Source organism: Argopecten irradians, unplaced genomic scaffold, assembly GCF_041381155.1.
Source record: "Argopecten irradians isolate NY unplaced genomic scaffold, Ai_NY scaffold_0295, whole genome shotgun sequence".
Taxonomy (NCBI): Eukaryota; Metazoa; Mollusca; class Bivalvia; order Pectinida; family Pectinidae; genus Argopecten; species Argopecten irradians.
The window spans coordinates 1-63,943 of NW_027187762.1; the positions used below are offsets into that span (position 1 = coordinate 1).

The window sequence follows — 63,943 nt, forward strand, 5'->3', positions numbered from 1 at the left end:
ATAACGTTGCTCTTCGACAAAGGACATCACAAGCTGGCGCGGACAGGCTGTTGTGTGCGGGGATAGAAGCAAAGGTTGCTTTAATTTCTACAGAGCACTCAATGTTCTACTGTTCTACTTTTAATCTTCATGAAGCTGAATCCGTTTTAAAGTAAATACAGATTTCTACGACAATTCATTATCTTGCACTTTTAATGTAACAACGTGTGTGGGAAATGAAGATAGAGTTGCAAGGTGTCGCTATCATGTCTATGGCAAGCACGTTTGGGTTTTTACCTATAGACCAATCAACACGTAATTAATAAGCGGCCTTTAAAAAGCCGTGTCAAAGGTCATAGGGAAAAACCGTTATCATTCATTTTTCTTGGCTGTGAAAAGGATCAACAATTTAGCTATCAAGACTTCTATTTTTATGACTACTAACGCTCACTGCGTTAACTAATCATAAAAACAAACAATTGGATAGAATTATCAGGAAAGGGTAACAAACTAAATATTAAAACCAAATATAAAACAAATAAAATATCCAGAATGGGTTACTTCCCCTAGACACGTACATGAAAAAACGCCCCGCTTAAGATATCTCATGACCAGTACATCATATATATAAAGCATGCCCCCCCCCTCGAAAAAATGAACCCGTGAATTTTCAAAATCTGGTCCATGAGTAAATCAAATTATGACATTCAGCCTATCATGAAATAACAGAAATGGAACAGTTATACAATGTATCAATAATTTACGCTATCATTTTGAGAACTTACAAGTACTTTCTTTCATTTTCCAATGAAAATTATCTATCATCTAGTTACTACTCTGTTAAGACATCAACAATGAGTGTGTGACCTGCTATCAAGTTTGAACATGTATATGTGAACTTGTGACTGTGATTAGATCAGCGCAGCGTATACAAGACATTATCCAGTAAAATGACTAGGGATGTAAGACAAATGTTTACAATGCTACAATAAAAACTCATACTTAAATTAGGGTTAAGAAAACATAGGAAAACTTGACTAAGTTGAAAGACAAACAAACTATATCCTGCCTAGAAAAATCTAGATTGATTAGTAAGCTGTCATCTTATTAACTTACGCCGCAAACTTTGAAAAACTTTATTGAATCGTATGACTATCAGGATTGCACAAAATTGACTAAGCAATCCATTTTACAAAATATATATTCATAACTTATTTCAACATCATCTAGATAATGTTCTGAAATAGCACTGGCAAAGCTTTGGTCAAAATTCAAACAAATGAAAATGAAAAATAAATTTCGTAACTTTATCATACTGAAATGTAAAAAAAAAAACAATTGTCATGCAAACAGATAACTATATGTATACTGTACAGTACAAAAAGTCTACACTAAAGGTGGAGGTCTCCGACGGATCTCCCTTTCTAGCATTGTCAGCAAGGTCACGTAAGGGCAGCCAAATTGCGTTTTGAATGCTGGTTCGCTTTTTGATGAATAAGATATTCATAGTTAGCACCACTTTTTCTTTTGCCAAAAATACGTTTATATTTCTTTGCCAGAAGTACGATAGAAGATACCACTAGCGGGTGTCAACCATTGCGCTAGTCGTAGCTCCCGAAATCGAATGGGTTTTCCGCACTGTACGCTTCGTCTTAAAGAAATCTGGGGCTGGACATGTCTGGTCTTAAGGGCAGTAACCTAGTTAGTTTCGAAGTCCTGTGGCCCGTGGAAGGCTCAACAGTAAGATTGGAAGAATCAGGACATTTACCTAGTTGTGGACTCTGCAGGGAGACGCCGGTAAAGTGCGATTGCTTCGGTAGGCGGCCATCTGCTTTTCATGCATCTGTAGACTGGTACGATGATGTGTCCGTCCGAGTCCTGGACTAGATTCGTTGGGTCTCAGAACATGTTCTTTGGTCATGGCGAATCGTATCCTGAAGAAATGGTGGGGTAGGTACCCCCGCTGCTGTCCTACGGAATATAGAGGCCATTTTTTTAAGCCTAATTAGATATGTACTGCGCTTGCCAGCGCTAACAGATGATACCTGGCGCTTATCTTTGTTGGCCGACTCTAAGTACAAATGACACCCCATGTGTCGGGCTAGTATAATCTGATGCTTTAATACGGCTTCCCTAGCTACCGAGTTTGTAGGCTTTCTGCCCTTTGAACAACTTTTGGGTCTTTAATGCCGCATATTCAGAACACCATTGTCTGCTCTTACAACTGAATTTCCCCAAGGTTTAGTCCCGTCATACTAAGGTCATTTTCGTAGCTTGTGCACTGTTCTCTTGCGTCATTATCGAAAGAGACGTCTTGGGCGGACTTCTGAAATATAGACATGTTGCCCCCCCAATGAAATGTCTTTTGGAACTCCCCCAGAGATCCCTGGAAATTTGGTCTGCGGCTCAGCGTCTTGGCATGTCGTATAAATGCCCTGTGCTCTCCAATGGAAACGAAACTTGTCTCCAGAATATTGATCCTTCATTTGTGTAATATATCCTCAAAAGTGCTTATTTCATACCTCGTTTTGGTTCTATTGAAAATAAAAACATTTGTTGGATAGTACAAAACCTTCGATCCCATTGACTGTCATCTTTCGGATTAAACCCTCAGGCAAAGTGTCCCCCGGCCGCGTGACCTCGCTTCTGGCTACGCAGTAACGATGTCGTCCCGTCCTCAATTCTACCCTGCGATTCACATGCTATGCGTATGCGTCGAATACGTGGTTGTATTAGACTCTGTGCTTTATCTGCTCATGTAGGTCTTGTATGCAGACATCGTGTGGCAACAACGGGACATAAAATCCTGTGTACCCAACGTGGTCAGATAATAAATTGTGTATGACCATGCACCCGATAACGTTGTGCGATAGTCAGTGATGAGAGAAATATATCCCCCTCTGACTCACTGTAAAATGGCATTACTTAGATGCCTTATAGGCTTAACACTATCAGAAATTAAAATGTTGCTAAACTTGTCCATCTAGCATTTGAATTTTTATTGTATTTCCTCGTCTTGGCGTAGCGGTAGTGTCACAACGACCAAATAGATGAAATCTCGCATTTCAGTGACTATCATATAAGGTTATTGAAGGGCTAGTCCGTTGAGGGTAGCTTTCCTGGCATTCTGTCAGTGCCACTTGAGCCCCCCCCTTGTTGTTATTTCGTGCTTTGTCACTCTGAGTGTGCAAGTACGCGCTACACTATTTCTCGTACACGAACTCTGTTTTCAGTTTGGGGAAGGGATGGAAGTATATCATTCCTTCAATAGTATCGATAATATGTTTTTAATTTGTCGGCCTTCATCCGCCGTACGCCGTTTCCCTCCCTCTTTGTTATGATTCGTCGGGGTTAATAGTTCTCAGGTCTCTGTTTCTCTTAATAGGCTTCTTCTGGTATATATGCACAATTGGAATTAGCTCGTTGTTATTGACTTGCTTTCTTTTTGCTAATTGTGCGACACAGAAGTCCACGAGATATGTATAAAGTATTCTTTCCCAGTACTATGTTTATTATCTATGAACTCCTATAACACAGCCGGAGTGTCCTTTGAAGACTATTTTTGTGATCACCATCCCCCCCGGTCCGGTCTGTTCTTGTTTTTCTAAGGTTAGGTATCAATCCTCCGATGCGTCCCTATCCAGACGATAAACACATTACCCTTCCGTTGGGAGTGTTATTGGATGCCCCCCACTATCTGGTCAGTTATGAATATTGAACTTTCCAATCGTTACCTATCATTCCCACTTTAGCATGGCATGATATGTACTTGCAGTCAGTATTTGGTCTGCATGGTTGTGGAACTCAAATGTGCTGGTGCGTAAGTTTGTAAATTGCTTGTCATACATCATGGTTAATCATTCACCCCATTACTGTCAGCGGGGTTTGGCTTCGATACTCGGTTGTCTGGGCGAGATCTCTCATCCCTGTTGTAGTGTCCTCCCTCAAATGATCATTTGGTTTATCCACACTGTGGGTCCAAGAAGTATAGATTCAATTACACTCGTTAATGCATTCCCCTTAATGCATAATGCACGTACAGCGGTTAGCACGGTATCTCATGTAAGTTAGGGACTGGAGGGGCAATACGCATTACTTTCGTGGTTGTTTTTTTTGGCAACTTTTTGTGAGTGGGATCTTTTTTTTAAGGGAGGCTGATTATATACACATGTCATGTTTCCCTGTTTTCACTTTTTACCATCATTGTCACGAAAAATGACGATACCGAGTGGATATTCCGTTGGGACTTTCTTATTGTGAGTATGGCAAATATTCGGGCCCCACCTGTCTTCCGTCTTCATTCCCCCTTCACATGGGATGTAGTGTCTTGAAGCTACTATGTGTGGTTGTTGTTTGGATTCTTTTGTTGTGATATCCCACAAAGAGAAAGAGGCACCTTCGCGTTAACACCAGACAACAATTAATATTTGTTCGACATTCCCTTTTTGGGTAGTCTGACATGTTTTTGTCCGTTTCCTATTTTCCAAGAGACGCCGCCGAAGGATGATGGATAATGGTCTTTAGGATACACCGTGATTGTGAAGTTTTGGTTTACTGGTAACATTATCCGGAAAATTGAGATCAATCTTCTGCGTATGCAACTCTTGATAATTCATTCTCCTACTATTAAGGGCCTTCTCTGGGTAGTCAGACCGCCATGGCTCCGTCTTATCCTAGCTGCATCTGGTGCCGCCCAGATACGGATTGTATACGTAATGTGCCCACATTACAATACTGTTGAGGAGAATTGCAGCGTTTCGTTGCTTATAGGCTGCATCTTTCATCTGTTTTGCTCGATAAATTAAGTGGCGGTCCCACTAGCGCGTTCGATCTGGTAATCTCCACCTAGAAATTTTCTTATTTCTCGGCCTCGCAAACTTCGTGAGCGCGCAGTCATAAAGCTGTAACCAGGTTTCCTCAAGAAGCAGCTTCGTTTTGTGGGACCGTATGATCTTTGGTATTGGTTTAAAGATTTCGAACCAAATCTGACAACACTCATTTCACTAGAGTCTGACTCGGATAAAGTTTGATACAGCATATAACCAATTCCTTTTGAGCAGGTATCAACACTGAGGTGAAAGGCTTTGTCATAATTGGGGAATGCTAAAGCTCCAGAATGTTCCAACAAGTATTTCAATCTGTCTAATGCTTCTTGGCATTCTTTTGTCCAAGTGAATCGGATACCCTTTCGAGTAAGGTTGGTCAAGGGTTGTGCTTCTGCACTGTAATTTGAAATAAATTTTCGAAACCAGTTGAAAATACCCAAAATCCTTCGAAGAGCTCTGACATCAGTTGGAGGGCTAATCTTCTGAACTGCCTCTCAATACGATCAGGTGGAGGGGAAATCCCGTCGTTGGAAATTTTATGACCTAAGAAGATACATGACTCTTGGGCAAAAGAACATTTTCAAGGTCCAAGTTTAAGTCCTGCTGATTCAAGTCTCATAAAAATTTCTTCAAGGTCTAAAAGGTGTTGAGAGAATGTAGATGAGCTGATCGAAATGTCATCAAGATAACAGAGACAAGACTTGAATGTCAGTCCTCGAAGAACTTTATCCATCAAAAGTTGAAATGTGCTGGGGGCCGAGCTCAAACCCATAGGCAACCGTTGGAATTGAAATGCGCCATAGCAGGTGTTGAATGCAGTCAGTCGAGCACTTTTTGAGTCAATAGGCATTTGAAAAAATCCGGATGAAAGATCTATTGAAGTAAAGTACTGTGGTTTCTTTTTTGAGAATGATTCAGTTAGTTCCTGAAGATTAGGTATTTCATACTGAAAGGTTTGAGTCTGAGAGTTCAGGTATCTGAAATCAACACAAAACCGATAATTGAGCAAGGCTCGACTCCTTCGTTATTGGATGTGTTGGTGTTCTGTCTTTGCCTCTTTTTGATACTAGTACAACTGGGCTGGTAATGATAATTTCTTCCGCTTCACTTATTGGTGCATATAATTGCCTTGTCGCAAAAGTTCATCCAATTTGATGGCGCAACACTTCCTTCTTGTCAGGGTGGCGTCAGTCTGTATGGGCCTTTGGTGGTTAGGTTTAGCATCTGGTTTCAACAGGATTTTTGTGCGTTACAACAATTGGTATAACCTAAGTCAGGTGAATCTGGGAGTAACGAAAAAGCTTTTGTGTTTATACAACAGATCCCTCAAACCATTCCTGTTCTGCTGCTGTTATATGTTCAGGAATGATGAAATTAGCTAAAAAAATTTCTCGGAATCATTGTGTTGGTTGGTACTCAGTTCAGTGTTCTGCACAAAACAATCCGAGACATCAGTGCTCTCATCTTCTGGTGAGGTATATGAAAAGTAAGCTAAAGTCTTCCCAGCTAGAATGGTTATAGGGTTCGCGCTAGCATTCAAAACTTTGATTGGTACTAAATGATCATGTGAAACTGTCACTAAAGTCTTTGATACAAGGATATGTTTGTGGATACTGAAAGTACTGCTCGAACAAACACCTTGTGATCCGTATAAAACGTTGTTTGGGACTAATCCCCAGATAATCATTTCTGAATTTGCTGGAACGACGGTTCGTTGTTGACACTTAACATAATTTTGTCCAAGACTGAAAGCATTTTGCTTGAAATCCATCACATCGCCATTTTCGTGTAGAAAACTTGTCCTTAAAATCATAGGATGTGATGTATGTGGTAGAATCTGTACCGGAATTTTATGTATATATCCCTGAATATGCGCATGAATTGTTGCTGTACCAATCAGTGATATTGTTTGGTTGTTGGCAAGAATCACTTTATCAATGTTGAAATCCAGATTTACAGTTAGAGGAGATGCGTAAAAATAAATCTTCACTGACAATGTTTAATTTACTCCCAGTGTCCAGTAGAGCTGCAATTTTGATGGAGTTAATTTCAACCGGTAGAAACAGAAATTGAGGTTTATTAGCTGTACTATGTTTCATAGGATCACTAAACTTTGACCCTACAGAGTTCACTGCTGTTGCCCTGAGGAGTTGGGTCGGTCTCTCCTCGGGTCGTTGAAGTTTCCCCCATGATTAGAGGTACTAGGCTTACGTTGCATTGGCAAAACCTGACGACATTGGAAAGCTGGGTGGCCATACTGAAAACAAATCTGGCATTGTACCCCAGCTGCATTCTCACCATGACCTGTCCAATTACACTCACGTCGAATGTGCCCTATCCCTTGACGCGAAAAAACATTCCTTTTGTTGATGACCATGTCTTTGAACTTGAGTGTTAGGGACGTAAATCTTGTGTGTTGTATTGACCTTGAGGGATGTATTGACCTTGAGGGATGTATTGACCTTGCCTTTGTCTGTATTGTGGACTGGGATTGTGACCTTGACCTTGGTAAGGTGGTCTGTGTTGTTGGTATTGGTTAGGCACTGTGGTCAAATTAGCGGATAACTTACCTTAAAGAGAAAGAAATAATTTACTCTTTCCATTGAGTGCTTGATGAACAAAATTGGCCAAGTATTGACGAAGTTATGGCTTGATGAATCGGAAATTTACGAAAAATATGCTAGGTAGACATTTCCCTGTCCGGTCGAAATGTCGTCTCGGCTCTAATGGGTACCTCAAAAACCAAGCCAAAATCACAAAATCTACGCTTTTGGCGCTAAACACTACCCATAACTGTGTTCATCCACAATCTCCTTTGGAGGTGTCATGACCCGTACTCTGTAGAAACTCCATTTAAAACATCGTGTAGCTCACTTACTTTTACCGTCACCGCCATGTTCATTTTTCTCTCGGAACGCTTCTCGACTTTTACATATCATGACTACATTATGCAAATTATGTTATGTTGTGCTTGTCGGTAAACTCGAGAAGCGTTCCGAAGAACAAATGAACATGGCGGTGACGGTTAGTGTAAGTGAGCTACACGATGTTTAAATGGAGTTTCTACAAAGTACGGGCCATGACACCTCCAAAGGAGAATGTGGATGAACACAGTTATGGGTAGTGTTTAGCGCCACAAGCGTAGATTTTGTGATTTTGGCTTGGTTTATGTGGTACCCATTAGAGCCGAGACGACATTTCGACCGGACAGGGAAATGTCTACCTAGCATATTTTTCGTAAACTTCCCGATTCATCAAGCCATAACTTCGTCAATACTTGGCCAATTTTGTTCATCAAGCACTCAATGGAAAGATAAATTATTTCTCTTTAGTGTAAGATATCAGTCAATGTTGTATAGAACCCATTTATTAAAATAATCATGGTTTTAAAAAAATAGGTCCGTTTTTCTCGACCGCCGAGTTCATACCCTTGATATTATAATATATGTATGTATACTATTGGTTAAAAAAATTTCGTGCCAGGTCCCTGTGTTCTTGGCTGTGAAAGGATCAACAACCCGCATCAAGACTTCTATTTTTATTCTTCTCCGCTCACTTCGTAACTAATCATAAAATCAACAATTGGATAGAATTATCAGGAATAAGGTACAAACTAATAAAACCAAATATAAAACAAATAAAATATCCGGAATGGGTTACTTCCCCCTAGACCGTACATGTCATAGATAGATATCTCATGACCAGTACATCATATATATAACAGGGGAAAACCGCTTACATCATTACAAAATTTTGCATGGCGGCCTACATAAGAAAGTTAGCTAGGTGCAAGATTTTAAATGACATAACAGTTAAACTGCTTTGAAAACATAAATAAACAGCTGTAAAAAGAACTAGAAACATGTGAGCTGTCCTACTTAACTTAATATCGATAGATTTTATACCATTTTGTTGATTTGGGCAGCGTAAACGAGCCCATACTCTCAAACACGTGTTTCTCCACGCAGTGGATTTTCTACAATCCAGTGACATTGACACAATGTACTACATCTAAAATTCTAAATCTTTGCTCAAACATAAAGCATACATATATCGTCTGTTATGTATGTTTATTTTTCGCATATAACTGTACCTAACTGCCATTTATTCACGTCTTCGTCGTTGTCACAGACTTCATTCTGTCGGGAACCGTGGAATCCCAGTTAAAACGACCCCACTGAAAAAGCGGTCCCAGTCAGAACGGCCCCACTGCAATAACGGCCCAGTTACACAAAAAATAATTGTTTAAAAAGGGAATTTATGTTTATTTCAACTGTATCTTCAGCGTTTATTTTGTTTATTTTTGAAGAGTTTATATATTATCTTGTACATTATAATGATTGAAAAATACGAAACACGGTACATGTAAATGTACACTAGTACCGTTTGTAAGGTTTCATTTGTAAAGTACTACATGTACATAATTGGTCGTAAATAAATTTAGATGCGTGTATTTATACATGTTAGGAGAGAAAATATGCACTTGCATCAGCAGTCATACACCAGGAATCAATAAATCATAATTAAATCAGTCTTTGTCGTTGTTATGAATATCAGATTGTTTTATATGTGGGAGATTGCATGGGTACATCTATATCTTGTATGTAGACATGCAGGGATAATTTTGGAGGGGCCCTTGACCATTGGCCCCTCAATTTTGAAAATGGTCCCTATGACTGGGAAAATTTCTATATATTTCTTTCTGAATGGCCCGTTAAGAATTGTCAAATTCTTGAAAATTATCCATCCCATGCCCTTTTTTCACCCAAAATGATCCTTGTGTAGTTTTACCACTACATACATGTAGATAATCAGAAACAAATCATACTCAGTATGCATAAGTAATAATGGAAGTGCAGTGTATATAAAAAGATCCTTGATTGCATGCAGATCTTGTAGTGATCAGTGCTTCAACTGAAGTTAACAAAATATAACAAACAACTGTCTTCATGTCAGTTTCTTGACAGCTGACAGTGAGTCTGAAAACAAGAATTCCTCTGAAATGAAGAAAATTCTTTTTTTTTACAAAAATCCACTGTTTAGCCACGGATTCAAAAATGTTTGCTTAATAGCAGCCTTTTAAAATTGATTTGATTTTTTTTTTTCATTGAAAGGACCATGAAGTACAATGTATGTCAGACAATCCAAGGAAGGTTCAGAAAATTGTTGTATTTTTTAAACATATTTTGAAATTATTTCATAAACATACATGATTCAACTATTGTATATTCTTGTCAAATCATAACAAAGGGACCTTTGAATTTAATTGGAGACATATTTTCAGGTGTGTGTGGATATAAGAATATACTTTTTGTACAGGTTTATTTCAGTGTTCACAAAAGGAAAACTATGATTAACATTTCCATTATTCTCAACAAATGTTGACTGGTATATGTATATTATCTTCATAAAACTGGATTGTGAAAAGAATCTTTGAATAAATTAGTAGTATTTAGAAGACATAAATGGTGTATCAGCTAAAATATGTTATTATAGATTAAATGCTATACTAAGTTTCTTGTGTTTTTCCTGTTGGACTCTCATTACAACAAATCTCAATAATTTTTCATTTTTCTGTTTGCACAAAATTATACACCGATTTCCATAAAAATGTGTTTTAAGGTATACGGTCATTCATGGTTCCCTATATACAGTACAATAAAAGAAAAATGACAATACACGAATCAATATATTTTGCAAGTGATTTCATCAGTATAACTATATACATGGATACATGTATATTATAATGTGTATAAGTACATGTATATATATATATATATATATATACGTGTGTTTACTTGCTGTTGAATGAAGATAAGTACATGTATATATATATATATATATATATATATACGTGTGTTTACTTGCTGTTGAATGAAGAGTGCATGATGACATATACTCCTATATTATTCAACATAAAAAAGAGATATTTGATATATATTTCTGCTTATAAATCTTCCATTCACAAATTAAGATAATATTGTGTCCTTAAGAAAGAAATATAATTACTCTGCCTTTCTCAGCAGATGGGATTTATTTAATTGATGGATAATACACAAGCAACTAAAGAATAAGTTTCTTTTATTTTACTCATTATTCTTGAAAAAGTACACTGAAAGCTTTATATATATATATATATAAAATGGTCCATGTTGTGTGCATATATTCTGTTATGTTGTTCCTCATGTTGTATTACATAGATAAATGCATAGCTATGTTACAAGGTTTAATTGGAAAATTAAAAGTCAATCAGTAGCTCTATATGCAGCAGAACTAAATGTGTAATCCAGAGAAATATGCATGTACATGTTTCATATATATGTATGTTTTCATACATGTATATTGAAAATAGATCAAAAAGTAGGAAATGTGAATGAAATTCATGTGTTTTGTTGATTAGGTATGTAAACAACTACAGACTACAGTTGATCCTTGACCACAATAAATCTCTATACTTCTTTACTGTTATATATAAGTCTACATATATGTACATATAAAGCTACATGTATGTAAACTATCAAGGTACCAATAAGATTTGAATGATCTATAAAAGCTATATAGATACAGCTATTACTTAAAATGTGATTCTTAAATCAAGTTATTTTAATGTACATATCAATTTTTTAGCACAACACTAATCATCTCAACATTATTGAATAACAGTCTTTCTTATTGTTATCCATTTTAAGTCTCTATTTTTGACCCATTTGATTAAATGTTATTCACATACTGTGGTGAAGTAAATACCCAGTACTTGTACTGAAATTTTAATTAAATTTTAATTCGGGATCCTGGTGAAAAGAATGACAAGTTCGATTTTATACAGTTCTTTAATATACATTATTTACTTGTACATGTATTTATATAAGATATATTATATAATAATGTATAGATCTATATTAGACAAATAATTTAATGTTTTTAGAAAAGCTGTTAAATTATAATATTCTCTTAGATTTGCTCACAGGGCCATGTATAGTTTCTATATGAAAAAATAGCCAGAAATACATATAAAATAACACATTTCTGGCTATTTTTTCATATAGAAACTATACATGGCCCTGTGATTCAACAGTGTCAAACAGCGGAGCTGGCGCTCACCAGGACCGGAGCTGACTGGGCCCGGTGCTGGCTAGGACCGTATTATTTACCAATATTTTTTTAGTGCTTCAATTATTATTTTAATGTAATAACCAACTTTCGAATTTTTTATTCCAAGACTAGGGATGGTGTGAATTGTCGGCAAAGGGATCGTCCCATGGGTGAACCACATTTATACTTTTCCCGCCAATCTATTACGACTATTTTATGTTAGGCCTAAGTAATTTTTATCGTGATAATATGTTAATATTTATATTTTTGATAGAATCAGTTTTATGCTTAATAGTGTCTCGTAAGTCTTATAAGGCTGGATGTGATTTGCTGTTGTTCCAATGTGATGGTAATAGAATATATAAAATATTAGATATTTGGTAAATTTTGGGTCAATTATTTACACTCATAGGCTTGTCAAATGTATGTACTGACCTAATAATCATAGTAACAGTCAGTTTTTTGTTTTGTTTTTTTTTTCAAAATCATGTGACGATGTTTACAAAACAATGTACAATATTAAGTTGAGACTAAGTTTGTTACAGCCTCGCAGCATTTGGCAATCGGTATCGCCTTAATCAGAAGGATTCCATGACAGATCTGCAATGCTTTTAAATAATGAAATAATGGAAAAAATATTTATATGGATTTATCATGAACTGTAGTGTCAAAACGTGATGGATCTTTTATCATGCTGTCAAAGATATAGAAATGTGCAACATGTGCGAAATTTCCCGGTAAATTGTACTTTCGTTTTGCTAAAATAAACAAGTACTTAGCGTAATATCTTGTATTATTCATTTTCCTGTTTGAAATATAGCTCCATATTTAAAGTATGATAAGCAACATCAAACTTGGTTCACGATGAAATAAGAAACGGGGAGCACAATAACAAACAACAACGTCTTATCCGAAACGATGAGGGCACTGTTTACGTTTTCAGTGCGAGATTTCATTTAAGCAATAAACTGTTACCAGATTAGACATACAGTTAATATGAAGCCCATCCGGAAGGAAGATAAATAGATATTTCCATTACGATCATTCGAATTCGAAACTACACACGTATATCCTTTAAATTTCCCGCTTGCGCTAGTGTTGACGTCACCAAGTTCAATAGATAGAACAGCAATAGCATCAACTTCTGAATATAGTTCAACACAAAACAGTTTGAAACAAGCGAACAAATGAAAATTATGCGATGACGTTTTTTTAATACAAGTGATTTTGTCAACACGATAATACTATTAGATTTCATAGACTACACAACTTTAAAACCACTTTTGAAATTATTTGACCGTTATGTATAGGCGTAAGTATACATTGAATACATTGTCAGTGACGCGGCGGAAACGTTAGACATTCATACGCTTGACCAGATTGGAGTTCATAGCCAGATATTGCCCATCTGGTTTAACATAGATTAAACGGGAAACTGGAAGTAGAATGGAAATATACCCCTATGACCTTTGACCAAAGCCGCCATCTTAGATAGGTTGATACGTCTATTGAAATGAAGATATCTGTATTCAAAATAAAGATATCTGTATTTCTACAAATATGAGAGATATCTGTATTTGAATTAGAGATATCTTTAATTGAATTATAGATATCTTTATATGAATTAGAGATATCTGTATTTGAATTACAGATATCTCTTTTTAAAATAGATATATCTCTAATTAAACACGAAATAGAGATATCTCTAATTCAATTAAAGATATCTTTATTTCAATTAGAGATATCTGCATTTCATTATAAATAAAGATATCTGCATTTAAATAAAGATGTCTTTAATTCAAATACAGATATCTCTAATTCAAATACAGATATCTCTAATTCAAATACAGATATCTCTAATTCAATTAAAGATATCTTTATTTCAAATGCAGATATCTCTAATTGTTGTAGAAATACAGATATCTTTATTTCAGATACAGATATCTCTATTTGAATTATAGATATCTTTATTTGACATGAAATAGAGATATCTGTATTTAACTATCAAATAGGAAAAACGACTGCTCCCTTGACTCTCCGTTTTGCGCATGACGGAAGTATTGCAGTTGTGACGCAAAATATGGCGGGGAAAGCAGATGGTGTTACAACGTTTCCGCTTTCAATATTATTTAATTATAGCTGTTACAGTTCGCTGTTTCCTGGAGTGCAGTTGCCATGTCCTGTTCTTAAAACATCCCCTCCAAATAGCAATTTTATCGTTTAATAGACCTGTTAGACAGTTATCATACATGCATATGGATTCTTAAAATCCAATGCAATTAAAAACGTTTCATTAACATTGATCAGGTTTAGGGAGAAATCATTATTTTCTTTGTGTTTCAAAATTAATCTTCGTAGTGAGCAAACACGTGTAAATACAGATATATTTAATTCAGATAGAGATATCACTATTTTAAAGATGCTCCACCGCTGACAAATGGTATTTTTTCACTATTAAAAAACAGGAGCAGACGATTTAGTATTTTTCTCCAGTTACAAAAGTTACTTACTTTACACCATAACCACCATTGAAAAGTTTGAGCTTCTAATTTTACTTCAAGTTAAAAATATGAAAAATAATTAATTGCATCCCGAAAAAATTCCGTGACACTATATCCTATATGGAATGAAGTACTGATTGCGCATGCACCAAAAGCGAAATAAATTATTATATATTATTTTTTGTGTTAATTAGGCATATATATACACGATTAAACACCAATTATTGTTCAAATGATTAACATCATTTATGCTCTGTCGGAGGTGGAGCATCTTTAAATAGAGATATCTGTATTGCAAAGTAATAGCAGATATCTCTAATTCAATTAAAGATATCTCTATTTTAAATAGAGATATCTGTATTTAAAATGAAGACATATCTATATAAACAAAATTAAAGATATTTTTATTTAAAATAGGGATATCTTTAATTTAAATAGAGATATCTCTATTTTAAATAGAGATATCTTTAACTGGACAATAATTAAAGATATCTGTAATTTGAATAAAGATATCTCAATTAAGATTAAAGATATCTGTAATTCAAATAGAGATATTTGAATTTGAAATAGAGATATCTATTTTCAGTAGAAATAGAAATATCTGTATTTAAATATGACATTTCTTAATTCAAATAGAAATATCTTTATTTAAATTACAGATATCTTTAATTAAATAGAGATATCTTCATTTTAAAAAGATATATCTTTAATTGAATTAGAGATATCTCTATTTGAAATAGTGATATCTCTATTTGAATTAAAGATATCCATATTTTAAATAAAAATATCTTTAATTTTGTTTATATAGACATGTCTCCAAAGGGTGGGTAGCGTTATAATTCTATTGTTCTAAATCCAACTGTAGTGTACTGAAATAACAGAATGGTCTACGTATGAATGCATTTGTTTGTTTGTTTGATTAATTAACGTCCTATTAACAGCTATGGTCATGTAAGGACGGCCTCCCATGTATGCGGTGCGTTGCGTGTATGTTGTGCGAGGTGCGTGTTTCGGGAGACTGCGGTATATTCATGTTGTGTCTTCTTGTATAGTGGAACTGTTGCCCTTTTTATAGTGCTATATCACTGAAGCATGCCGCCGAAGACACCAAGCAACACACCCCACCCGGTCACATTATACTGACAACGGGCGAACCAGTCGTCCCACTCCCTGTATGTTGAGTGCTCAGCAGGAGCAGACACTACTATGCAACTGTTTTTGCAACATTTGGTATTTTCCCACCTTAGTACATATATACATGTAGGCCTAAGGTGTGGTAACCATGTTATAAGTGTAAATTAAAATTGTCAAGAAATGGAATTGTAATGATCCAGCTTTACACAGATTACATTTTAAATACTAAAGTAAGTAACTCTCGGAATACCGGGGAATTGCTAGAGGAAGGATTAACACTATTCATGATTTGCAAGATGAGGTGGGGAGAGGGGGAGGGCACAAGCGTACGCATTTTTGTTATGATAAAGATTCCATTATAGATGTCTTGGTAGTTTTCTATAAAGTCAAGGCTGGCAACTCGGTCACGTAACCTACGGCACCCCAACGCCCAAACATCATTTTGTAACCATATGACCTTTCAAGCCCGTATGATAATGAGATTTTGGACCAGGATAGCTAGTAGTTTGGGAAATCGTCAGAATTTGATGATGTTTTCTCGGATTTCTCCAGTTGTATAAGTGTTGACAATGAATGGTACGTTAAATGAAAGATAAACATGTCCGAAATACGGTTGTATATAATTTGTAGCATGTTAGTTCGAACAAATGTGCTTTTTAATCGTCTAAGGTGAAGTGGGGTGACGTAGGACACGTGACCGAGTTGCCAACCCTATACTATATTATTACCAAGACACACTGTCAGATTATCTTTTTAGTCTCCAAATGCCCGTGGGTTCGGCAGGGAATACGATATGTTATCGACTGTATAATTAAATTTAATTTAATTGAAAAATTATGGACGTAAGCTGTCCTTGTCCATATCATAACACACATTATACCGAATGGTTAATTACATTTGAGGTCAAAAACTTAGTATCAGTAATTACTATAACTTGCAATCTAATTAGATTGTATAACTTGTTACTTATCTTTATTCACTGATTTATATCAAAACGTGGAATAAGCCGATACCGTTTGGTATCGGGCCAGGTCATTCTTGTTTAGGAATCTGGGGTCTCCCCTGGGAAAAAATATTACGATTTAGAATGGCTGAGATGAATTTTACGATGCATTTTAAGAATTTTGAGAGCGCCGAAGGCGCGAGATATTGCTATTTGGGGGGTTCGGGTTGTCTCCCATGTGGGGAAAAAATATGATTTAGAATGGCTGAGATGAGTTTTACCATGCATTTTGTTAACATACCGGCTTCACACCATCGGCACATTGTTGTGTAACTCAAAATAATAATGAATTCATTGTCTTGCTAAGACATATAAACAAGTAAATCTTTTAAGAGACATTTTTTGCAATAGTAGAATTCCTTGATGGACATTTTTAGTCTAGTTCGTGTGTATTGATTTTTTATTATTAAAGGCTTGAACATTACGTGCTTAAAGTGAGTAGTCGGGCAAAGAAAACCAGTCTAAATGCGTTAATTAATACGACGGTCAAGTTCTGCTTAGTTTCCCAGTTCTGACCATTAAAGTAAAGACAAGTTGAAAGCATTGAAAGCGAGGCTGCGTGGAAATGTAACCACGGACATAGTGAGCCGGGAGGACGTTATAGAATTTCCATACTTTAAATTAATTTCTTCGTACGCAGACAGATTTTTTAGAACATTTCAATCGGCGAAAATGGGTTGGGGGGCAAAAAGACATGTTTGCCGCCCCCCCCCCCCCCCGTCCTGGGGAACGAGGGGTCAATTGACAACCCCCCCCCCTATTAAGGTTATAGACCCTGTTTAAACTAGTGATATTTTGTATGGCAATGTATTACTTCTTAGGTAGATAAAAAATGTTTATTCCACCGTCATTTGCATCACAACCTCAAATCAAAAAGAACTCGGTGTGTATGCTTTTGTGTGAGTCCGCGAAGCCTGCTTATATTATCAGGTTTAAAAATTGCCTAATATATATTAGGCAAAAAAAAGAGTATATAATCTAGACAGGTTTAGCGGACTATTCTTATGCATGCTATAGACACTATTAAACATATAGTAAGGTGACATGATTATTTTGTAACAGAAACATGTACTGAACCCTAAGGACCGGCTAAACTGGAATGTAGAATCTTTTGCATACACAACAATTGAAGGTTACGACTCATCAGTAATACCTAAGGTTAGGCCTGATACATACACAGGTGTTATCAACTTAGTTATGTACGTATGTTCAAGTGATAACAAATTATGTAACTTAATTATCGAAAAACTTATTAAAGGATAAGAGCGCACAGGTGGCGCAAGCGGAATTGAAATTCTTCACCAGGTTTTTTTTTCATAGTGGAATGCAAAAAAATATTGGCCAATCAGAAAGCCAGATTTGGTATGAAAACAAAGAAAAATTAATTATTTAAGCATTGATGTCACTATTTTTTAATTTTATCGGGGTAGGAAAAAAAAAGTTTGCAAACTGTGTGAATCCGCGTAGCGGATTCTCACAAAAGTTTGCGAACATTTTTTTTTTCATACCCCGATAAAATTAAAAATTAGTGACATCAATTCTTCTAATTAATTTTATACGCTAGTTGATAAAATGAAGTATGTTTCGCGCCATTCTCGGATTTTTTTTTTCATAGTTGTATGCAAAAAAAATATTGGCCAATCAGAAAGCCAGATTTGGTATGAAAAAAAAAAGAAAAATTAATTATACCACTATGAAAAAAAAAAATCCGACTATGAAAAAAAAAATCCGAGAATGGCGCGAAACCCTGACGTTATCGTGACGTCACAATAGAGACATTGACGTTGCGTATTGATTCGGATAAAAGAGTCCCTTGAAAAACCACTATTATGTTACATTTAAACATACTTCATCTTATCAAATAGAGTATAAAATTAATTATAAGTATTGATGTCACTATTTTTAAATTTTATCGGGTTATGAAAAGAAAAATTGTTTGCAAACTTTTGTGAGAATCCGCTACGCAAACAATTTTTTTCATACCCCGATAAAATTAAAAAAAATAATGACATCAATGTTTAAATTACATATAATCCCTGTACACATCTATAGACAGTGGCGTCGTAAACAGGAAATTAATGAATACGCAAATTAGCGTGCGAGGTTGGGGGTTCAGGGTCCCTGGAAAAATATTACGATTTAGAATGGCGGAGATGAGTTTTACGATGCATTTTGTTGCATTTGCGAGCACCGCAGGCGCGAGAATTTGGTGAATGGGGTTCCGGGGGTCTCCCCGGAAAAAAATTACAATTTAGAATGGCTGAGATGAGTTTTACGATGTATTTTGATGAATTTGCGAGCACTGAAGGTGTGAGATTTTGTTGTTTTGGGGGTCCTCGGTTCTCCTTGGGAAAAACTTTACGATTTAGAATGGCTTAGATGAGTTTTACGATGTATTTTGGTGAATTTGCGAGCGCCTTCGCGAGATTTTGTTGTTTGGGGGCTCCGGGGGTTTCCACCGAGAAAAAATATTACGATTTGGAATGCCTGAGATGAGTTTTACAATGTATTTTGATGGTTTTAAAGCATTCTTAACACGGTAATTTTTCGATTTAAAGTTACCTGCATTTAGAAATGATAATTGTGAGTGTCGTCATACCATATGCAACCCAGCTCGATCTGAACATACCGGGTTCACACCATCGGCACATTATTGTGTAATTCAATAATAATGAATTGATTGTCTTGCTAAGACATATAAACAAATTAATCTTTTAAGAAACATTTTTTGATGGACATTTTCAGTTTAGTTCGTGTTGTAACGATAATATAGAAACTACAATAATGGTTTCTCCCCATAATAGACACTCCCTTGAAAATGGTACTTCCGGTTTATGATGTCATCAGTTTTTGTGTATACCATGTGCTTGTTATGATGGAGAATGAATACAGTCAAGCTGATAAGTGTGTTGGGTTTATGTCGATCACAAACATCATAAATGACGCTACATGGTGTCAGAAGTGTGTGGTAAGACTGGGAGATTCAAACGAAGTGACGAATGTCAAATAATGAACACAAAGTGAAACGGTAAAACCTAACTCAAGTGCAAACATCACCGTGTCCGTGAAAATGTCTACTGGTACTACAAACACAGCCTCTACTACAATTCCCATGACTTCCCAAGCCCAAATAAATGCCGTTCCCATTGTTGTACAAGCTCCTGCAAACCTTCCCGTTCCCACAGCGCTAGACTTACGAGGCAATTTATGTGCTAACTGGAAAAAATTCCGTCGTATTTGGGACAATTATGAGATCGCGAGTGGCTTAAAACACAAAACTAAAGAACTGAGAAATGCTACTCTGCTAACTTGTATAGGGCCAGATGCATTACAAATATACGATGGGCTCACGTTTGACAACAATGACGACAAAACAGATGTAGACAAAGTGTTGGACAAATTCGAAAAGTTCTGTATTGGACAGACTAATGAGACTTATGAACGTTACCTCTTTAATAACAGGAGTCAGGAACAAGGAGAAACAATAGATGCGTATGTCGCAGCATTAAGGTCCCTTGCAAAGACATGTAACTATGGTGCATTAGAGGAAAGTCTTATCAGAGATCGGATCGTTATGGGGGTTCGGGAAAATGCTACAAGAAAAAAACTCTTGCAGGATCAGTCACTGACATTGCATAGGTGTATTGACATTTGCCGTTCATTTGAAAAATCAGTTCAACACATGAAAGACATTACAAATGAAGAGGTTAAGGTATGCGGAAAGAAAGCAACTGATAACGCTCAACCACAGGACCGTCCGCAAACAAGTAGTGGAAAGAGAAATTCGCAAAAACAAATAGTGAATTGTGGCAATTGTGGATACAATCATGTAAACGAGCGCGAACGGTGCCTGGCATGGCAGAAAACGTGTGCGATCTGCGGAATGCTGAATCATTTTGCAAAGAAATGTAGGTCAAGACCTCGTCAAGGTCAAGGTCAAAGACAAAATCAAGGAAATGGACGTCCTGGTCGGAGATTAAAACCAAAGGTATATTACGTGGAGGCTACAAACGAGAGTTCAGATGATGACTTTTGTTTCACAATCGATCGAAAGGAGGTAAACACTATAAAACATGAGGAGATACCGACCAAGCTATATACCATAATTGAAACAAAGGGCATTTTAATTGAATGTCAACTCGACAGCGGATCAAGCGTGAACGCGTTGCCCAAATCTATCTATATGGAAGTCTTTGAGGATCCTCAGTTGGAACACTTAGTAGAGACAGATGTAACGCTTGTCATGTTCAATAACTCTGAAATGTCTCCGGTCGGGGCCCGACGAGTTCAAATCATCAACCCAAAAAATGGGAGACGGTATTCGGTCGAGTTTGTAATTGTAGATGGAAAAGTGAAGCCAATTTTAGGTTCCCGCGTTATACAAGCAATGGACTTAATAACAGTGAACACACAAAACCTATACTCGAGGGCTGAGGTTCCAAAGGAGGAAGTTCTACAACTTAAGTCATCCACTCACTTGCCGATCGTCTCCACATCAAATGCTTCATTGCCAGTGGATAATGAATCACAAGTCACAAGTCAGTTACCATTGACAACGGATTCATCGACTGAAAATGTGTCAAAAGTGAAAGCTGACAGGACAATTTTCGAAGGACTCGGAAAGTTGAGAGGAAAACTGCATCTTGAAGTAGATCCTCATGTTACACCTTCGAAAATACCTGTGCGCCGGCCCCCTGTGGCGATAAAGGATGATTTTCGAACTGAACTCAATAGGCTGACCAATATTGGTGTGATTGCACCTGTAAACACTCCAACAGATTGGATCTCATCAATCGTAGTCGTGAAAAAGCCGAACGGAAAGTTGAGACTTTGTATTGACCCCAAACCATTAAACCAGGCACTTAAAAGGAATCATTATGCTATGCCAACCATAGAAGACATCCTTCCCGAATTGAACAAAGCACGCATATTCTCGGTAGTTGATGCAAAGGACGGGTTTTGGCATGTTGAGTTAGACGAAGAGAGCAGTAATTTGACGACATTTGGAACCCCTTGGGGCCGGTATCGATGGCTCAGAATGCCTTTTGGCATCTCACCTGCCCCAGAGGAATTTCAGCGGAGATTGGACGAGGCACTTGAAGGATTAGAAGGAGTTAAGGCGAAACACGATGACATTGTTGTGTTCGGATGTGGTGACACAGATGAAGAAGCAAAGCATGATCACGATCGAAAACTTCAGGCTTTATTTGACAGATGTCGTGATGAGAACATAAAAATCAACAGAGACAAGTTAAAGTTGCGCCTAAGCACTGTGACGTATTTGGGACATGTGATTTCGGCGAAAGGTCTGGAAATGGATCCGGCTAAAGTGAAAGTCATCACCGAAATGCCCGTTCCGAAAGACAAAGCTGGAGTACAACGCTTGTTAGGCATGATAAACTTTGTGCAAAAGTTTGCACCGCGATTGTCAGAGATGACCACTCCGTTACGTGACCTTTTGAAAAAGGATTCAGAATTTATGTGGGACGCAACTGTTCAAGGCAAGGCTTTTGATGAAATCAAGAAAGCACTGTCTGATGCGCCGGTATTGAAATTTTTCGACCCATCAAAACAAACGGTACTGCAATGTGATGCTTCAGAAAATGGACTAGGGGCATGTCTCCTTCAGGAAGGACACCCTGTGGGGTACGCGTCGCGAGCGCTCACGGCAACAGAATGTAACTATGCCCAGATTGAGAAAGAGCTTCTGGCGGTGGTTTTTGGAATGACAAAATTTGAACAATACACGTATGGAACACATGTTGTTGTCGAGTCAGACCACAAGCCATTAGAGATTATTGACAAGAAAAACCTGTTTAGTGCTCCTAAACGCTTACAACGTATGTTGCTAAATCTTCAGCGTTTTGACTACACAATCGTCTACAAGAAGGGCACGGAAATGTACATGGCGGATACGTTAAGCAGGGCATTTTTGTCAAGTACTGATGAAGAGACACGTGTTGCGAGTTGCCTTTCTGAATTTGAACACGTAAACACTGTGAAACATCTGCCAGTGTCGTCTGAAACGCTTCATAAGCTACAACAGGCCACTGAAAGTGACGCAAGTCTTATAGAATTAATGCGAGTTGTTCAACGTGGGTGGCCAGAGAGCAAAGAACAACTCTCTCAAGAGGTCCAGAAGTACTTCCCTTTTCGAGAAGAGTTGACTGTCCACAACGGATTGTTATTCAAGAACGACCGTGTAGTAGTGCCAATTTCCGAACGCCGTAACATGATGGAAAGAGCACATTCAAGCCATATCGGTCTCCAGGGATGTTTACGAAGAGCAAGGGAGTCAATATATTGGCCGAATCTGAATCGTGACTTTGAAGAGTTTATTCGGGCATGTGACACGTGCAATGCATATTCGCAGGAGAATAGCAGAGAACCTCTGATATCGCATGAGACACCAAGTAGACCATGGGAAAAAGTCGGCGTTGACCTGTTCTACTTGGATGGGAAAGACTACCTTCTAACCGTTGATTATTATTCAGATTTTTTTGAAGTCGACCGTCTCCATGACAAGAAAGGCACTGAGGTAATCAGAAAGTTGAAAGCTCATTTTTCGCGCTATGGTCTACCGTGTGTCGTTATGTCGGATAATGGGCCACCTTTCAACGGGAAACAATTTTCTGACTTTGCAAAGGCCTATGAGTTCCAACATGTCACTAGTTCGCCAAGATACCCGCAATCTAATGGGAAAGTGGAAAACGCTATCAAAACCGCCAAACGTATTCTTGAAAAGTCCAAGAAGGACAAGACAGATCCCTACTTGGCCATGTTGGATTGGAGGAACACACCAGGGGAAATTGTCAAGTCGTCCCCTGTCCAACGGCTATATGGAAGACGCACTCGTACGCTGTTACCGCTAACAACAAAGCTGTTGGAGCCTAATGTGGTTCCAAACTCACAAACTCGAAAGGAAATTGAGCGAAGGAAAGACAAACAACAACAATATTATGATAAAGGTACCAAGGCATTGGCTGAACTAATGCCTGGTGAGACAGTCAGAATTAAACCAACTGAGTTCGGAAAGGAATGGACAAAAGCAAGCGTGCAAGATAAGGTGAACATTAGATCATACACAGTCAAAACAGAGGACGGGTCAGTATATCGTAGAAATCGGCATCATCTCAAGAAGACCCCAGAGGTCTTCACTGAGGATGACAATCAACCCATTTTGGAATCGGAGGTGTCTGAACCAGCGATGACGAACGTCAATGAAGGAGACGAGAGGCCGCCACAAAGGACGCATGAACAGACAGTCGTAGAGGTTCCACTGAGGAGATCGACTCGAGAAGTACATCGACCAAGTTACTTGAAGGACTTTGTGTGTCTCGTGAAACGTGCCACTATCCTTGAATAATATGTTTACTTTATGCGCAAGTGATAAACAGTTCAGTAACTTAGTCTGTCTAGTCATTCGATTGAAGGGACAATTTACCAAAGACTTTTTTTATTTTGTTCTTGTTTTAATAGTTCATTTGTTAATGTTAATAATTTCAGCGAAGACTGTGAATTAAGTAAAAGTGGCACCATCGCGAAAGAGACTCTGATCTTGATGAATATAGTGAGTTATGAACAGTGCTAAAGAAAGGGGATGTAACGATAATATAGAAACTACAATAATGGTTTCTCCCCATAATAGACACTCCCTTGAAAATGGTACTTCCGGTTTATGATGTCATCAGTTTTTGTGTATACCATGTGCTTGTTATGATGGAGAATGAATACAGTCAAGCTGATAAGTGTGTTGGGTTTATGTCGATCACAAACATCATAAATGACGCTACACGTGTGTATTGAATTTTCATTATTAAAGATTTGAACATACGTGCTTGAACGTTTTAAGAAACGCGCCGCGCAGCGAAATTTTTTCTAAAATGAAGTACAAAAATGTGCAGGAGGACCCTTTTTTCTTTCAAATGTGCATTTTTAGAACATATCACTCGGCGAAAATGGGGGGTGGGGGGGGGGCAAAAAGATATGTTTGCACCACCCCCCCGTCCTGAGGAACGGGGAGGGGGGGGGGCAATTGCCCCCCTCCCCACCCCCCGCTCCCTACGCCCCTGAAGTACTACCTTTCCGAAAAGGCTTTTGATTTTTTTGTTAAATGGGAATGCAAAATGAAATTGATAATTTCAGTGGTAATGGCGGAAAAGTCATTAAAGACACTTATCATCACCTCCTAAACAAACAATCAAATTAAAATAGATTGAATGTTAACTTTCATAACGCGGGTCGTATTATGTTTCCCGCCGTCGTCCTAATTACTGATAGAGTAAGTTGATTATCAGACGGCAAAACACCCAGTGTAAACATAGATTACGCAGGAAAACTTACATGGCTTTAGTCCCGTGTTGTAACCTAATCTTAGACTATCGATATATATTTTCATATGTTAATATTGTTTTCAAGAAACTCTAATTGTTTGTTTCGGAAAAGTATTTACATAGTGGGTTTGTTTTTTAGGCTTCTTTTGAAGGGGTCAAAATGTTTTGTTCCAAGAAATGCATTTTTTTCATTGTATAGAAATGTACATGCGGAAATTAATTATTCTTTATCTAAAATAATGGTTATTATCAAAATAAAAATATTTTTTTATATTTGCGAAACGCAAGGTTGCGTTCCGCGAGTAAATTCCATTCCGTAAATTACATTGCACTACAACAACCTTGACCTTAGTCATATGACAACTCCCACCCTGACGTCACCGTCTGTTGACATTCTGCACCGCCATCTTAGGAAATACCGGGGAAATATATGACAAAATATTGTGTGTATTGGAAATTACGACGATTTCCAGCCATCTTTGGCGGATCTTGCTCGTAAGGGCATTAGATCAAGATCTTTATTATTATTTGGCTTACTGGTGAGTATGCAAATTAACAATCAAGTACGAAAAGGCTCGAAACATTTGCGTTTCAATGCGTGCACTTTCGATTTGTGTTTGTGTTTAGCAATGTCAGCAACTGTCATTATTATTATGTTATATTTCGCTATTTTACCAATATCTTCTCAGCCTTTAATGGGTATGTTTTAATTAAATGTCGATGATGACCCACTTCATGTTTTTGATCGCGTAAGTTGGATATGAATTTCAATCAGGAAATGAAATGTAGGTTAATTTACAAGATCAAATTCTACATTCTGCGACGTTTTTATTCTGCCAATGAATGGTAAGAGTAATATTTACTACATTTATTTAACTTTTATGGCTTTTGAACGTAACATTTTTTTCTGGAAATATACATTCACATTCATACACATGAACCCACAGTAATTATAATTTAAGCCTGCATGATTATAATTGATTATGATGCAAGGATTATAATTTAACTTCTTTTCTGAATAACATATATCTCATTGTCATATTTATGCAAACATATTTATCTTTAAACTTTATGATAACCAGATAGGGTGTATCAATTATGAAGATAACATCATTTATAAATGTACCTCATACATATATATATATTTTTATACATAGTATATACATGTAAGAAGCTAAACTAAACAAAACGTGTCTAAAAGCTATGGTTGCCAGATTCATTTAGATCTGGTATTTCAATTTGCATAAATATTTATTTTACAAAAAAGTACAATTTTCTGAAGTAATTATTTCACTTTCTTTTCTCCTTATATTTAAAAATAAAGACAGCATGCTTTTGTTTCCTTTGTTTACATCAATAATGTACAGCTAAGTATAGTGTATGTGTTTATAAATAGACTGTCTTAGTCTACCTGTACGTGTTATCAATAGATAAAAAAACAATACATGAAAAAAAGTACTTGTACTTGGGCATCTTATATTTTTTACTATATATGTTATGTTTTTTTATTTCCTTTCTATGGATTTAACCAAATTTGGCATACGTAAAGAAATTTATCTACACTTCCTGCTCACATTTTCATAATTTTCGGAGGGTTCGTTTTCAAAATATCACCATTTTTGTGCACCGCTTCAACATTTTGACGTCATTTACCAAAATGGCAATGAAAAAGTGTTGCTTGTTTTATAAAAAATATACATAAAGTAAAATTTTGAAAATATTATGAGCTGTTGAAAGTGAAGACAATTCTCTATAAGTACATACCAAATTTGGTTGAAATCTGTCAATATATGATGAGATCAGGAATATTCAAAGAAAAAAAAAAGTAAAAATACCCAGGTACATGAAATATATATATACTAAAAATATAATGTGTTCAAGTATACTTTTGTCCACGTAATGTATATATTGTACTTTAAATTACGTAGTTGTCAGGTTCAATGATGTTTACAATTGATAATTATAATCTAACAATAATTGTTCCGAATATAACTACATGACAATTTTATATGTCATTTTCTTTCCTGTTGCTTATTAATCTTTATTTAAACACGAAAATAATGAAATTGTGAAAAAACCCGGGAAACAGTGCCGTGTACTTAATTATTATGTGACAACCTTATAAAACCCTATATCTTTTAAAACAAGAAAAACATTTGCTGAATGGAATATTTATACTTAAATAAACTAAAAAAATGTTTGAACTTTCCTAATAATGATTTCAAACATTTCTATCATGTCTGGATAATTATTTATCAAACGTATTTTAGAAGGTGTTCCATTTTGGGTACTCGATCCTGCTGAGACATGGGGCTAGACCAGGCATGCTTCAAAGCTCTAGAGATCTATATTTATAAAATCTATGTACATGTACTGCTGACAAGTAAACAAATCATGAAATTTAAACTGAAGGCATCTATTTGTGGAATATTAAAAAAAAATCTGTATTTAAGCACACTTTAGAAAATCTTTTACAATTATCTTCAAAAAGTGTACCAATTTGATAACATCACGCTTATTAATATATAAGAAAGCTCATCACACATTTTATCATTAACGGTTAATGTTATTGAAGCTGGTTTTCTATTCTATAAAACACCTATCAGGGTTTTTGCCAGGCCTTTATAGGGTCCGGTAAACGGACCCATTCCCAATTGAAAAATAGCACAGTATTTTCCCAAATTCAGTCACTATTTTCCCAATCATAGCATTAAGTTAAAACCGCAAATGATGTCTCAATATACCTCCGGTAACGGTTATTAATATCTAATGTCCTGTACAAGCCCATTTCACATGGGAAACATCATTTCTTAATAGTTTACGTTCGCGGAAGCGTCCCGATTTCAGTGGCGAAGTCCCACAACTTTTTGGACTTTGCAATCAAACGCACCCGAAAAATGGCGGCCATGACAGGTGAGTCGGCTGGCCGAGAGCGCAGGTAAACTAACTGGGGTACGGACGCAAAACATCAACCAGACATAAAAATAGGATTATAAATGGCAATCACCAATTAATCAACACCTCAGGCACAATATCTTGGGTCCTGTCAGTTGGTATTTTTGGCACGTGGCCCACTTTCAGTGTGGTAAGTGACAGTAGGAATGAGCCAGAGGTTTCGTCTGCTATTCAATTTGTTAAGTATCAGTTGTAAATAAAATTTTGTTTGAATCCATATATTGTGGTTTGTGTATACATGTAGTATATTTCGTTTTCAAATGTCTTTGACAATTTACATAGGCCTCATGTACTTGCATTTTGCCATAATCTCTGCATTGATCAGTTACATTTGTACGTTCCAAGTATTTTATTTTGAACGCTCTGGACATCGTCGACAGAGCATAAACAATACTCATCATTTGAACTATAATTTGTGTTTTATCGTGTATGGATATGTCTAATTATCACAAAAAATAATATAGAAAATAATTTATTTTGCTTTTGGTGCATGCACTATCAGTACTTCATTCGATATGACATAGTGCCAAAGATATTTTTTGGAATGCAATTAATTATTTTCATATTTTTATCTTAAAATAAAAGAAGAAGCTCAAACTTTTTAATGGCGGTAATGGTGTACAGAAAGCAACTTTTGTAACTGTACAAAAAATACTAGTTCATCTGCTCTTTTTTTTTTGATAGAGAAAAAATACTGTTTGTCAGCGGTGGAATATCTTTTACATGCAATATAAATTACATACAGCATCAAAAATAATTAAAATGATAAATTCATCATTTTTTTTATTACTGAACACTGACTCAATAGTTAATGAATATTTTGAGTCAGACTTAAATTAAAATGATGATGATAATTTCCCAATTTTTTAAAAACACCGATAATATTTTCCCAATTTTTGCTCAGGGTCCTTTTCCCAAAATAGCTGGCAAAAACCCTGCCTATAGAGCTAGTTCAGAGCAACATATCGATCATTGCTTCTGAACTTGATTAGAAGAATGAAGTAGATATTCGATATCATCAATGTTTATAATTACATTGATAAGGATCCAATTACCTGGTATATATTATAACCCAAGCAGGGTTTGTACTGGGTGTTCCATAAATCTTCTCAGATAAAATGGAGTCCCCTTATGTAATTGGAATGGGCTTTCAGAAAAAGGTGGTGGCCCTTTCATTTTCTATGCTTTAATTAGTATATATAGGGACAGCTTCAACGCAAACCCTGCCAAGGTATGTCGTTTTTAATCTAGAAATGCTGAAGTCATGGATTGAATTATATCATTATATATAAAGAAGTATTGATTTTTCGGGGTTGAAGTATTTTCTTAAATAAAAATTGATTCTTTTGAAGCAAAATTGTGCCTGAATTGATTAATGAAAAACACTAAATCAATAACATTTGTTTTACATATGTGTAAAAATTTTCTGAGAATGTTATTTGTGTTTGTTTCAGATACTTTTGTACTGACAACGAAACAGGCAGTTTGGTGTCGACGGTTCCATCAGTATATATGCCAAATGCATGACAAAATGGTGAGCTAGCCTAATTAATTTACCTAAAAAAAAGTTAACATTCACCCTACAGTTCAAACACAATCTCGATCCTTGATCTTGACTTCTGGCTGAGATAATCACTTGAATTGTTGCTTTAAATGAGGATGGAGCTACACAGTCAACCTCTCTATATATTGTCTATATCGAGAAAACATTTGTGTTAATTTTGACTTTTTTCGCATCATCGACTTTCAAACAGACGTTTAGTATGGGATTCCCCGAAGCAACTTGTAGGGAATTTTTTTTATTTCACATCATATGGTTGCATGCAGTGTAATAGAACAATTTAATACTAAAAGTAAAATATGTTTATACCATTGTGAAATGGTAGATCTAGTTGAAGAGAGTATGATTTGATTTCAAAGTGACGGGTGAGAACCGACAGGATATTGCACCATAATATTAATAAAATCAGCTGATCATGATCATGACGCCCTATCAATTACAGTAAAACCCCTCTAACTCGAACCCGGATTCCTCGAATACCCCCTATTCGTCGAACTGGTCGTATGGTCCCGACCGTGTCCCTATATAATCTATGTAACAAAACCCCGGATAGCTCGAACAGCTATTCGTCGAATACCCCTTATTCCTCGAACAGAAATATATCAGTTTGAGCAAATACATAGTATGTACCCATGCATTCGTCGAACAAGTGTTCGGCCCTTGATAATTGTTTACCTGTGTCACACCTGACTGCACCGACCGTCACGGATAATAGCTCACGACCTGTGTTTATACAAGTGTCGTATCAAGTCTTTTGGTAATTAATAATGGATTAACAGTGTCAGTATTACCTACCTTCACGATCGCCAGTCGTTGTTTGATGCAAACTTTATTTGAATATTTCAGAAAAGGCATTAAATAATCGATGTCTCTCTCGTAATAATCTTCGCTTTAATACGAAAATACGGAAGATGTTGATTCGTGTTAAATAGAAAGTACGCATTGTGAAATGACAAAAGAGTTGGAAGAAATCGCTGACGTCCGACTTCCTGTATAAGTTCAATATTTTTTTTTTAAATTTCTGTGTTCTTTTTCCAAAAGACATAAACGATACCAAAATTTGATAGTGCTAAGTACAAATCACATTGACCCATGTTCGATTTTATCAGTGCGTTCCGTATCTTTCCCCGCATATTGTACTTCATGAACACGTGTAACCTAACGCTTTTACAAGGTAGATATAGGTATCGTTGTTTGTTCATACTATGCTGGTTAATAACTTTTTTTTTTTTTAATTTTTTATTTTCAAAAGGCATTTCATCAAAACTATATATATATATACAATGTGAAGTAACATATATAAGTATCAAACAAGACTTCATTGATCTGCACACATTCATAAATAAGATTTGGAGAGATATTAATGTATAGGCCTAGTACTGAGTTTTATGATTGGGAGACAGAGGAAAAGCAAGAAAGTAGTGGAGTGAGCGGTAGGGAGACTGTGATCGGAGAAAGAGAGAGAGAGAGAGAGCAGGAGGGGGTGGGGGGAGTGGGGGGGGGTAAAGGGTTTAATAGTGTGCATCTTAAAACTATTTGTAAATAATAAGCGTCACATCAATAATTTTTCAAAACAAAAATATTTACCGTATTTTTGCGCGTATAGTGCGCACCCGCGTATAGTGCGCAGGTACGTTTTTGAGTTTCATTTTGGAAAAAAAAATATTTACAAAAAAAAATCTCAGTTTTTGTATCTTCGATCACAACATTTTGCATTGCCTCCAAACACTTTTGAAGAACAAAATCAAACAGTTCTTATTGTTTATCAGTGCTTAAAACAACCTTCTGTTCATTAAAATTAACTGGCGAGAGGAGTTTGACACGATGATTGACACTTTGTTTACACAACGGCAGGCCTAGTTAGCTTGTGAATTGCCGGTGACACTATAATGAGGATATCAGCAACGATGTACATGTTTTTACAATCAAATAATTAACCATACCTTGTGTAATTCCAAGTGATCGCCGAAGGACATTCTCTGGAGAAAGAACGCGCACGTCAGGCAATCGCTGGAACGACTCCTCTAGGAGAGAACAACGTGAGCGTTTTAACGGTACCAGCGAACATAGTGGATCCGGAGTTCATGTCAATAACCGACATTTCGACAACAACCGTTCACACACATAGGATACAATCCGGCTTGGTATGTGGAATGTAGGAGGATGGTCGCATTCAAATATAAGCTACAACCCAAATTCGATTTTCAGGGAAAGTGTTTTAAAGGCTTGCAATTTCGATATATTCTGTTGTGTCGAAACTTTCTGGAAAGAGAACGACTATGCTACGATTAGCGGTTATACATGTATTCATCATAATCGTACCAATTTAGACACCAATGCCAGAAGAGGAAGCGGTGGCGTCTGCGTATTTATAAAAAAACGAGCTGGCCCATTCGTATAAACATGAAATATTAGACAAATCCAGGGAGGGCATATTATGGATTAAATTTTATTCCTCTGACCAAGTATTTTTAATCTGTGTCTGTAATTTACCGCCAAAAGAATCGACGAGACCTGTGGATTCCTCGTTATTCTTTTCCAACATACTGGATCAGGTTTTTACCTACCAAACCATAGGGGATATTTATATAGCGGGCGATTTTAACGCACGATGCGGGAATTTATCCGATTTTGTGGAAGGTGTGGACAATATTATAGACAGAGAAGTTCTTGACACTGTAATAAACGACCATGGGTATCATTTCATTGATTTCCTGTCCGACTACAATTTTGTGATGGTCAACGGAAGAAAGGGAAAACAGAATTTCACCTGTGTATCTTCAAGAGGGCGGTCTGTAGTCGATTATTTACTTGTTCCACAAGAAAATCTAAATCTGGTGACAGACTTCAATATTTTTACAATGTCGGAAATATGTAATTTATTTAACTTTGATGAGGAAAACACGTCTGATCATTCGTTGATATCGTTTTCTATCAAAACTAGCACTATACGGCACCAGGTAGAGGCGGTGTCCGGAACCGGAACTGATACCACAAGCTACAAATACAACACCAGGAATATACCGGAAGACTTTATGTTAGATCACGAGGCTATGTTATCCATTTTATCGACTATAGACACTATTGAAGAAGCCATTGAACACAATAATGACATGAATACAGCATATAAAAGTTTTATAGACCTTATACATGGTGAAATGGAAAACAAACTTCCTAAAGTGCAATCAAATCGTCACAGGAAAGGCAACAACATGTTAACCAAAAGAAAACCATATTGGAACAGTGATTTAAAGAGACTATGGCAGATAAGGTGTGATAGTGAACGCGAATGGCTCAACAATAAAACGTGTTCAAATCGTCTAAGAAAACAACTTCGCGCAACATATATAAACGACAGGAAAACATTTGACCGGGCGCTACGGCGCGAAAAACGTCGCTTTCAGATGTTTAAGCAACAGGAACTATCAGATCTAAGCAAAAATTCGCCCAAAGATTTATGGAAAAAAATCGGTCAACTGGGAATCTCCAATGATCGTCAAAAATCTGTTCCCCACAAAGTTTTAGACGCCGACGGTAATGTCATCACGGACGATGAACAGATTCTTAGAGAATGGCATGACGTGTATAAAGATCTGTACAATGTATCGTCAGACTCGCACGTAACATATTCTGTGGATTATCTTCGTCAGTCGCTGGGCCCAGTGCTGGATACAGACACTTCAGCTTTAAACAACCCTATTACTTTTAAGGAAGTTGAGGACTCTGTATACAGAGCTAAACTCAACAAGGCTGCAGGTATGGACGATATTCAAAGCGCTGTACTAAGAAATCCAGCCTGTATCGACATACTTCACAGGATAATATGTAATGCGTTCCGGTCAGGTTTAGTTCCGGACATATGGGGTGAGAGTATTATAACTCCTATATTAAAAGCCGGGAAAGATCCAATGGACCCACTCAGTTACAGAGGAATTTCGCTCCTATCTATTCCATGTAAGATATACGCGGATATACTAAATCAGCGGTTATATGACTGGCTGGAAGTGAACAATATCCTTGTCGACGAGCAAAACGGTTTTAGGAAACATCGCAGCTGTCTTGATCACCAATATGCCCTTTATAACATACTCAACAATCGTAAAATACGGAAACAATCAACATTCGTCTGTTTCGTGGATATGAAAAAGGCTTTCGATAGTATTAATAGAGATCTGTTATGGTTAAAACTAAAACATCTTGGAATAGACGGAACATTTCTACGAGCAATCCAATCCCTTTATGTAAATAATGTTAGCAGGGTGAAGGTTAACAGGAAGTTTACAGAACCATTCGAGGTTTTAAATGGACTTAAACAAGGCTGTAAAGCCTCTCCGACACTTTTCTCTATCTTCATCAATGACTTGGCAAAGGACATAAATTCGCTTAGTTGTGGTGTTCATATAGACGACACGATAGTTTCAATACTTCTGTATGCAGACGACATAGCCATTATAGCTCCGAATGAAACTTTAATGCAAAAGATGCTCGACAAACTGTCGGAATGGTGTAGTAAATGGAAATTATATATCAACAAAGACAAAACCAACGTAGTTCATTTTCGTAACCCCGCTTCGCCACTAACACAATTCAAATTCAGATGCGGTGATGCCAACATTGACATTTGTTCTAAATACAAATATTTAGGTTTATGGTTCCAGGAACATCTAGATCTACATCACGCGGTACGCGAACTGTGTAAGTCAGCGAGTAGGGCCCTTTATGCCCTTTACGCAAAGTTTAGTCACGCGGGAGGTATGACACACTCGATTTATTCAAAACTTTTCAACTCTATAGTGGAACCAATAACTTACTTCGCGAGTGGACTATGGGGCATCAATTCATACAGAGAAGTAACTGTACTTCAAAACAAAGATTGTCGATATTTCCTTGGAGCATCACAACACTCCAGTAACTTGGCCACTAGAGGCGACATGGGCTGGACATCCACTACTACTAAACAGTCAGTTGAAGTTTTAAGACTTTATTTGAAAATTACAAATACGGATAGTGATAGAACGGTTAGTAAAATCCATAAATGGTCCAGATGTCTTCGTAATTCGTGGGATTCACGTGTACATGATTTAATAGTGAAGAATAACTTAATGGATGTATTTACAACACAGAACTCGGTTCCGTGGAAGATGGGGAAAATTAAAGAAAGATTATATAACACGGATGCCGATAGTTGGCAAATTCAATTGTGGAACGACAAAGGAAATGTTAATGGTAACAAACTACGACTTTATAGAACATTTAAATATGAGCCAACAACAAGTGACTATGTAAAATGTGTTAGATATAGAGAAAGGAGGGGCCTATTATGTAATTTAAGATGTGGATCACTTTCTTTGGAAATCGAAAAGGGTCGGCATACCAGGCCGATAGTGCCAGTAAACGATAGGATTTGTAAACTTTGTTTATCAAACGAGGTTGAGGACGAAATCCATTTTTTAACACAATGTGAGTTTTATAATGATTTACGATGGCCTCTTTTAGCTGATGCTCAGAAATATGTTGATTTTAATATCATGGACAATCTTAACCAATTTAAATACCTTATTGATAATTCTCCTCCAAATCTACTATCAAATCAACTTTATGCAATGTGGAGGAGGAGAAGTAACTTTTTGTAAATTTTATATCCTGTAAAATAACGTGGCTATATACTAACCATTTTTAATAGCATGGGACAGCCTTACCTTGTTATCTTTTAGTATGTAACATTTTAGACTATTCCGTTTTATGTAATTACTTGTATATATATAGTGTCTAAGTAAGCCATCATTGGCTGGACATGTCTTACATTTGATGTAGTATTACTTTTATGAAATGTTTTTACATGTAGGTTGTAAGATGTTTGACACTTTAATAAAACAATTGAATTGAATTGATTGAATTGGTATCAATCAAGTCTATTGTGTATCTGATAGGCATTTAGATTTAATCATTGTCCAAGATATTAGCTGGAAAGCCGACTGAGTAGGCTAATCAACCACAGGTGGCCGCCATATTTGATTACTGACTGCACGCTTCTGTATTCTCAATTATTTCAATTAGTATTGAAATCAGGATGATATCTTACAGAACCATTTCAAAAGATAGTAATAAGAGTAAATTGTACAGTCATACCATCATTTATAGTGCCGATTGGTCAGTGTTAAAGTAGGAAGGTTTTAGTTTCGTATTTAATTTGCTGGCTCTGCATGTGGGATTACACTCACATTCCGTAAACATTTGCAAGTTCAAAATAAAGTTTTCACATGCTGGAGAAACTTATTTATAAGGTAATCTGTCTAGTGTGACGAATTAATTACACACTTATACATCGTTTCAAGCTCCAGGCTATATTCATTTAGCCATTTAGATTTGGAGATACCTTACTGAATATTCACGATCGTAACATGAATCCGGTCATGAACACACGTGCTCTTAAAACGAACTTTCAAGGAATTAAAGATAAAAATTTCAAGAGATGTTTTCCTTTTATATTGAATATATGCATTGACCACTGACTTAAAGATCCAAGTATTTAATCATAATTATTTCACGACAACGTGTACAAAATGTTACTGCATAGCTCGCGGGACCTGCCGGTCGGTGATCATAACCCAGGACCTGGCCATGCCTTGTACCTGCGTATAGTGCGCACCCCCAACTTTTCACTTGATAAATTATGAAAAAAAGTGCGCACTATATACGCAAAAATACGGTAAGTGATGGGAAAGTTAATAACATGAATAAAAAGTTGATGTTGGTATATGAACAAAAAACAACAAAAAAAAAAAAAAAAAAAAAACGTCAATGTTAAGCCAGGTTTACTATTTTCATTCACTTTTTCCATTCAAAATTTAATTTCTCTATATAAGCTTGATCTTTTCCGTATGCGATATGTTTCTGTACAGCATGGAGATCTTTGATACCAATCTCATTACATTCAAAGAATTTTGAAAACATCTAGTTCTATAAATATACTGTTTAATCACAAGGATAATTTCATTATCAATCCTGTTGTATATACCATTTTGTCTAAAAAGTCCAAAAAGCATTGTTTCTTTATTGATAGAGAATGGTAAGTAAAGGATATCCAGTAGACACTCAAAATCAGTTAAAAAAGCTTGTACTTCGGTACATTCCCAAAAAATATGAGTAATTGTCTCCCTTTCTACAGAGCAGAACAGAAAGAACTGAGTTCAATTGTTTAATAAACTTATCGTCAGGATTGGGTAAAGAGATAAAAAGATGATTCAATTGTGAAATAAGGAGTGATTTAATTAGTGTGATTTTACCAAGAGGTGTGAGACTTTTACCCCATCCCTTAATTAAACTCTTAATTTTAACTAGCTTTTTATCATAATTCAGTTTCGGAATTTTGTGCAGGTCTACATGAAAATCAATGCCAAGAAGTGTAAAGGTATTGACGCCCCATTTTAAGTGTAAGTCAGGAAGAAGTGTATCTGCGCTATATTTTTTACTACCTATCCAGATTACCTGGTCAATAACTTTATATTGTGTATTTATTTTGTAAATGTGTTAAATGATTTTTGTTAATTAAATCATCGAAATTGTACGTATACACATTGCCTGTTTTAACCAATATGGTACCACGTTTGACGATCGTTTACATTTGATTTACTTTGTCGTCAGTATTTTCAAACCCTCATTTTATTTAATACATATTTTTTTCAACTTGATATTGCTATCAAAAACACTTTCATAAAAAAATCCAAAATGCTGAAATTACGGTAATTAAAATGTCATTGCAATGTATTGTTTGTCTTAGGGAGACCGGACATTTTGACTGTCAACGGTCGATCATGACCAACCTCGGATGAGTCGAATACCCTGTATTCCTCGAATTATTGATATGGTCCGGGATCCCCTGCTGTTCGAGTTATAGGGGTTTTACTGTATATTGTATGGGTAACCACATGACGGCTCTCTGCCAATCATTTGTAGACATTTCTCTCCAGAGGTGTGATGATATAAAGTAAATTGTACATGTTGACAACTTGACATGCAAATTTGTTCAGTTTTCCATATATACAGTGGCTACAGTTGCACATAATTAGCCCTTTCTTTGATAAAATTCCCCCAACCCATTGAAGCCCTTTCTTTGATAAAATTCTCCTACCCAGTAAAGGGCTTACACTACACGCTACAGCTATATTTGCCTAAATTGCCTATGCAATCAAGATCAATAATATATAAATACAAGTGCAGTTCTAAGATGGCGACAATCTGTACATTGACACTTGGCTAAGTCTGAAGATCAATATGAGACATATGACTGACAGACAGGCTGCTAAATTTAGACTACAAGCATTAGTCCTGGTCATTGTGATACAGGTTTTTCACTTATCATAATCAGAAAGGTAAATCCACTTGTCCAAACTTCAAAGCATGTAGATTGTAGACCCAGAAACTTGATATCAGCTTGCTATTTATAGTAGCATATGCTGAGAAGGGTACCTAATGCAAGCTTGTTGAATGAATGACCTTGACCTTCATTCAAGGCCGCATCACAGGGTCAAAATATGCTAAGATCTTTTAATCAAGCTCTTATCTTTGACTAAGTGGGCAACCAAATTTGTGACTTTTCAAAATGAAAAAGTATGAACCAGTCTCAAATTGACCTATATTGGAAAAAAAAAATATTTACAAACAAAATCTCAGTTTTTGTATCTTAGTTCAAAACATTTTGCATTGACTCCAAACACTCTTGAAGAACAAAATCAAACGGTTCTTATTGTTAATCAGTGCTTAAAACAACCTTCTGTTCATTAACATTAACTGGCGAGAGGAGTTTGACACGATGATTGACACTATGTTTACACAACGACAGGCCTAGTTAGCTTGTTCATTGCCGGTGACACTATAATGAGGATCTCAACAACGATGTTTTTACAATCAAATAATTAATCATACCTTGTGTAATTCCAAGTGGTATCAATCAAGTCTATTGTGTATCTGATAGGCATTTAGATTTAATTATTATCGAAGATATTAGCTGGAAAGCCGACTGAGTAGGCAAATCAACCACAGGTGGCCGCCATATTTGAGTACTGACTTCACACTTTCGTATTCTGATTTATTTCAATTAGTATTGAAATCAGGATGTGATCTTATTACAGAACCATTTCAAAAGATGGTAATTAGAGTAAATTGTACAGTCATACCATTATTTATAGTGCCGACTGGTCAGTGTTAATGTAAGAAGGTTTTACTTTCGTATTTAATTTGCTGGCTTTGCATGGGGCGATTACACTCACTTTCGTAAGCATTTGCAAGTTTTGCATATTTATAAGGTAATCTGTTTAATGTGACGAATCAATTACACACATATACTTCGTTTCAAGCTCCAGACTATAATCATTTAGCCATTTAGATTTGGAGATACCTTACTGAAGATTCACAATCGTAACATTTGTCCGGTCATGAACACATGTGCTCCCAAAACGGACATTCAAGGAATTAAAGATAGAAATTTCAAGTGATGTTTTCCTTTTATATTGAATATATGCATTGATCACTGACTTAAAGATCCAAGTATTAAATCATAACCATATCACGACAACATATACAAAATGTTACTGCACTCTTTAGCTGGGACCTGCCGGTCGGTGATCATGACCCAGGACCTGGCCATGCCTTGTACCAGCGTATAGTGCGCACCCCAACTTTTGACTTGATAATTTTATGAAAAAAAGTGCGCACTATACGCGCAAAAATACGGTATGCACCAGGTATATATCACTGTACGTAGCAAGCCTAGCTATATATATAGGTGAGACATTGTTCCCTGGTATACTATTTAAATTATAGTTTGTGTATACGTATTATAAGTACATTTTTGGCGAGGGTCACCTCGCCATTGTGATCGTGGTTGCAAAATTCTCTTACAGTCAATTTCCTCAAAATGATTGGCTTAAAAATTGCTCGCAGATACTAGCGCTCCTAGAGGCAGTGTATTCAACAACTTTAATTTTACCGGGAATTTTAAATAGCAAATTTTGAATATGAAAGTTACTGAAATAAGCGTATCTGTAACGTTGAAATAGGAATAGTATATTACGGCTTTCATATCCTTACTATATATATATATATATATATATACACTATCCAAAAGATCTTCTGTTTGAAAATTTTCACCTGAATTGTTTACAAAGTATCTAGACTTTTCGTCCCCAAAATGGTGTTTACAATGAATGAAGACGTTTGTAATTTGAATCAAATTTGTCTCGGAGCAAATACATTTCATGGCGAAATGGAGATCACGGCTGTGTTATGGCACATGGCCTTACTACAGTGGAAGAAAGACAACTCTAACAAAATTTTGGACAAACTTGGTCTACTGATAAAATAGCACGTGACAGACGGTGAACATTTTGTAAATGTCCAACGTGGCGTAATCTTAAAACTAACGGCAGTTAATAAGGTATGAATATTTACCACATCCATAATTATCGATAATTTCATAAGGACATGTATAAATATAAGATTATATCTATATACTAAAGCACGTTCAGAGATTACCACTAAACCATACTTTTAAAACATTTTAGTTATTTTCACCACAGGAGCTTGACGTTCTGATCATATATACATACAGCATATTCATTAAACTAGGTAATACGAAGTAAATTTTTTGCCGAATGACATAAATCATATATGGAATGTTCATATAACTCGAAGTGATATTTTTAGGTCACCTGAGACGAAGTCTCAAGTGACCTATTCCAATCGCCTTTTGTCCGTCGTCGTGCGTCGTCCGTCGTGCGTCGTCCGTCGTATGTCCGTAAACAATTTACATTTTCGTCTTCTTCTCCAAAACTGCTGAAGCAATTTCAATGAAATTTTGCACAAACCTTCTAAGGCATAAGGCCAATCAAAATTGTGAATTATATGGTCCCCACCCCCCAGGGGGCTGTGGGAGGGGCCAAAAGGGGTAAAATTGAGTAAAATTTCAAAAATCTTCTTCTCTACTCACAGATGTGGTAGAATCAAATACTATTCATAGATAGAAAGGTATTAAGGTCCTTTACAAAAATTGTGAATTATATGACCCTGGGGTCTCTAGTTTCCCCCTGGGGAGGGGGTTAAGTTTACTATAGTTTATATTGGGAAAACACACTTTTGTGCATTATTTGGTCATTTGTGATAGGAAATGAGTCAAATGTTGTCAGAATTATCAGTATGAGATGGCCATTTAATCCTATTAACAAATTTTCTATGACTGACCCCCAGGGGCCTTAGGGGTGGGGTCAAAAGGGGTCAAATAGGCTAAAACTTCAAAAATCTTCTTCTGAAATTCTGGAAATGGTAGAATCAAATACTTTTCATAAATAGAAAGGTTTTAAGGTCCTTTACAAAAATTGTGAATTATATGACCCTGGGGTCTCACGTTTCCCCCTGGGGAGGGGGTCAAGTTTACTATAGTTTATATAGGGAAAACACATTTATGAGCATTTTTTGCTCAATTTTCATTGGAAACGAGTCAAACTTGGTTAGAATTATTAGCCTGAGATAGCATTTTAATATCATTTCCATATTGGTCCAGGCCGACCCCCTGGGGGCAGGGGGGCGGGGCCAAAAATGGTCAGATAGGCTAAAACTTCAAAAATATTCTTTTAAAATTCTGGAAATGGTATAATCAAATACACTTTATAGATGAAAAGGTCTTAAAGTTTGTTAATAAAAATTGTAAATTATATGACCCTGGGGTGTCCTGTTTCCCCTTGGGGAGGGGGTCAAGTTTACTATAGTTTATATGGGAAAACGTTAATGAGCATTTTTTGCTCAATTTTCATAGGAAATGAGTCAAACTTGTTTAGAATTATAAGCCTGAGATAGCATTTTAATATCATATCCACATTGGTCCTGGCCGACCCCCTGGGGGCAGATGGGCGGGGCAAAAAAAGGGTCAAATAGGCTAAAACTTCAAAAATCTTCTAAAATTCTGGATATAGTAGAATCAAATAATTATAGATGGAAAGGTCTTAAGGTGTTTTATAAAAATTGTGAATTATATGACCTTGGGGTCTCACATTACCCCCTGGGGAGGGGTCAAGTTTACTTTAGTTTATATAGGGAAAACACATTTATGAGCATGTTTTGCTCAATTTTCATTGGAAACGAGTCAAACTTGGTTAGAATTATTAGCCTGAGATAGCATTTTAATATCATATCCACATTGGTCCTGGCCGACCCCCTGGGGCAGAGGGGCGAGGCAAAAAAAGGGTCAAATAGGCTAAAACTTCAAAAATCTTCTAAAATTCAGGATATAGTAGAATCAAATAATTATAGATGGAAAGGTCTTAAGGTGTTTTTATAAAAATTGTGAATTATATGACCTTGGGGTCCTCACATTACCCCCTGGGGAGGGGTCAAGTTTACTTTAGTTTATATAGGGAAAACACATTTATGAGCATGTTTTGCTCAATTTTCATTGGAAACGAGTCAAACTTGGTTAGAATTATTAGCCTGAGATAGCATTTTAATATCATATCCACATTGGTCCTGGCCGACCCCCTGGGGCAGAGGGGCGAGGCAAAAAAAGGGTCAAATAGGCTAAAACTTCAAAAATCTTCTAAAATTCAGGATATAGTAGAATCAAATAATTATAGATGGAAAGGTCTTAAGGTGTTTTATAAAAATTGTGAATTATATGACCTTGGGATCTCACATTACCCCCTGGGGAGGGGTCAAGTTTACTTTAGTTTATATAGGAAAAACATATTTGTGAACATTATTTGCCCAATTTTCGTAGGAAATTAGTCAAACTTGATTAGAATTATAAGCCTAAGATATAGCATTTTAACATCCATATCCGTCATCGATGACCCCCTGGGGGACCAGAGGAGCAGGACCAAACAGGGTCAAAATGATTAAAATTTCAAAAATACCTCTAAGTTCACAGGTTTGATGGAAGCAAATACTCTTCATAGTCTTAAAAGTCAAATTTATAAATCACTGACCAACTTCAAGGCCCAGCATATAGTGTTTATATGTCTTTAATTTGTTTCATTATTTGTTTCATTATATATTCTAACTCAGGTGACCGTTAAGGCCCATGGGCCTCTTGTTTGAACTACTAGATCGACAAAAATGTCGATTTCTTTTTCATAATTCTTCCGTAAAACGGCACTTAAAAAGCTTTTTCAATCTGTAAAAATGTAGAGAAAAACTGTTAATTGTTTAGCAATTATCCTGAGTTATATTTTACCAACAAGCATCAGAGATTAGCAATTAAAACTTACATAAACATATTCCCGACTCTCACTTGCATTGTGTGATCACTCGAGCGGAACTAATCTCTACCACCTGGCACAGTCTTACAAATGCAATCGCACAAAAGCCCACATGATCACTGTTTTTATTGCGATTACATCTTAGGGGTGTGAACAATGTTAGTTTTTTTTTAATCTTTTTACTCAACAAAATAGACTTTACGCTTTTCATGATCAGCACCATCATTTTCTGTATAACTTATTAATTTACCACTGTACCCATGCATATGATACGTGTGTATATTTATACTTCTTTGTGCACATATATATAACATCTGATATATTACAATAAATTTATGAAGGACAAAACTCTTACATGTAAGAACAGGAGGACTGAAGAACAGCGGGAATTAAACTTCAATAATATTTCCTCTATGCTGGTATTGCTATTTATGTTTAAAATGTTTAATTATATGATATTAGCATTTTCAGTAATTACTCTGTTAATATATTTATTGTTTCCTTATGTTTTACAGAATGTCAGCATGCATGCATCATTTCAACTGGAAACAGTCTAGGAGAAGAATTGTGTGAACAAAAAGAAGTAATTTTCAACTGTGGAAGCTTAATATTGTAATCATTTTCAATCCGAAAATATTACTATCACCATCTTCAAATTCCTTATTGTGAATTTAACTGTAATATGATTTACGCATATACCTGATATTTGCTTATATTCTATGACATATACATGCTTGAAATGAAATGAATAAATAAATGATTATTTAAAATTTAAAACACAATATGACATTAGCTGTTTATATTTTTTGTCAAAAACCATATTAAGCTTATCGTTCATAACACACTAATCATCACCTTCGAGACAATTTAATGAAAATCAATTAAACATTAATTTGTATAACACAGGTCGTCTTATTTTTTCCCCGCCTTGACTATCAATGTTCCCTGATCACTCTGAAAGTATTGATTTTACCTTTTTTCGGTCACCACATGAACTGCCTTTAAATCAATTACACCAATGAGACATACATTTACTACATTCATTATAACACTGTAAGGCAATTCTGTGCAAGAGCAGCGAACATTGTTGATTTACCTTGAATATCTACATGCACAGTATGGTTATATACCATATGTAACAGGAGAGGAGAAAAATGTAGACAGCAAGACCGGATTCGATCCCGGGACTCTCTGAACACTAGCTGAGTGCTCTACCGACTGAACTACCTGGTCATCGATAATCGACCCAGTCCAGTCCCGCTACACTCCCTCCCACTTTTTTGAATACACTATATACGAGACCCTTTCAAACAGCACAGCCGTTGGTTATTTAGTTGGGTGCCAATTCTGTAACAGGAGAGAAGAAAATGTAGCTCTTCCCACTGAGCTACCTGATCACCGGATAATCAACCCAGTCTGATCCCGCTACAAATATTTATACTGGTTATTTTATCTCCCTTCCTATTTTCAAATCTACCTTTATGACTTAGAATCTTACCTGTGTGGAAAAGAATATTTTGTCTTACAAATCTTGACAAATTATGCACACTGTGATTGTTGCAAGCTAAACTACGTATCCGCTAGCTGATTGCTGTTGATTGTTTAATGATCTCAAACACACTAATTACTTATTGTGCCAATTTAAGTAAATATATTCTACTCTTTTTCAAATATTCCTGATTACTTTTCATGTGTAATATCTTAAAACATTGACATGTGCACGGAGTACTGCGGACCAGATATTAATATTATATAAATTTCAATTATAAATATTTCAGTTTCAGGTTACGGTGGCCAATAAAGGAAAACAAACACAATGCAGTTTTCATATGTTATTTCTTCTAAATATATAATTTTTTTTTGCAAGTTGTCAAGCATTTATGGGGAACATTTTTGCATTGAAATTGTCACCTTCATACATCGGTTTTTGGGACTCCCATGGACATTGATTTTTTGATGCGCTAATATACTGATAGTAGATTTTTTTAAGCATTTTCAGCCCTTAAAAGTAACCTGGGCAAATTATACCAGTTTTTACGGTATATGATATTGTGAATATATCCCAAACTTTTTATCATATTATTTGCCAATAACACTTGTTATGTTATCAGAAATATCTGATGGTCTACAACAAATGTTTACATGAATTTTAAACAATATTGCATAAACATGGAAATTAGAACTTAATATCAGAAAAATAAAAATTGTGATATTCTCAAGACGTAAATCTGGTACAACAACAACCAGTTGATGTTATGGAATACAAAAGAATTAGATTTATAAGAATTGTTTACATATCTAGGTACAGAAAAATTAATGTTAATGGTAGCGTTTTTAAAGAAAGGGAAAAAAAAAAAACCTGCTGAGGACAAACTATATTCTATATTTAAGACATTTTGTCATAGAAAAGTTTGCCTCTTGTCTTTTCTCTGGCTGCAAAATAATACTTGTTAACTGATACTGTGGTCCCAGGAACTTGATGACAATAGTTATTAAGAATGGATATTTTCATTAACATCAAATTAACAAGGAAAATGCTAAAGATGTTATAAAAATCATTTGACATATAACATCATAGGAAATATTAGAATGGGCTTCCAAGATTTTAGTATGTGTCTCTTATTTTACACCTTGATGTCCAATGAATCCTCAAAAGTCCCAAACTGGAAGGAACACCAGCCAAATTTATTTCTTATTGCACAAAAACTACAGTTAGTATTGACCTTTAGAAATATATTCTCCTCCTATCCTCGAGGACGAGCCATTTAGTACTTTCAGTACTTTGATTATTATTTCCATAGAAGGTACATGTTATTGATAGTTTTCAATGTATGTTAACAATTTTGACGACAATTAAGGGCTTACATACTTATCAAGAGAGAAGACACTCCTTAATTCTTTAGTACAATTTTTATCTGGAATATCAATATCCGATGAGCCACATGGCACATGTGTATTGTATTGTTATATATAATCAGACATGGAAATAGTGATGTTTTCTGTGACTCATTATATTAACTAAAGCCCCATTGTGGTTTTTGTCATATTTTTTTATTGTAAAAAAGTACTAAATTTTGCCTACTGATAGATAAAAATTGTAACCTAATGCATTATGGTGATATTAGTTAATGAAAAATACAATAAGACTTTTATTATAGATAGGTTTCTTTATAAACTAAATCCAATATCCGATCCATATGTGTGAAATTATTTAAAAAAAATAGTTATAGTTCTCTTGGCGTGTACATCCGTCAAATCGAATGTAATAGTTTTCTTTTTAAATTAAAATTAGTACATGGGAAATGTTGGTGTAAACATTGTTATTATTTTGTCTGAAATTTACAGCCCGTTTTCGTTTACAGGCATATTGCTGAGGCAGCCGTCCAGTCTGGGAACTACATACAGCGGTTCGCAGAGCTGTCACCCTAAGATTGTCGTGTGGTGAGCTGAAGATGCAACGCTACACGTGCCCTTTCCCACTTCTGTGGTGGGGAGGCTGTGGAATTCCTAGGACACATAGGACTGAAGGAGTTATTGCCTTTCATCCAACTTCCGCCTGCCTACATTCCGCTTCAACGAGAGTTTCATTAAACATTCTGTTTGGCCTTGTGGAGTGGCATTTTAGAATGTCGAGATATATTTTATCTCATACGTGTACTGCAAAGGACGCTTACTGTGGCAAGGTTATACCCAACTACTAGCTTTGGGGACACCTCACCTGGTGAATTCTCCTTTCTGTAGTGTTTTGCAATTGTCATCCACTCTTAAATAATATTTGTTATTGCTAAGAAAGTACGGAAGCTATTACCTTAAGCTTTCACAAATTTTTCCCATGCAATAGGTGGTCCCTAGTTTGTACGATTTTTATACCCTCCCCCACTATTTCCATATATCACTATTTCTTAGAAAAGTTCCGAAAGAGATCATTCTCAAATTTTATCTAAATTGCCTAGTTCTCCAGTAGTTTTCATTTGTGAATTCAGTCAAGAAAATAGCAATGGCCAACAGCTAAATTGCAGGTGACTCAGCTTTAATTTTAGTTTAACTTTTATTAAAGAAAAATAAAAACGCTGAAGTAATATCTGCATGATTAGGTTACATTATATTGTTCTCTCTCAATTCATAGTTGTTCATATTCCAATTTGGACCAAAAAATTTAACATGCTAGGCCAGGTCTTACATCAGTAAACATAATTAGTTTTTTTTTTTTTTTAAATTTTAAAAAGTTTTCTTGTAACTGTTAGGACATATATGTGTAGATTTTCAGTGTAGTATATCAGCCAGGTTATAACAGAAAAATCCTTCATTCTGTATGACATAGAGCACAACTTCAAAGCAATGTCAATCTAGGATCTTGAAATATCACCTTGAGGCAAAATATCAACTCCATCAAAGTTTATCTCTTATGTATTTTATTTCCTTCTGTAGATGTGCATTCAACAAACAATGATTCATGCCAAGTATGGTTCCGTCGAGTCAGTGACCGGGTCGCTCCTCCCTCTGAACTCAAGAGCTACTTTGCGTTTGCCTTTCGATGCTTGGTGTGTTGACCGTTTGTCCAGCTGGTTCTGAACTTGAACCCTGTACCAGGCTCAAGCAGGTTCTGAGATCTTTGTCTATGGCCTTAGCCACTGCTGATATTTGTTGTAGTTGTATAGCTCAGGGAATTGTAAATTTATATTTTTACATGTCTATTATGGCTCCATATCTGTGCAGTTCTACTTTTTCCAGATGATAAAAGTTTGTAAGGATTATGCATTTTGGGTACGCCGGCTTGGAGATTGAATAATTATAGGTAACCTTTGACGGTACCCCGACAGTTTTTCTGAGGCAAATCCGGAAACCGTTTATTATAGGACTTAATTTAGCTTTATCATGAAGTACAGTAGAAAAAGAACAACTCATAATTAAATATTTCATAAAATATAATGATATTATGATAATAAAGTAACCACATTATTTTTACAAATAGTATCCTTAATTCAAAATATTAGGGCACTATAAATGTGTTACTTTTATTGTATAAGCCAGAAAACAAACAATGGTAAATTTATTGAACCGTAACAAACACCCCTATGAACCCGGATGTTGACAATAAATTACATGATATGACCCATGTTGAACAATTATCTGTTTGTTAATAGATCTTTCTATATCAAATAGAATTGGATTGTTGGCTTCGTTTAAATTCAAGATCAATTATAAAAATTTAACGAAAAAAGGTAAAGAACAGGCACTTGCATTTATATTTTTGTGTTTCTTATTATAAGTTTTTTTTTTTATTTAAATTATTGAACAATGGATGTAGGCAATTCAAAAGCACAGGCACTTTAATTTTTAAAGCACATGAACTTTCATTTCTAAAGGACATGCACTTTCCAATCTGATTAAAACTGATCTTCACTCTGATAGACCGAAAACTAGCTATGCGCCAGTGGAGCGGAATTATAAATCTAATTTTAATTAGATTGGTGCACTTTCATTTCTAATGTACAGGGACTCTTACATTTGTAATTTTTTTTTTTTTTTTTTTTAATATTTACCAGGTAGCAATTGATGTTGGTTATTCTCATGCACAGGCATTCACATTTCCAAAGCATAGCCACTTGCATATGAAGTTGTTTTTAAAATTTATCATCAAACATTTGAAAGTTATTTCATAAAATTTTAAAGCAGGTACACTTGCATTTAAAAAGTTGTTTTGAAAAGTATTAATATTTAACAGTGCCAACGCAATCTGTGCCGTTTGGTTATGTAGTCAGCCATGTGCCCTGAGCTGGAGAAACCCAGAAGATGAGGTTTTTACGGGCTATCATCCTCTAGTTGTGCCAATCTCCATATGATTATAAAGTCCACTATGTCTCGTAATGAATTTGATCAGAAAAATTTTATCAAAAATGGTACTGGTAAGATTTATCATGTTAGGTTTTTATTTTTGTTTTACCCAACACTATATTTCTTTTGGCCGAGGTATTAATATGGTGCTTGTGTTTTAGATAGCAGTGCCTCTGAAAATCACTTGGGCACAAAGAAATAAATACAGATATTTGTAGGTTATCACAATTACTTCTTGAGATTTCAAATTTTATTTTTTTCCAAAACAGAAACTACCTCTCAGTCAACAGTGAATATGCTAGAAGCAAGAAGATCTCAACAATGTTGTTGAGGATTTCAAGCCATGAATGTCTCTAAAACAAATTGATAAAATAAACAAATAAACCCAATGACGATCATTAACTAATCAATTTCTTTTAAAGAAACCTAAACTTTACACCAAGAAAACAGTCCGTTGACTTTTTTACAATCTAAATGTCATTCACTTTTGTAAATAGTGAACTTTGACATTGTACTTTTATCTCATTTTAAGTATTGTATTGGTAAATTATTTAATCCTGATATTGGCCCTCATCCAACAAATGTTCAAATTTGAAAAGTTAATGAATCCATTCCGAGGTCTTAATCTAAGCCTGAATACATATCCACTGCTGATGAGAATGACTTTGAAATGGACAATCAGTTCCTAAGATTAAGTAAGTGTAGATAAGACAGAAGGCAAGCACATTCCAAAGTTACGGTGACTTCACACCATACAACAGGATATTTAAACATCTGTTTTTCTGTAGATAGTCATGTTTTATCACCCATGGTGGTAATGTAAGTCCTACCCAAGTGCATCACAGTACAGGGATGGCATGTTTTTCAGATTTCCTCGGTGCTGTCAAAATATAATAATGTAAAATAGTTAAGCATAAGGCTAATCTACTCCATGATCCTCTTGTTAGTAAAAATATATTACATGTATGGATCAGTTTAAATTTAAACATTAGAAATATAAATAAGAGGCCCATGGGCCTTAGCTGTCACCTGAGTTCTGACACTATATATTGGCCCATCAGACCCTTGAAATCAGTCATAAATTTGACTTTTTAATCTATGAATGAGTATTTGGTTCCAACAAATTTGTGGTCCCTGGGGGGTCAACGAGGACCGATATGGATATTCTTATATGCCATATCTCAGGGCTATAATTCTAACCAAATGTGACTAATTTCCTATGAAAATTGAGCAAATAATGCTCATAAAAAAAATTTCCAATATAAACTATAATAGATTTGACCTTCCCACGGGAAAATCTGAGATACCAAGGCCAAAAAATTCACAATTTTTGTAAAAGGACCTTATGTTTAAGACTTTCCATCTATGAAGAGTTTGATTCTACCATTTCTGGAATTTCAGAAGATGATTTTAGAAGTTTTAGCCTATTTGACCCCCTTTGGCCCAACCCCTCAGGCCCCTTGGGGGCAGCTGGGACCATATAATTCACCATGGCAACGACAGACAGAATTTGATTAGAATAGGTCACTTGAGGCTTTGTCTCAGGTGATCATGACCTAATAAAAAGGTGACAGAGTTATATCTAATGACACAGCAGCGAAACTCAAATTATAACAGGATACATAAATTCCATGTATAAATGTTGTTCAAGTAAATGGTGTTTCAAATAAAATAGTTTTTAACTTCAATTAAGCAACATTATGTAATAAAACAAGTATGATTAGCTTTCATATTGTCTGTTTATATTATATACAGAATGAAATAAACTCAAAAAGTCAACTTTGATATATCATTGTACCTATATACATGTATTGGTTTGGCTTTGGCTGAAACACATAACTTGGAAGTCTTTTTCCTTGACTAGGAGTTCCACAAAATTGGCTTTTTGGGATGTCCGTTAATGGATATATGTACAGCTTTCCCTCTATTCGATCCACATTCTTCAACCTCTCATGTTACGCTCTTCCTTCCCATGAAGAATCCTGTTTAGCAATCAGCCTAATTAGTCATGTCAATTAAGAACAGATTATTGGCAAACATCGAAATCGAAATTCTATCAATCAATCAATACAAAAATATAATAACCTATTCTGTTTCTGAAAATTTCAGATTGATTTGCTCATGAATGTGTCATTATTATTAGTATATACTACATGTATATCTTGTTACTAACACATGTCACAATCAATATTGACTTACAAGATCGAGTACACGTAGATATCTTTGTAATATAGAACCACATATATATAATGGACTACGTATATAAATACATATAAAATGTACTACCATATTTATATCACTTAGCAAGCTCCAAAAGATCCAAAATTTGTTGAACACCAACATGGTACCAGGATGATGAGATAACTCATCCACACCAGATCCATGGATCCATGATAAATTGTAACTCAGCTTAAACACCAGATCCTCTCTGTCATTCTTGTGGTCAGTTTGTGAGGGGACCATCCTTTAGTGAAAAAAAGGTTTAGCAGATTTATTGGTACCCACTACCATTGGAGCATCTGTTTAAGTAAAACAATCAAGAGTACAGTTGAGTGTAAGCTAACCTTTACAGCCTGTAAACCTAGTGTACTAGGTATAATCTATGAGTGCATTACATTTAAACTTCAGGTAAAGTAGTACTACACCCACATAGGTGATTGACTGATTGATACCAAAAACCCCATACAAGTAATGGACAGTACCCAAGGCTACCTGTACACATGTTTCGTAGCTACATGTAGATGTGATGCCTGGTACGTAGCTACATGTAGTCTAGAATCTATATTATATTTGATTAAATACTATTGTTCAGGACAAAACCAGCAAGAGTATTGAGAATTCATTCTTTTAAAAGGCTACCTACATGTACTAAAATGTACTGTTCTTATATTGGGGACTCTATCTGTGAAATGAAAAATAATATAGAGAAAGTTTAAAAATAATCATTTAAATAAATAAATAAATGAATCATTAGGTCGTATCTTCAAACTTTTCGTTTTGTTCATAAAGTTTTACCATCAGTCTGATTTCATCAATAAGCTTTAATACAAAAATGCAAAGCAAATATTTGATACATCATTAATTAATTAATTTTAGTCTTTACTGTTGTGTTTTATTAGTTTAACATCCTATTAACAGCTAGAGTCATGTAAGGATGTGCCAGGTTTGTTGGTGTATGAAAGCCATGGTAACCGGAGAAAAACCACCGACTAGTGGTCAATACCTGGCAACTGCCCTACATGGGCAATGTTGACATATTTGATAAACGTCTTCAAACTTTAGTTTATACTTTTTTTTGTAAACTTGAACAATACATTTCAGTTTTAAAATTTGGATTAATATTAATAATCAAAACAAATCTATTTAGGTAAAACTATTCATGGCCAGAGGGCAGAATTAGTGTCAGTTTGGCGATATTGAATTTGGTATTGGACCCTACCAGTAGTCGTGAATGAATATTATAGCAGTCGTGATTTAGGAAAAAATTAATTGTTTGCATCTCATGATACACATCATTCACAACAGCTCCAGACATTCGGAAATCCGGACGCACAGTTGATCTAAATGTGCACACAATCACGACTACTGTTCCGTCACGACTACCGGTTGGGTCCCAGTACAGGTACAGATGCTGTCACAGCATGCTATCGATTGAATGCTATAATGGACCCCTGGGGTTCTTACATGTACCTGTGAGAAAAGTGGAGAGGGCCTACAAGTTAAATACATACATTTATCCTGCAACTGTCCCACATACTGACCGATAACTACTGCCAGATAAACTTGTGCTTTATCCGTCAATACGATATGCTTTATCCGTCAATACGATCACGTGAATTTGTTCCATATCTGACGGAACTTTTCTAACTTGACCCTGAACTTGAACCTTCCGGTGAATGAAACGTCATTCAGTCCCGCACAAACGTGACGTCACATTCACCGAAATGACGTCATTTTTAAGATATCGAAAATCTCGTATGGCTGTGTGTCGTCTTTTTCTTGGCTCATGACAAAGGTATGTATTGTTAAGTAATTCTTTAATGGGTATTTATTGTTATTTGAGTATATTCATTTCCTTTCAGTGACATATCACACTGAATAGAATTACGGTTACTGTTTGTGAATGCGCTTATTTATTTCCCACGGCAGTAAAAAGGAGTACACTCTCATTCGGTTAAGTGAATGAATCTTTACCTCCGCATCAAAGAAGCGTCTCGCTTCGAGCGAAACAAAGTAAGGAACTGTCAATTTGCTTTCGTTTTGAATGCCATAATTGTTGCAGGATAAACAGAATACACGGTTAGTATCTTACAATACAAGTTTTATTTTGGTGCTCGACACGGAAAGCCAAGATGACTCGGCAAAGCCTCGTCATCTCGGCTTTCCTAAGTCTCGCACCAAAATAAACCTTGTATTGTAAGATACTAACCATGTATTCTCTATGTACACTGTATCTATCATAACTTTGTACTATATTTCATTACAATTATTAAATGAAATCTTGAAATCTATAGCTAGATAACGTATAGCTACAGACACATTCTTTCATTAGCCTTGATAGGTGATCACAGGCAAGACTATGGGATCTCATAGATATTCCTTTCGCCCCTTGAAAAAGCCGACGCCGGCAAAAAGAATGGACACGCACCGTTTTGATGGATTCAGTTACTTTACCCTTCGAGTGGGATTTTCGCCAGTTTTACGTTGTTGGAAGATCAGGTGATTTTTGGGGTAGATTTTTGAAGGCCCCTTGGTTGTGTGGTTGTTTTAAGAAAGCTAACGCACAACTGATGTATGTCTAACTATATTTTCTTTACAAGTGGTCCTAAAACCGTCATAAACACTACTGTGAAATGCAGCGTTTTCGTTAAACTCTGTAGCCCGAAGGCTCTCAAAACACCTACATCTAAAATTCAGTTAGCCCATATAATTCAACATATATCCTATATAAAAACATGAATGAATATTCAGAAAGTTGGTGTTTACCATATACTACTGCAGAAATAATGATGATACTAATTTGCACTTACTTTTATTTTTAGGCTGGCGTTTGACAACTGTAAATTATTGTCTATATCTATGCATTGGTATTATTAATCTCTCCGCTACGTCGCACGCCACCTGGATACCGTCGCTACGCCAGGGAAAAGACAAGGGGCAGGTCTCTCGTGGGCCGTGAAGCAATAAACCACGTTTTGGTTTCTCCCACGGTGACAATGGAGCGCAATTACCCCTTTGGCAAGTGGCAGCCGAAGGCCGGATCTACCAAAAAGTAGCCATGCTGTACATCTGTTAATAAAATAGAGGCAACAATATCGCAGTGGTAGGTCCAAGTCTCATGATGAAAAAGATGGACAATGTTACAAAGAAGATACCAAGAGAAGTCATTTTTAGATAAAAAATCATATTGGTTATTTATCTATGTTTCGAAAAACCATACGTTTTGTGAAAAGCATATTAGATAAATATTGTTCCTGGTAATGAGAAATATTTTAGTAATTTGAAGTAACATAAGCCAAAATGAAGACGTTTTGCTATGTCTTTCCTGAAAATACGGATTGTGCCAGGTTTTTGTATACAGACATTCTAGAACCGCCTGAATAGCGAGGTGATACAACTGTACCTACGCATGTCATGAAGCGTCACGATCAGTAGGTAGTATGCGTACACTATAGAGTCGACAAACACCCAACCTTCGTAATGTGTACCATTCGCAGTTCTTGGTCTCCCCATCTCGGCCTGTAGATCCGGCGGGATAATACGCTTGTCATAGGGACTTAACACTATTTCAGACACACGAAATCCTTTCTCATTCTGAGTGAGGTAGATGTACTCGACTACCTCGATTTCCTCCTTATCTCTTGAACAAGACTGCTCCTGTGTACAAATCTCGAGTTCTCCACTAGTTTCTATAGACTTAATGACCAGCCACAGGAGAGGTATACAATAACCGAGACGTCTTCTGTAATAAAATGTCGATAGTTTGATTCGGGCAACATGTCCATTTCCACGAAGGTTCGCGATTTGCTTTTTTTGCCAAATATAGAGAGGTTTGTTTGGAAGGGCGTGTATTGGGAGACTGCGGTATATTCATGTTGCGTTTACTTGTATATTGGAACTATTGCCCTTTTTATAGTGCTATATCACTGAAGCATGCCGCCGTAGACACCAAGCATCACACCCCACCCGGTCACGTTGTTCTGAAAACGGGCGAACCAGTCGTCCCACTCCCCAGTATGCTGAGCGCTAAGCAGGAGCAGAAACTAACACTTTTTTTAGACTTTGGTGTGTCTCGGCTAGGGGACAGAACCCAGAGCCTTCCTCACAGGGGCAACTCAAGGCCAAACGTAAGGCGATGCCAAGGGAGGCAATTAGGAAAGATAAAGTTAGTAAGGAAGAAGGGAAAAGTTAAGATCCTAAATTTAGTCGCATTTAGGGGCTGAAGGTACAATTCTAACGTCCAACTTGCAGGCAAAGCGAACCGATTTTAAATAAAAATCAATACTACCATCCCGAAAATGATTAATTATTTTTAAGAAATAATTTGCTATGTGCTTGTTTATTTTGTTTAATAGTGTTTGTTTTGTTTTGTGATTAATGATATAATTAGCCATATCTCTGCTAATATTCCGACATTCAAAATAGATACATAGCATTGTTTTGTTTGGTTAACATCTTAAAGATGCTCCACCGCCGACAAATGGTGCTTTTTCACTATCAAAAACAGGAGCAGACGATTTAGTATTTTTCTACAGTTACAAAAATTTACTTACTTTACGCCATTACCAACATTGAAAAGTTTGAGCTTCCAATTTTACTTCAAGTTAAAAAATATGAAAAATAATAAGTTGCATCCCGAACAAAATCCGTGTGGCACTATATCTTATATGGAATGAAGTACTGATTGCGCATGCACCAAAGGCAAAATAAGTTATTTTATATTATTTTTTTTTTTGTGTTAATTAGACATATATGTATTAAATACACGATAAAACGTCAATTATTGTTCAAATAATGAATATCATTTATGCCTTGTCGACGGTGGAGAATCTTTAAAATTTCAAAGGGAACAAGTTAAGGATACAAGCCGAAAACTGTACTATATGTGTGAGAGGGTTCAACAACGCGGCCGTTAGGGCTAAGTGCTGGGCCCACACACACATGTAATACAGCTTGAGGCTTATCCTTAACTAAAAAGCATAGTTCCTTTTGTTGTTAATAAAATCCTAATATACAAAGCATTCATCATTTATAAACCAGGTGGGTAGCATATGCTGAAAATAACAATGTGCTATTCATACATATCATTCAATTACATCACATGTCATACCAGTAACAGGTAAGGCATGTTACATTTTCACTCATGCTTATAAGTGAAGTCAACCATTACCAATGATGAATGCATTTCTTCACAAAATAAACCTGGTGAACCTAAATTTACCCAAAGTCACCCTTCTGTATTAATTTCCAAAATGTCTTCACGACGGATGGACATAGCCTTACTCATCCAGGACAACGTCTTTATTGGAAAGGATTTACAATGTGTGATTTAGTGTTTTCTAAGATACATCATGGTAGTGGGCCATGGGATAAGGATTATTGGGATGCCCTAAAAAATTGGAACCACAAAAACGTGCTAAAATGTATTAGGATGTATAACGAAGATATGCGACTACAGGATAACCCCCCCCCTATGTATGTGTGTTGGGTTTAACTAAGGCAACAGAGAAGAGTGGATTACCATCTACTAAGAGTATGATGAAAAACGAAAGAATTAATTACATTCATCTTGATAATGTCTGAATATTTGTCTATGAATGGATAGGTAGTACTGGTGGTAAAAGATAAATAATTTAGTATAAAGTGGTGTTTGAAACACACCTTAGACATCATCGAGCAGATTTCAGGATTTACCTATAACTGATATATTAATGAGACTTCAAAAAATGTATCTCACCGATAAATTGGCATGGCACGGTACCAAACATCGAAAAATGAAACCGGCTACAAGTCAGCTTATAGACCAGTTTATTTTTGCAGCCAAGAAACAAGTCTATAAAATCTAACACAAAAAGAAGAAAATGATATAACGCTAACTGGGTTTTTAAAGCAACTTGGTGTATCATCACGTCTTATTCGAATTGCGTACTAGGTAATTTGAGTTGTACATGGTTTTTCCATGGATTATTACTTAACTTTAAATACAATATATTCATTCACAGTAAGTAATTTGATGTTTTAAACAAAATACAAGGTCTATACAATTCGTTCAACCAACCGAATTACACTTCCTGGTTTAAGCGTCAATCCATAACACCTTGTCGCTATAGTGTTGTTTGTTGAGGAGTATTCCAGCTACCAAGACCAGCATGGCGTACAGTGATATCTTACGTTGTTTGTCGTTGGTTTTGCTGTTGACATTATTCTGATAGACAGGAATCTATCGAAGATCGCTGATGGTTTTCACGAAAACATATAACACAAGCCCGATAGAGGGATCAAAATGAAGGTCAGTGTATTTGTCATGATTAGTTCGAGGTATATTACCTTTGTAGTAAATGGGTTCTATTAAGTACTGTATGTTGGCTTTTGAAAACATTTTGCAATGTTTCCTGGGAGAAATATTCGCTCATTTGCAATTTTGGTACAGTTACAAGCCCACGAATTTCATTCGTTTGTGCTGTTCAGTTTACCCATGATCACAATGATAAAGGTCAAAAGATGTTAATTCACAAATAGCAGGTTTATATGATTCGACTAACTTTCCTGTAGAAAGTGCGTGCGTGCTTCGTGAAACTGCAGGTGTCTTGTTTTTTTCTTAAGTTTTTACAATTCTAGACGCCCCCTACCTGCAGGGACAATTGTCTGTCTTCGTGTAGAAAAGTCGGAACGACTTGACCCCTTTTCGAACACTGAAGCAAACAAATAACCAACTCCACCCCGTCACATTTTAAACTGACTACGCGACGAATCAGTCGTCCCACTCCCTTAATAGGCATAACGAGTATAGCAAGATGCATGCTCTACACACTTTGAATAAGACTATTAGTACTGTCTCGCCTGGGGATAGCACTTAGAGCCTATCTCACAGTGGCGAACGTCTCACCTGTAAGTCCAACCAGTGAGGGCGTGATCAAAAGCAAGAACGTATTTTAGGAAGGAAAGTCTGTATGTGAAATAACGAAAAAGAATAATCACGTAACATCTTTGTCGCATTAAGGAGGATATCAATTCAATATGGGTCATTAGGTATAATTTTTCATAGTGGGGGAGGAGTAAAAGGTTCAAATGGTAACCCCTCTGGATGTTTTTTCGAAAGCATGGTTTTTAAGGAAAGGTAAATGATGTCACTAGTTTTCATCTTTTAAGTGCTTTGATGGCCATGGACTAACTATCGTCCCATGGGGGGTACATATGGCTGCCACTCATGGATTTTCAGTTTATCAAAAATGGCCTTAAAGACACATTAGCATATATGCGCATCGAGGACCATGACAAACTATGCAGCGGGGCCCAAAATAAATCACAAATTTTTTTGATATGACTCGAAACAAAGTCACTTGAAAACTACTTATTAAATCATAAGAATTTTCGTGAGAGGATGACGGAAAAACAAACGAACAAATAATTTCAGCTTTACCCCTTAAAAAAAGCGATAAATATCATAATTTGTATTCACAAGTATTGAAAAATTAGATGTGAACAATTCCATCCCTTGTAACAGTCATTTCAATAGCAACAACCCATTTTGTACTTAAACTATATATGTGTACTATAAAAAGATATATCGCATCAATGAGGTCGGAAAAATAGAGAACCCCCCCTCCCCCCCCCCGAAAAAACCCAACAAAATAATCAAAAAATGTCCAAAATGACACATTCGTATATACGCGCATAGATAGCGAACCAGACAACACACAGAGGCAAATAAAGCACTTATGATTGAAACATGCTGAATACGATTCAATCATAATAATGACGTTACGTCTTCTCAGTTTTGTAAAATGACGGGGGGAATGAATTTTCAGCTGATTTTCCCTAAGACAATTGATTGACAAAACACCTTGTAACAATCATTTCGATTTGTACTTACCCTTGTTAAAACGCATGTGCATGTGTACTATAAAAAGATAGATCGCATCAATGAGGTCGGAAGAAGAGAGGCCCCCCCCCCCCGAAAGGAAAATGCAAAAAAAGAGAAAGATTTAAATGAATAAATTAAAATTCAAAATATTATGGCAAAACACATAGTAACAGTTTTAGTAAATTAAACTGACTCTTGTCTAAACATATGTGTATTTTAATTTTTTTTATGTTTTTAGCAGAAGAATCGTAGACATCCCCCTCCCAACACTACTTATAGAGAAAAAAAATCATAATTATTATTACATAAATTACATCTTCCTTGATCTATGATTCAGACAGTTCCCAATTAGAATTACATTTTTGAACAGCCAGGGTCATGTAGGTATGTGACAGATTTATTTGTTGAGGAAAGGCGGATTTCTCGGAGAAAAAAACACCGCCAGCGGTCAATACTTGGCAACTGCCCCACATGGGATTCGAACAAGCGACCCAGAGGTGGAGGGCTTGTGGTAATATGTCGAGACACCATACCAATCGGCCACCGTGGCCCCAATTACAACTAGAACGTTGTAAGCACAGTAATAATCCACTCGCTTTAAGTGAACAACTGGAAACATAATTTTTTTACAAATTATCGGCTCGAGCCAGAACGAAACGAACCACTGTGTTCGAATTATTATCCTTGATTTTTTTTTTGTCCTGAAAACACGATGGTATAGCACAGGTCATTACCACAAAACTAAATCCTTTCGGTCTTCCGACTGTTCCTTTGGTTTTCAACAAGCTGCTGTTGGTTGGCGTAGTATTTTAGCACTCCAGGAAATAAATGTCCACATCTTTTTCGACGATTCCTTCATACTCTACCTAGTCTAGGAATCGTTGGAGCGAAACGCCTGAAACGTTTGCTCAAAGTCGATTTCATTCCCTCCAGAGAGAAGTCAGAGATTTTTCTTTTCAGGACTTTGTCTTCCTTGGAAACCGTTTTAACACAGTTCGGGGTATTGCCCTTCCATCTTTGGAGAAGTTCCGAGAAGGCCAGATATTTTGCTATGACCTACTCTTGACTGGTCATTCGTCCAACGTTGGTTTCGCAGTTTTCTGGGTAATATCAACTCCCTGGCAGATGTTGTCCCCCTAGGGAGACTTCACATCAGACCTTTCTAGATGTTCTTTCTCGCATACTGGGTGCCTGCCAGCAGGGAATGGGAGGCGTGGCTTCCTCTCAACCAGTCTATGAAGGAGTTCACAGCTGACAGGTTGAGGGACTTACCTCGACGGCAATTGCCAGTCGGGGGAGTGGTCTGGGTATCAGTTCTCTGAGCACATCAGCCTGCTGGAGATAAGGGCTGTTCGGTTGGCTCTGCAGGCTTTTCAAAAGATTCTACATTCCAAGGTGGTTTGTGTGACTACGGACTTCTCTACAGTCGTCGCGTATCTGGAGGGAAAGGGTGGGGGCAATGTCCCACGTCCTTTGTGCCCTCACCAATCTTGTATTTTCTTCTGTCAGGAAATGAGGTTGACTCTCTTAGTCAAGCATCTTCCGGACAGGTTGAATGAACTGGCGGATACTCTTTCCAGGCGCCACAAGCCGGTTGTGGCAGAAAGGCAGCTAAATACCCCGATCATCGAGGGTATTTGCTAGGTGTGGAACATACCTCATATAGACCTTTTCGCCACTTCCCTGAATTACTAGTTGTACAATTTTTTCTCTCCGGTGCCAGGCCATATGACATGGGCTGTGGACGCTTTATCCCTAGATTGTGAGGGGATACATGCTTATGCATTCCCTCCATTCAACCTAGTGGGCAGGGTTCTAATAGAAGTTTCGTCAGCATCATTTCCTCCTCCTTCTGATAGCGCGCCTGTGACCGAGACAATCCTGGTTACCGGAGCTCTTGTCGTTCCTGTTAGTGGATATTCCTCTGGTTTTCCCACTCAGAACCAATCTCCTGCACCAGCCTCGTCCCGGAAGATCCATTCACGAGCGTGGAAGCTATCTCGCTCAGTCAGGCTTTTCTTATAACGTGTCAGCTCGCATCGCCCGATCAATAAGGTCTTCCTCACCTGCCGTCTAACAGTCATGGAAGATCGTCTGTGATTGGTGTATCGATAGAAAGATAGATCAGGTCAAAGCCTCTGTGCAGCTGATTGCGGATTCCCTTTTCTACTTGTTTAGGGAACACAAACTTGCCTCTGGTACTATTTCAGGCTATCGCATGGCTTTTTCCAGTGCACTGTATTATCATGGTAAACCAGAGTTAGGGTCTTTCAACTCTATGTCTGTCTTGATTAGGTGGTTCAGTCTGGACAGGCCTAGGGTACGGCAGTTAGCTCCACAGTGGAATTTAGCACTTGTGTTACTGAAAGGGGTTACTTTTTTAAGGTTTTTACTTTTGACTTCCTTATTGCTCTTGTCTCAGACCGTAGGAGGAATGATATCCATCTGTTCACTTTTCGTGCTTCGTTGGGCCAGATATAGCTCTGTTACCCTACTCACTGAGATCATTCCTTTTTGGTAAAGATTCACAATCTCTATTAAGTCGAAGGAGAATGATCGGCTGCTTTGTCCCAGTCGGACGCTTAGGTTCTCCCTTGATAAAACAAGGGGCGATGTACTATTCTTGCCTTTTAAACATGGTTAGCAGGATTTCTCCTCCCAGTACATCTCCAGATGGATATGTCAGGTGATCAAGATTGCTTATGAGGAGTCTAATTATCAATCTGGGGCGAAATGCAAGGAAATGGCCCATGAGGTGAGAGCCATTGCGGCTTCTTTGGCTCGCTATAATGGGTCCTAGGTCCAGGACATCATGCCTGCTGCCTTTTGGCGTGGTCAGACTACTTTCACTGACTTTTACCTACGGTCCCTGTACATGTCCTCTCATTCTATTTGACTGTTTTCCTAGGATCCCGTTGTAACTGTTCCTCCTCAGCAGGTATTATATGTATTTTTAGTTCTTAACTTATGCGAGCAGGCATCACAATGGTACACCTTTTTCATGGGGAGGTATATCCAAAATTGAAGGAGAATAATTCGAACCCAGTTGTTTTTACTAAAAAGATATAAATTATTACGGTCATTGGGAACTACCTGAATTATAAATAAAACTTGTGAACTAGCCTTTGGATGTTTACTGGATCCGGGAATATATTTTTTTTAAATTATGGGGGAGGGGGTTGGGGTGTGATTACGCTTCTTCTGCTAAAAACCATAAATCTATCCTTTTATAAAATTATGCACATATGTTTAGACAAGAGTCAGTTCAATTCATATTAACTGTTACAATGTGTGTTGACAGAATATTTGGAGTTTTAATTGATTGATTTAATTTTTTTTTTCATTTTTTTTTTCTTCTGCATTTTCTTTTCGGTGGAGGGGAGGGGGTCTTTCCCTCTCTTTTTCCCACCTCACTCATACGATACATCTTTTTATAGTACACATGTGTTTACAAAAGGGTTATTGCAATTCGAAATGACTGTTACAAGGTGTTTTGTCAATCGATTGTTTTACTTGTAATGTAAATTATGACATTTATCGATTTTTAAGGGGAAAAACTGAAAAGATGGTGTTCAAGCTAATGTTAAAAATCCCATAGAAACTGCCCACAGCTCACTTTTCTTGAAACTTTGCATATTGAAATTACTACTAGTTGTCCCTTTAAAATGACACTTCTTTTCCCTTTTGTGATTTTAAAAAAGGCCCAAAGGGCCTGAATTCTTTTTAGTCATTTTTCAAATACCTGCACAAAATGCCAAAAAAGATTAGCCTTTGTTTAATATTCTACATTTTTTATTCATAAATGATTTAAGTATATCGTATACTTTATATTTAAGTCATTTCTTTTAGATTTTTAACTGAAAATTTTGTTTGAAATAATATTTTTTTTACGAAAAAGTAACACTTTTTGGAAAAAACGAAAACAAAACATTGCTCTTTGTCATCTCATTTCACCCTGTTACTGGTTTTGTCCACAATTTTACTCCTATTTAAAAATACTCCCATGACATTTTCTGTCTATGTGTAGATTAAGTTCAAAATTAAAATCCGGGAAAACTAAGTGACTTAAAAATAGAGAGTGCATGTAGCAACGGAACGCTTCTTTGTTAGTATACCTAGTTATACATTTCTTGTTTATGATTCCAGAGTCCGATATAAGTGAAAATCAGTGTACAGTAATAATTGTTATTGCTAAATATCATGGTAACACCTTTTAAAATATTGGTTGCCATGGTAACAAAACGAAGGCCTCTGATTTGCTGAAATTTAAATGATGTCAGAATTAAGTGAAAATTGGTATATAGAGGTTACGAGGTATGCTGAATAACATGGTAACACTTTCAAAAAAGATTGGTTGCCATGGAAACAAAATGAAGGCCTCTGATTGGTTGAAATTTAGATATTGTCAGATTTAAGTGAAAACTGGTATAAATGGGTTATAAAATATGCTGAATAACATGGAATCCCTTTTTAAAAGATTAGTTACCATAGAAACAAAATGGAGGTCTCTGATTGGTTGAAATTGATATATTATTAGATATTAGTGAAAATTGGTACATATCGGTTATGGGGTACATGTATGCCGAATGAGATAGAAACAGTTTTAAATACATTGTTGCCATTGTTTCGAAGTAAAAGCCGTGTGATTGCTCAAAATTAATAATTGTAGCCTTTGTGGTGCTGGTATTATTTTTAAATTATATATATTTTATTTGAAAATCAAATGTTACTCTGTTTCCCTCTTTAATCATTTTAAGTCAATTTTAGATAGTTTCTATCTACATGAGAGAGATGGATAATCTTAATTTGTATCTTTTGAGTTTGAGTTGGTGACGAAAATATATTTCTCTCCAATAGTTATTTGATTTCTGATACGAAAAGAGAAACTATTTGTTTCACCCACGAGCATATCTAGTTGTACTGTTAGGGAAGATGCATGAAAAGAAATCCAATAATTTTAGACTACACATGTTAGTTACCAATTTTTTTTTTTAAATTAACTTGTTTTATTATTGTGTCTATGATCAATTTAGAATTTATGGTCAACTAGGGATAATATTGATTTTTAGCATGTTTTTAAAATGGTTTTAAAAGTGTGTACAAAATCGATAACATGCCAAATATTTCGAGCAAACCCAATATCCTCAATTTTTATCCTGAGTTTTTTTTTGCTTCAAAATCAATTTGTCGAAAAAAGAATTCGTAAATATCATTATAAATGGATATGAAATAAAGAATTTATTTTTTAATAACAAAAATAATTAAAATATAAAAATTATGTTCAAAAGATGGACACAAGGGGTCCCCTTACCACATACCCAAAGTGATTTTAGAAAATATCATTTTAGGTCCTTTATGCCTTTTTAAAAACAAAAACATACAAAACTAGATTT

At 36.1% G+C, this 63,943-nt stretch overlaps 1 long non-coding RNA gene across 1 annotated transcript; it reads left to right on the top strand.

The window, feature by feature from the left end:
* Window positions 1-25,217: 25,217 nt before the first annotated feature.
* Window positions 25,218-43,217, top strand: LOC138312372 (uncharacterized). The gene is made up of 3 exons (XR_011206934.1): window positions 25,218-25,407; window positions 29,278-29,357; window positions 43,147-43,217. It is a non-coding gene; the product is annotated as an uncharacterized lncRNA (long non-coding RNA).
* Window positions 43,218-63,943: the final 20,726 nt, after the last annotated feature.